The sequence below is a fragment of the Phalangium opilio genome, unplaced genomic scaffold (assembly GCF_054372755.1).
Source record: "Phalangium opilio isolate 3A_F unplaced genomic scaffold, DU_Popi_V2 ptg000043l_1, whole genome shotgun sequence".
Lineage (NCBI taxonomy): Eukaryota > Metazoa > Arthropoda > Arachnida > Opiliones > Phalangiidae > Phalangium > Phalangium opilio.
The window spans coordinates 762074-833302 of NW_028324167.1; the positions used below are offsets into that span (position 1 = coordinate 762074).

General features: G+C 38.0%; 5 protein-coding genes, 1 long non-coding RNA gene, 3 other non-coding genes and 1 pseudogene across 10 annotated transcripts; 3 read left to right on the plus strand and 7 right to left on the minus strand.

Moving 5' to 3' along the window:
• Window positions 1–12597: 12597 nt before the first annotated feature.
• On the minus strand, window positions 12598–13983 carry LOC149677267 (uncharacterized). Its single transcript, XM_089837260.1, has 3 exons — window positions 13844–13983; window positions 12994–13628; window positions 12598–12737 (listed from the first exon to the last, which is right to left on the minus strand). The coding sequence occupies exons 1-3, from the start codon at window positions 13981–13983 to the stop codon at window positions 12598–12600; spliced, it is 915 nt and encodes a 304-aa protein (XP_089693386.1).
• Window positions 13984–28712: 14729 nt separating this feature from the next.
• On the minus strand, window positions 28713–32586 carry LOC149677268 (uncharacterized). Its single transcript, XM_089837261.1, has 6 exons — window positions 32572–32586; window positions 30984–31074; window positions 29963–30885; window positions 29572–29731; window positions 29348–29490; window positions 28713–29147 (listed from the first exon to the last, which is right to left on the minus strand). The coding sequence occupies exons 1-6, from the start codon at window positions 32584–32586 to the stop codon at window positions 28713–28715; spliced, it is 1767 nt and encodes a 588-aa protein (XP_089693387.1).
• A 159-nt stretch (window positions 32587–32745) lies between these two features.
• LOC149677269 (uncharacterized) lies at window positions 32746–33826 on the plus strand (annotated as a pseudogene).
• An 840-nt stretch (window positions 33827–34666) lies between these two features.
• LOC149677270 (uncharacterized) lies at window positions 34667–35432 on the minus strand. The gene is made up of 2 exons (XM_089837435.1): window positions 35158–35432; window positions 34667–35104 (listed from the first exon to the last, which is right to left on the minus strand). The coding sequence occupies exons 1-2, from the start codon at window positions 35377–35379 to the stop codon at window positions 34688–34690; spliced, it is 639 nt and encodes a 212-aa protein (XP_089693561.1). The 5' UTR covers window positions 35380–35432; the 3' UTR covers window positions 34667–34687.
• Window positions 35433–35585: 153 nt separating this feature from the next.
• Window positions 35586–45325, plus strand: LOC149677271 (uncharacterized). Of its 2 annotated transcripts, XR_016366358.1 has the most exons (4): window positions 35586–35668; window positions 41896–42159; window positions 43827–44051; window positions 45221–45325. It is a non-coding gene; the product is annotated as an uncharacterized LOC149677271 (long non-coding RNA). The 2 variants fall into 2 exon arrangements; XR_016366357.1 differs by lacking the exon at window positions 35586–35668 and having other exon boundaries at window positions 40781–42159.
• Window positions 45326–45335: 10 nt separating this feature from the next.
• Window positions 45336–48453, plus strand: LOC149677272 (uncharacterized). The gene is made up of 9 exons (XM_089837279.1): window positions 45336–45407; window positions 45473–45534; window positions 45594–45874; window positions 46075–46311; window positions 46456–46549; window positions 46800–46973; window positions 47099–47307; window positions 47765–47945; window positions 48031–48453. The coding sequence occupies exons 2-7, from the start codon at window positions 45532–45534 to the stop codon at window positions 47195–47197; spliced, it is 888 nt and encodes a 295-aa protein (XP_089693405.1). The 5' UTR covers window positions 45336–45407; window positions 45473–45531; the 3' UTR covers window positions 47198–47307; window positions 47765–47945; window positions 48031–48453.
• A 2962-nt stretch (window positions 48454–51415) lies between these two features.
• TRNAV-UAC (transfer RNA valine (anticodon UAC)) lies at window positions 51416–51488 on the minus strand. Its single transcript has one exon. It is a non-coding gene; the product is annotated as a tRNA-Val (tRNA).
• Window positions 51489–52370: 882 nt separating this feature from the next.
• TRNAV-CAC (transfer RNA valine (anticodon CAC)) lies at window positions 52371–52443 on the minus strand. Its single transcript has one exon. It is a non-coding gene; the product is annotated as a tRNA-Val (tRNA).
• A 2086-nt stretch (window positions 52444–54529) lies between these two features.
• TRNAV-UAC (transfer RNA valine (anticodon UAC)) lies at window positions 54530–54602 on the minus strand. The gene has a single exon. It is a non-coding gene; the product is annotated as a tRNA-Val (tRNA).
• An 11243-nt stretch (window positions 54603–65845) lies between these two features.
• On the minus strand, window positions 65846–66339 carry LOC149677276 (uncharacterized). The gene is made up of 2 exons (XM_089837262.1): window positions 65980–66339; window positions 65846–65929 (listed from the first exon to the last, which is right to left on the minus strand). The coding sequence occupies exons 1-2, from the start codon at window positions 66337–66339 to the stop codon at window positions 65846–65848; spliced, it is 444 nt and encodes a 147-aa protein (XP_089693388.1).
• Between the last annotated feature and the right edge of the window lie 4890 nt (window positions 66340–71229).

Genomic DNA, 71229 nt, shown 5'->3' on the forward strand with positions numbered 1-71229 from the left:
ACCGACGAATCTACCTCGAACCAACTCAAACGCGGAAGAAGCTTCATTATAACTAAATCTGAAGTCTTTAGTACGATCGGTAGGTAGTCGGATATGCAGACCTCTTGTCCCTTGTTGTTATTTTTATAAAAACCCATGTTAGTTGGTAAGGAGTTGAGCAGCCGACCTAATCCTTTCTTACACCAACCGACATAAAATGTAACTATCAGCCAACTCATTTTGTTTGTTCTCACGGCCGACTTCAAAGCGGAGCTAGTATCTGAAGTTGGATAAGAGTCGGACTTTAGTTGTAAGTGCCGACTAGACCATAAACCGACGAATCTACCTCGAACCGACTCAAACGCGGAAGAAGCTTCATTATAACTAAATCTGAAATCTTTAGTATGATCGGTAGGAAGTCGGATATGCCGACCTCTTGTCCCTTAATTGTTGTTATTTTGATAAAAACCCATGTTAGTTGGTAAGGAGTTGAGCAGCCGACCTAGTCCTTTCTTACTCCAACCGACATAAAATGTAACTATCAGCCAACTCTTTTTGTTTGTTCTCACGGCCGACTTTAAAGCGGAGCTGGTATCTGAAGTTGGATAAGAGGTGGACTTTAGTCCTAAGTGTTGACTAGGCCACAAAGCGAAGAATGCACCTCGAACCGACTCAATCGCGGAAGAAGCTTCATTACAACAAAATCAGAAATGTTCAGTGTGATCGGTAGGCCGTCGGATATGTCGACCTCTAGACCCTTGTTGTTATCCTTTATTTGATAGAAACGCATGTTAGTTAGTAAGGAGTCGAGCAGCCGACCTAATCCTTCATTACATTAACCGACTTAAAGACAACTATCAGCCAACTCTATTTTATTGTTCTCACGGCCGACTGCAAAGCGGAGTTGGCAACTGAAGTTGGATAAGAGTCGGATTTTAGTCGTAACTACCGACTGGACCATTAACCGACGAATCTACCTCGAACCGACTCGAACGCGGAACACCCGTGCTACTGGGGTACTAATACTATAACAGAACTGCGAAACGAATACGCGACTTTAACATACAAACGTATAAATGAAAGTACCAAACTTTAACCACATTCATTCATCGCGGGTTTTTCTTAATATTTAAAAATATTTCAAAAGAATGACAAATTTTCTAAGCTAAAAAATGCAAAGAAACGTTCTAACTATTAGATTTTTAGTGTTAAAGTATTCTTATAGATCGAAAATATTTCGGAAATATTTATGCGGTTCAATTTTTAATCTTATAAGGTGAAATTTTATTTTTAGTTGATTACGAATTTTGATAGAGAACTCATGAAAGATAAAAGATATTCAAGTCAATTTAAAATATTATCTAGTTTTGACACGTTTCTAATAAATTGTCTGAATTCTAAAATTTTATTTTTAGTTGATTATCAATTTTGACAGAGATCTCATGATTCAATGTAAATTTCAAAAATTGCACCCCAAAGTTTAGAGAAATCATTTCGATAAAATCGTGTCAAAATGGGCTCAAGCTTTAACCGAGACAGACAGAGGTTGAAAGCTAAAAAAAGTGTAAATAAAATATATTCAAGTCAATTTAAAATATTATCTAGTTTTGGCACGTTTCTAATAAATTGTCTGAATTCTAAAATTTTATTTTTAGTTGATTATCAATTTTGACAGAGATCTCATGATTCAATGTAAATTTCAAAACTTGCACCCCAAAGTTTAGAGAAATCATTTCGATAAAATCGTGTCAAAATGGGCTCAAGCTTTAACCGAGACAGACAGAGGTTGAAAGCTAAAAAAAGTGTAAATAAAATATATTCAAGTCAATTTAAAATATTATCTAGTTTTGGCACGTTACCAATAAATTGTCCGTACATGTTTTAGTCTAAAAATGATACTTTTCAAGATTATGGAAATATCCTCACTAATACAGCCTGTCTCATTCGTGTCCTCACTAATACAGCCTGTCTCATACGTGTCCTCACTAATACAGCCTGTCTCATACGTGTCCTCACTAATACAGCCTATCTCATACGTGTCCTCACTAATACAGCCTATCTCATAAATTTATTACATATTGTTACACATCTCCCCTTTCAGTTGAAAGACATGTCCTCATGTCTCAATTAAAAAAAATTATTTTGAAGTATATACGGCCTAAAATAATCATATCCAGATTTAGTAATCATTAAGATGACGAGGTAATTGTCGTTGCTCAGATAATCGTTTGAAAAAGTTTCTAGCGTAATGGCAGTTCCTTTCGCAATAGTAGCAAGTTTCATGAGCAGGGGTAGCTTGCTGATAGTAACCGCGGTAATCATTATTAATACCTTCTTTCGGGCGTTTTAAGTTTTGAGACTGTAAATCATTCCTTGGTGGGTTTCTAGAGTACATGTCCAGTATAATTTGACTTATCTCGTTAGTCAATTGAGAAACCAAATCTTTAAGCTTGCTGATTTCATTATTTCCAGCCCCAGATATACAATGCGGTTGGCTTTCAATCTTATCATACGCGTATATTGGTGCAAGCTTCTTTAAGGCCTGAAATGCTTGTAATCGTTCCGTGGTCGATAGAGCTTCCTCCATCGTACGTGGATTGGCTTGAAAAACTGCATCCTTCAGGCTTGGGTGTGAACCAAACAGGTATTGCTCTAAGATGAGGGCTTCGTAGGCTTCTTCGTGAATTCCAGGAATAGCAAGCACCACCAATCTTCTTAAATCTAGTGCAAAATCGTCTAGATGTTCATTAGGCGCCTGCATACGCCCGCGGAATCCGGCCATAAAAACCCGTTGTTGTTCTGGTTGAACAAATGCTTCCTTCAAAGAAGTTTTCAGATGGTCATACGAGCCCAGGACTTTTACGCTTTGACCTAGAACATTTGAACATAAAGATGAAAATTGGTACATGTGTTATTTTTGACCCCACAAAAATATACTAAAAGTCCCCTGCTGTAGAGCGCGAGCTTTCGCCGCCATCTTGGAAAATGGCCGCCGGGAAAGACAGCATCAATGTATTCCACATTCTTCTTCAAAAATTATGAAAATTGGTACACATTATAATTGGAACCACATGAACATCATTGCAAAATTTTACAGCTCTGTGTTCAATAGTTTGGTCGCCATATTGGAAAATGGCCGCCGTGAATGCTTGGTACAGTATATTTCACCATGTTGTTGGAAAATTATGAAAATTGATAGGTATTATAATCAGAGCTGTGTGAATCTCATAGTAAAATATTGTAGCCATTCATGAGGTAGTGTGGCCGCCATGTTGGAAAATGGCCGCCGGGGATGTCATTTAGATACAGTATACTTTTCAAAAATTATGAAAATTGGGAAATTTATTGTTGAAGACCGTGTAAACATCATACTCTAATATTGAAGACGTGCTGCTTATAGTTTGGGCGCCATCTTGGAAAATGACTGCGTGAAATGCCAAATATATTACCGATATATAAATTTTTTCGATATTTCATTACTGAGTACGTGATTTTCATGAACGTATTAAACACCATAAAAATAACTATTTCCAAGTCTAAGTTATCGAACCTATGTTTAAAAATGGTCACAGAAAGATTACTATCCTAAAATCTGACACAAATAAAAGCAAAGCTATACGTCGTTTACCAGGCAAATTCAAGGGGGGCTGCCATTGCGTCTTAGTAGTTTTTGAAACCGCCATCTAGCGTCGAAGTAAAGCGTAAAATTCGGTATTTTTGTCTCTTTAAACGTCGGTGTTTAAAGCCATCTAGCGTTCAAAAGCAGGAAGTTCAAAACCATCGTCTGAAATCCTTTGGCTCGGTGAATCCGATGAGTTGAACATATTTTTTAATTCTCATTGGTAATTAGTAAGTTTTGAAAAATAAAAATGGCAAGCTGGGGTAGAACATGTTCCGTTCTTGGCTGAAAAAGTAGTGATAGGGATTTAAGGGAGTGGAGATCGCGGGTTTGCAAACTTCATTCGGAACCTGACAAAGGGTTAACTCTGTGTCATAAAGATTGTTGTTGTCCGCGGCCATTTTTAAAATACGGAATAAAATCAAAGTACAGAATTCGCTCACTAGATGGCGATTACCAAAAACTACTCACATTTTAAAAATGGGAGGTAACCTCGTACATCGCGTATATCTGACGCAAGAATCAGAGTGGTGTGAATGGGTCTTCGACTTTAGCGAGAACTAACCCATCCCCACTGTTCGGGATTAAATCGTTTCCTAGATCTTGTAGATTATTGACATTAAAATCTCTCAACGTATTTGTAAGATGTGGACTATCTGTCATTACTTTAAACCCCGCCTTATCTTAACCACATCCAGTTACAGCATGTAAATGAAAGAAGTGTTCTCGGAACATTTTTTTCTCAAATGCCTCCATTTGAGATTCTCTTCTTGGTGTCGTTTTGGTTTCAGATTTAAGAATAAAGACGTTCCAATTCGGGTCTGATAGTCTAGCAGAGAACCAAGCTATTCCGCTTCTACAATAGCTAGGAAACCATTTAAACTGCGAAGAGTGGGAATGGATTCGCGATCCCGAATCCTAAGTCCCATTCAGGCCACTCAAGAACAACGTTTAATACTCATTATCTGTAACTGCGGAACCACTTGTGTAAAGAACTGTGGATGTAGATGATCCGAATTAGGTGTTGCCTTAATTGGCTCACACCGCAATTGGCAACCCTCTGAGGGTCGCGGATACATTGTTTCGGTCGTGTGGCACTGATGTGCTTGGAGGGAAATCCTCCGTCCCCTCGAGCCTCCTGCTGCCTGTCACCGACCACCTTCTGGCTGGGCTCGCCGCTGACGGTGTCCAGCTTCTGTCCCCTGCTCAAGGGGCGTTTGTCGGGGCCGCTGGCCGATCCCGTGTGCCTTGACGGCGTTTCTGCAGGTTCAATTTGGAATATGATGAGCCCCCAGCTAGGTGCTGCGTCTAATCTAGGCCTCTGACATGCAATTATTGTGAAAAAAATTCAGACTGACGAGATGAATATGAACGAACAGTTAGAGATTTGTCTTAAATCTAATCTTTAACAACACGAGAATGTATAAACCCCCATATTAAATTTTATACCCTAAACAACATGTTGAGAATTACAGATTTGAATAACTTTTTTTTCTCTCAGAATTTAGGGTAATAAATTTCGAGTGGCCCTTTTTAAAGATGGCGTCGATAAATATCGACTTGGAGATGGCAACTTTTTGGTGTTTATTACGTTAATGAAAATCATCTACTCAATCAAGGAATTTCGAAAAGGTTTATATGTTTGAAATATATTTAGTATTTCTAGCAGTCATTTTCCAACATGGCGGCCAAACTATCTGATGAATGGCTTCAATATTCTACTCTGAGGTTTACACAGCTGAGATTATAATATCAATAAATTTTCATAATTTTCCAACAATATGGTGAAATAACTGTACCTAGCATTCACGGCGGCCATTTTCCAATATGGCGACCAAACTATCAAACACAGAGCTGTAAAATTTTTCTATGATGCTCATGTGGTCTCAGTCATAATGTGTACCAATTTTCATAATTTTTGAAGAAGAATGTGGAACACATTGTAGCTGGCATTCCCGGCGGCCATTTTCCAAGATGGCGGCGAAACCTCGCGCTCTACAGCATGGGACTTTTAGTATATTTTTAGTTGGGTCGAAAATAACACATGTACCAGTTTTTATCTTTATGTTCAAATGTTCTAGGTCAAACCGTAAAAGTCCTGGGGTAAAGGTTTCGTTAAGGTTGGTAAATATCGTTAATGTGGAAAAAATTCGGCATGAAGCACTGCCGCTTGTCGAATGTTTACGCGACATTCACCCAAAATTAACATGCCCAATTTTTCCTGGCTTGAGTAGGCTGGCTTTTTTCTAAGACTAACTACTTTAATTTGATCTTAACTGCTACGTAACGACGAACACGTCGGATTTAACAACAGGGTTATTTAAGTCGGGTATGGAATCGTAAATAGTTATTCGAATTGTTTCTAGATCTTTTTGTGGCAGAAGTTTGACTGTGAATATGAACAAATGGTTGTTAAGAACCATGCTAATGTAGGTTATTTTTGATTCATGAATTTTTTGGTATGCCTTCTGCAACCATTTAGAAGTGGCTTTCTGTTCTAAACACTTCAGAACGTTAGTGTAGATATGGGTTTCTTGAAAAGAAATCACAGGGCAATGGTTTTCCAACATTTTAAAATAACCTCTAAGCATGTTGTCGTGGAACCACTTTTTACTTTTGAGAATATTGATTTCCTGTAAACCAATCTTAAATTCATCTGAATTTTTCGGAAAAGCTTCCTCGTTTGATGATAAATTTATTAGAGGTAAACAATCTTCGCTCTTTGGGGAAAAAGGCTCGGGTTGAATTAATTTTCCGTTACCTACATATGTAGCTATGCTTGGACATTTCAATGACTTTATATTTTCATAATTTTTTCACAAAATCTAACTTCCTTCTCTTCGGTCTATCCAAAATGTCTGGTTCCTAAAACCTTTTTATTGATGGTGTTTGATCACCTTCGCACACTGTTGTGTTCTTGCTTGAGGTCTGGTAATTTTTTCTTTTCTGTGTTTATTTTCGTACCTTCTGATTAATGATGTACGCGGACGTTGTTGGTATACACCTCTAGATCTTCCGGAAGCATCTTTCTTCTCCCTTGTTCTTGTTTTCTTAAAAGTTTCAGTAATTTCCTTGATTTCTCTATATGTTTTACGCCTATTTTAATTGGGAAGACTTATGTGAGAACTAATAGCTGCGCGCTTGAATTGTTGTTTGTGGTAAGTTTCTAATTTTAACACAGCAAGGTCAACACGGAGTAGATGGTTCCTAGGAAGGCATTGTTCTTTCAAAACTTTATGGGATCCTTATTCGTGACCTTAAGTATAAATCGGATTATCAATGTAATTAATCAGATAAGAGAATCTGACAAGCTTTTAAAATACTTGTTCCCAGATAGTAAATCTTCTTCGTTTTTAGGCAGTTGAGGGCTGTAGCGTTCTCCTAATTCATAGTTTTCAGTTCTTTTGTGGTGTGATTCTTATTCTTGTTATTATCATCACAGTTTTTCTCCAAGAATTCAGCATAGTTGAACATATTTCTTAAAAATTTAACAAGAAAACATTTCAGTACCTCGACAGAATAATAACTGCAGCGCAAGAAATTCGATCTTTTATGACGATTAATAACAGGCTGTTTATGATGACGCTTAACATGAACAGGCCAAATTTAAGTTCAGAACTGTAACATTTTCTCAAAAGTCTGCTATCATCATTCTTCATATGACACAGACCACACTGGATAAATGTTATACTTCAATCTTTTCCATCAGCTTTTCCCTACAAAATCTTCCTACAAGAATCCAGATATTCCGGTAATTCCATGCAGTTGAATTCTTTTAGAGCAGATCAAATTAAAAGTAAGCTTCTGTCGCTTGAAATAACTGCGGGCTTAATAATGTCTTAGTGACAAGTCTACTTTTGTGAGCATTGAGGAATTAGGAATTGATTTAGCGCGGCTTCAAAAGTCTCATAATTTTGACAATCAGCAGGAAACTCAAGCATAGGCAAAGGAACTTCACTATCAACTCCTTTTCTTGAAACCTTAGCATTTTTAATTACCATAACATAATTCATAAACTTCTGACTTCTTACTTTTTTGGCTACTGACCAATAGCGTCCCAGGAGAAATCACTGTTTGCATTGCTGTGTAGAATCCCTTTCTTGTACTCGATGGTATATCGATAAGCTGACAAGATCAAAGCCCATCTTTGTAATTGTAGTCTTGCTGCGGCCATTTGTGGGACTCGTTTTTTCTCTGATAATAGGTATATTAACGGTTGATCGTCCCTTACCAGCGTAAATTTTGGACCAAGGAGGTAATCTCTAAACTTCGTTACTCCAAAAATCAGTGATAGGGCTTCTCGATCTAACCGCGAATAGTTTTTCTCTGCTGTTGCCAATGTTCTGGATGCAAAGACAATTTGAACTTCTGCTCCATCTTTGACATGAGAAATGACTTCTCCAATTCATTTTGGTGATGCATCACATGCAAGTCTGATGTCGTTCTTCGGATTAAAGTGAGTCAGAAATCTTGATTTGCAAACAACTTCTTCGCTTCGGCATAGGCTCGTGCATGCTCTAGAGTTCATGTCCATTGCGAAGATTACTTAATTAGGTCATACAGTGGAGATAATGCTGCCGCTTGGTTAGTTATAAATTTCCAGTAGTAGTTCAGAAGTCCGATGAATGATCGCAGTTCATCCCAATTTCACAGCTCGGGTGCTTCCACGATGGCCTTTAGTTTTGAACGTAGAGGTTGTAGACCTTCTTTGTCCAAGTGATATCCCAGAAAGTCCAGACTGTATTCCACGAATTTGCATTTGTCTCTTTGAGTCCAGATTCTTGTAGTGTGGTCAACAGTTTCTCCAACTTATCCAGGTGATCTTGATCGTCAGCGCCTCTCAGAAGTATATCATCTTGGTATGGGGACACCGTTTTTGACTGGCAAGTAAAATCTCCATATGTGTTTAAAAATTGCAGAGACGGACGAGATACCAATTGGCAATCTGTTGCATTCATATAGACCCTTGGATGGTTTAATGACCGTGGGCTTTCTTAATTCCTTATCGAGTTGTAGTTGGCTATACACGTCCTTCATATCAATCCACGAGAAGACAGTGCATCCGGCCATTTTTGCGAATATGTCTTCTGCTTTTGGCAAAGGGTATTTATCGGCATCGATGACATTGTTAGTGTTACACTAAAATCTCCGCAGATCCGGACCTTGCCATTTGACTTCATTGCAGGGACTATTGGTGTTGCAAACTTCGCGAGTGGAATCTGGGTGATCCTCCAGTCTTTGCAATTCGTCTTAAACTTTCTCCTTGAGTGCACAGGGACTGATCGTGTTTGTGGAAACTGGGTAGGACATTGGTCTTCTGCTGAAGGTGAACTTCTATTTCCTTTAGACATCCAGTTGATCATCGAATAACTCTGTATTCGTCTAAAACAACATCTAACGGCGTCTTCTTGAAGGCTTGAAGAACTGATGATACTTGTGGTGCGACTCTTTTTTGAAGTATAGGTAGTCTCGAAGAAGTCCAAGTCCGGCAGCATAATGTCGGACCTTGATCACAATAAATTACAAGAGGCAATCTGACTTGTTCTTCCTTTTAGGATACGATCAGATATATGACTCCCGCCACGTCTTCTTCGTGTTCAGAGAATGTTGTTAGCTTGGTGTTAAACGGTTCTTAGTTGTGCGTTTTCAATAGATCACAGACAGTGTTGCTTTCTTCTGAAGCGCATCGTCTCGACAGCCGCATACCAATCTGTCTCTCAGCATGTCTTCAAGAACTTGTCCATAGTTACAGTATTTACTCATGGTGCGTAACTCTGCAATGTAAGTGGCAATTGACTCGTTTGGGCCTCTCTCTCTGATGATGAACCTTGTATCTCTGAATAACTTCGGATGGAACACGGTTGAAATGCTTAGTGAGTGCATCAAATAGCGCTTGGAAGGTCAAGTCTTTGGGCGAGACTGGTGATACAATACTCCGTAAGATTGCGTATGTCTCGGGTCCAATGAAGGTTTGTAGTTGAGCGCGTTTCATGGCGTCGTCTGAGATCTTGGTAACAATGAATAATTGCTCCAGAATTTCAGTGTATAAGAGCCAGGGTTCTGTTCTACTGTTGAAGGATCCAAATTGACTGATTGTTTCCATGATGATGTCGCAACGTATTAAGATTTTAAATAGCGTTCGTACTTTCCCCGGAAGGTGCCTCCGTCGCCAATTTGTTGTGTATTCCCGGAATAACAACAAAATAAACTCGTAAGTTTAAAAAGTAATTTTAATCCGATAAGTTAAGTGTTACATCGTTAGTGAGAGCGCGAGAGTGAGTGCCTTGATACAGCCATAGCTTTATCTTGTATACAGTACTGAGTTGTTTTTTACGGTTTTTGTTTAGATAAGAGTTTCTATTTTATTTATATCCAACAGTCTGCAACACCATCCAGCCGCCGTATTCTGCAGGCTTAGCCTTCCGCGTCCACTTGGATTATCGTCGCTCATTGGTCCGTAGAGAACTGCATTCTGGCTTGTTATTGGCCGCTTATGTTTCGAGGTGAATTGGATTCTAGGCTGACATTGGTAGTTCATGCAAGCAAAGAAAGAGAGTGGTTCAGTTCAGTAAGCTTTTCAATTGACACTGAACGTTGGGTGTAACGTTAGAAAACTGTGTACAGTCGTGTCCAAAAAAAACTTTCTCTCGCGCGACGGCTTGTTTAACAATTAGCTACACCAAAATTCGTTCTCACTGAGTACCCATTAAAAATGAATACGTATTAGGTTTAATAAAAAACATAAGTCGTGAAAATAACAGAATTAATCTACTAAACGTAGGGTTATTCATACTGGAGGGGATTTGAACACCGCATAAAGGGTTAGTGTCACTAAGAATGTTTAATATCAAATAAGACGTTAATGCCATGGAATCTCTAAACCGCTGTCACTGTATTACTTTGAAGATTTATCGAACGTTTTCACCGGAGGTGCCAGACAATTTTACCCTTTGGTGGCTCCAAAAAGCCAATCTATTTATGGCATCAAGACCAAAGTCACATTGAAGGTTACAGAATGAAAGCTCACTCAACCACGTTTATTTTGTCATTATGGGCCCCATGACAGGCTTCAATTGTTTACTATTCAGGCAACTATACTTCAACGCGAACCTTGTAGGGTATCAGGCCATAGAATGGGGGAACCATGGAATTTGTGGTTGATTTCATGGCACCTTCTTCCCCGAAATGCTCTTCTGTTTCGTTCGTGCATTGTGGCACTTAATGGGAGGGTGAAGAGGAAAAACCAAGTCATTCGTTTCATCCATTCTTTTACTAATTATAAGACCTATAAGCATAGTTAATCATTCAGGAAATATCTCCGAGCTATTATAAAGATCAAAATAGTTTCACATTTCACTGTTAAACGCAGCGCCTCCAACCAAGCGAACAAAATACTCCTAGCATACTCTTTGTCGCGCGTTACGTTTTTGACATCCCGCGCATTGTTTATCACTGCTCGCGTTATAATTGCTCTCGAAAATAGCGCGTGCCACATGTGTTTGGTTCGCAGTAAGGCAGGGCGTGACAAGATATTATTGATGCGCAGCTATTTAACCATGAAATCTGAATCTACAACTTAGAATTTTGTAATAAGTCGGAGATATTTTCTGAACGGTTGACTATTTAGATTGGTCTTATAATTAATGGAAGATTCGATAAAAATGAACTTGATCTTCCTCTTTACCCTCCTGTTAACACCCTTGATCTGAAAGTTGGTACGCTGGAAAGTTCAGAAGTATAACGAATTTGATTAGAATTTATGTCTTCACGATGACTAAGAAATTGGTGGCTCTATAATAATAGAGAGAGAGCACACCATATCTTGCAACGTCACGGGTCTCTATCTCTTACGTCGGTGTCATCCCCTCTACCGAGGTAGCACAGTACTCGCTCACGAAAACGCTCCACCAGTAGAGGGGTTGCACGACGGCGCTTGTTCTTTCCCTCCCTGGCCATTGCTGTCTATCTATATGTCGTGTTAACAATACATTCTAGGTGTTCAGTTATGGCCTATAATTCAATCGCCTAAGAGATTTGTAACGGATTAGTTACCCTTCTTCAGTAATTCATATTATTGTCACGCATACCAGTTTATTTTATGTTTTTGCATATCAATTCAATTTAATTGAAAACCTTTTTTGTTTACCCCTTTAAAATATCATTTGAAATCTTGTTTACATCCATGGCTGGATTACCCCAAAAGAGCTGGTTACCCTTTGCGCAAGCCGGAACGAATGCTCTGTGTCAACCAGAACGATCCGCCACTCTTTTAACGGCAAATTAAACCAGAACCTCCTGCGACCCCTGTAAACCGAATCGAATCACGAGCTCTCTGAGTGCCAGGTGAATACGAGCTCAGACGAATACTAAGAACAACATCACCTGACCCGGCTCAAACGATGAGAGGTTTTAAGAGGAAGAAAGGTTACCAGATAGGAGATTCTAGTATTTTTACCCTCTGAGGGACCAGGCTGGTCAACGACGGATGCGCGCCTAAGACTTCGTGCCCGCTAGATCTATCTATGATAGACGTTGAACAAACTTAAGTGCCGAGAAATCTAACTCCACCACCCGAAGACCGTGCCCAGGACATTACCGTCTCATATAAACTATACAGATTACACATGCAAGTTCCCTAAGAGATGTTACACTGGTGTTACAGCTATTGTGTTCAACAATCCTCAAGTCACGAGTTGAAGTTTCCACACCTTTGACTGTTTTCTTCCAAACCGTTTTAATGGGTCACATATCTGGATAACGTTCAGAAACATTGTGAAACGTAAATCCGGAGAATAGTTGTCAATGATATGTGTAAATTATCGTAGTCAATGATGTTCTACGTATATATTTGTCCGATTTAAAACGCTATTAATGCAATGCCAACTATACCTCTACCTCTACGGAAGTATTACGTATCCTCGAATTACGTCGTTTTTGAGAATAAACGTCTTGTGGTTAACACCTGCAGCATCTCTACCTCGAAAACCTTACATTAGTGATTAGGAATTGAGGAGCAAGTATAGATTCGCCACGTATGACGACTTGACTCCATTTATTCCACCAGTGGAATATCCGGCAAAATGACGACGTTTCTGCTCTTGTTGAAGCTTGAGGAAAGTGTTGGTTTCGGTTCCATGTCCTTGATAATAAATTACTCTTAACACGTATACACGTATTTGAGAAAGTTAAATTTAAAGGCGGATTTACGGCGAAAAGGGTTCTAGTCACACTGAAAACCGAGTATCGAACTAACAATGGGCGACCGTGCTGCAAAATCTTGCTGGAACGTAAAGAGGCCATCCGGAAAATAATGGTCTAGGACATGAGGGAAAAACTATGCTCTATGATATCTAAATATTTTGCAGAGTTCAGATGTCCATCAATGCGAGTCAAACTCCCAAGTCCTTCGGAAGTTATGTATCCCCAAACGGGAACCGAAAAGCGGCCACTCATTTTCTGCGAATTAACGTTTTGCGGTTCATATCTGCAACCTCTTTCCCTCCAAACCCGACACTGATGATCAAGACTCGAGCAAAAGGTAGACTCATCACTTATGACTACTTGATTCCATTCATTACCCCAATGTTGATACGTTTGCGCAAAATGAAGACGTTGACGCTCATGTTCAGGCTTAAGGAAAGGTTTGTTGGCAGCAATACGACTTCGTAGACCGGACATACGAATTCTTCTTCTTATGGTTTGTTCTGATGCTTCCAAGTCCAGGAGAACCTTAATAGGACGATTCGTGACTTGAGGATTGTTGAACACAATAGCTGAAATGATTTCATCCTCTTGCTGGGTAGTCACTCTTGGCGCCCCTTCTCGTGGTTTATCAGTTAAACGTCCATCTTCAGCATGAGCGGCTATCCAATATCGAACAGTTGGTTGAGAACAATTAAGTAGATCAGCTATTTGTGGGACACTTCGACCGGTTTCATGCAGCGCGATCAACCTCGCTCGATCTTGGCTACTTAGACATGGCATTATGAATGTTATATCACTTTCATCAGCTGTAGCTTTTATAGTAAGCCTGGCAATAGTAAAAACAACCGCTGTTTAATAACCTTTGGAGTTGCATCATTTGCACCTTAAACCTTTTTTATTTATATATTCTAGTGGGAATAGTTATAAGAAAACGATAGTAAAGCGTGCAGCGCCCTAGATGTTCCGTAGTTTAAATTCGTTAAAGGCCGAGTTAGGCCGAAAAGGGTTCTAATCACACTGAAAACCGAGCATCGAACTAACAATGGGTGACCGTGCTGCAAAATTTGAGGGGTATTAGTCATTCTGAAGAAAAACAATAGAGCGTAACTTGGTCCCGTCCCGAATTTTCGCTCAGTCTCGATGAAAAACGATAGTTCAGTTTGACTAGAACCGCTTTGCATGCTTTTCAGTTTGCCTAGAACCCCTCAAATTTTGCAGCACGGTCGCCCATTGTTAGTTTGATGCTCGGTTTTCAGTGTGACTAGAACCCTTTTCGCCGTAAATCCGCCTTTAAATTTAACTTTCTCAAATACGTGTATACGTGTTAAGAGTAATTTATTATCAAGGACATGGAACCGAAACCAACACTTTCCTCAAGCTTCAACAAGAGCAGAAACGTCGTCATTTTGCCGGATATTCCACTGGTGGAATAAATGGAGTCAAGTCGTCATACGTGGCGAATCTATACTTGCTCCTCAATTCCTAATCACTAATGTAAGGTTTTCGAGGTAGAGATGCTGCAGGTGTTAACCACAAGACGTTTATTCTCAAAAACGACGTAATTCGAGGATACGTAATACTTCCGTAGAGGTAGAGGTATAGTTGGCATTGCATTAATAGCGTTTTAAATCGGACAAATATATACGTAGAACATCATTGACTACGATAATTTACACATATCATTGACAACTATTCTCCGGATTTACGTTTCACAATGTTTCTGAACGTTATCCAGATATGTGACCCATTAAAACGGTTTGGAAGAAAACAGTCAAAGGTGTGGAAACTTCAACTCGTGACTTGAGGATTGTTGAACACAATAGCTGTAACACCAGTGTAACATCTCTTAGGGAACTTGCATGTGTAATCTGTATAGTTTATATGAGACGGTAATGTCCTGGGCACGGTCTTCGGGTGGTGGAGTTAGATTTCTCGGCACTTAAGTTTGTTCAACGTCTATCATAGATAGATCTAGCGGGCACGAAGTCTTAGGCGCGCATCCGTCGTTGACCAGCCTGGTCCCTCAGAGGGTAAAAATACTAGAATCTCCTATCTGGTAACCTTTCTTCCTCTTAAAACCTCTCATCGTTTGAGCCGGGTCAGGTGATGTTGTTCTTAGTATTCGTCTGAGCTCGTATTCACCTGGCACTCAGAGAGCTCGTGATTCGATTCGGTTTACAGGGGTCGCAGGAGGTTCTGGTTTAATTTGCCGTTAAAAGAGTGGCGGGTCGTTCTGGTTGACACAGGGCATTCGTTCCGGCTCGCGCAAAGGGTAACCAGCTCTTTTGGGGTAATCCAGCCATGGATATAAACAAGATTTCAAATGATATTTTAAAGGGGTAAACAAAAAAGGTTTTCAATTAAATTGAATTGATATGCAAAAACATAAAATAAACTGGTATGCGTGACAATAATATGAATTACTGAAGAAGGGTAACTAATCCGTTACAAATCTCTTAGGCGATTGAATTATAGGCCATAACTGAACACCTAGAATGTATTGTTAACACGACATATAGATAGACAGCAATGGCCAGGGAGGGAAAGAACAAGCGCCGTCGTGCAACCCCTCTACTGGTGGAGCGTTTTCATGAGCGAGTACTGTGCTCCCTCGGTAGAGGGGATGACACCGACGTAAGAGATAGAGACCCGTGACGTTGCAAGATATGGTGTGCTCTCTCTCTATTATTATAGAGCCACCAATTTCATCGTGAAGACATAAATTCTAATCAAATTCAATATACTTCTGAACTTTCCAGCGCACCAACTTTCAGATCAAGGGTGTTAACAGGAGGGTAAAGAGGAAGATCAAGTGCATTTTTATCGAATCTTCCATTAATTATAAGACCAATCTAAATAGTCAACCGTTCAGAAAATATCTCCGACTTATTACAAAATTCTAAGTTGTAGATTCAGATTTCATGGTTAAATAGCTGCGCATCAATAATATCTTGTCACGCCCTGCCTTACTGCGAACCAAACACATGTGGCACGCGCTATTTTCGAGAGCAATTATAACGCGAGAAGTGATAAACAATGCGCGGGATGTCAAAAACGTAACGCGCGACAAAGAGTATGCTAGGAGTATTTTGTTCGCTTGGTTGAAGGCGCTGCGTTTAACAGTGAAATGTGAAACTATTTTGATCTTTATAATAGCTCGGAGATATTTCCTGAATGATTAACTATGCATATAGGTCTTATAATTAGTAAAAGAATGGATGAAACGAATGACTTGGTTTTTCCTCTTCACCCTCCCATTAAGTGCCACAATGCACGAACGAAACAGAAGAGCATTTCGGGGAAGAAGGTGCCATGAAATCAACCACAAATTCCATGGTTCCCCCATTCTATGGCCTGATACCCTACAAGGTTCGCGTTGAAGTATAGTTGCCTGAATAGTAAACAATTGAAGCCTGTCATGGGGCCCATAATGACAAAATAAACGTGGTTGAGTGAGCTTTCATTCTGTAACCTTCAATGTGACTTTGGTCTTGATGCCATAAATAGATTGGCTTTTTGGAGCCACCAAAGGGTAAAATTGTCTGGCACCTCCGGTGAAAACGTCCGATAAATCTTCAAAGTAATACAGTGACAGCGGTTTAGAGATTCCATGGCATTAACGTCTTATTTGATATTAAACATTCTTAGTGACACTAACCCTTTATGCGGTGTTCAAATCCCCTCCAGTATGAATAACCCTACGTTTAGTAGATTAATTCTGTTATTTTCACGACCTATGTTTTTTATTAAACCTAATACGTATTCATTTTTAATGGGTACTCAGTGAGAACGAATTTTGGTGTAGCTAATTGTTAAACAAGCCGTCGCGCGAGAGAAAGTTTTTTTTGGACACGACTGTACCTTGCTACATATACACTTTCGCAAGACCATTGGGAGCTATTTTTTGCCCATACGTGGGAAAAGTGGATGGAAAAAAACCAACTGTTCAACACTTCAAAGCAGCGCATAAGAACACTTTTATGTCAAAACTAGAAGCACCAGAATCTGCTAACGTATAAACTCTCGATGATACGGTAGTTCCTCACGTTTGTGAAATGTCAAACAATTTCTTAGGCATAAGTAGTCAGGGGAGCCTAGAAACAGCTATAGGCGAATCATTTGACAAGAATGAGCTGGATTATAATTTTGATGGATCTAACTTTTGCGGGATAACATCGTCCTCTACGTTGGAGGCTTTGTTGTTAGAAAACAACGCAGATTCTTGAAGTGTGAACAATGCAAGGCTGCACTTAAAGAGACTCCCGATGAGAGGAACCCTATTTTACATGACTATAGCTTGAATTCAAAGGGCTTGATTGTTCTTCACGACAGTGGAGGTTTAATTTTTCTGTCCAAAAGCGTAGTGAAAATCTTGGAAACCATAGAAAATGCATCAGAAGCGAGAGCTTTGAGAAACAAGGCAGTTCATCGAGAAGAATTACATGGAAAATTGAAAGTTTTATTCGAAGGTGTCTCACAGAAACACAGTTATTTAAAACCCTGACTGAGAATTTTTTCGATCAGGAGTTTGGATAGAACCACCATCTAAATTTCCTCGGCTATTTAAAATCTGCATATATATAAGAATGAAGAAAATCACCAAAATTATGAATGAATAAATGAAAAGGGAAGCAATAAGAAGGAAACTTACAAAATTGATATTTTTCCAACGCCAATAATGGGCCAATGTCACCCTTACTTGCATACTTGCAATCAGAAACATCGTTATGATTTTTATTTCATCTATTTATTAGGACTAGAGTTTTTATTATGTAACTTGAGTATTATTTAAGTTGAGTAGTTTCCATGCATGCAATCCCGGTTTACCTCCGTGCTTAGCTCACGATTTATTTGAGGGAATAGTAGCGTATGATCGTCCATTTTTCTAAATTTTTGGGTTAAAAAAAAGAAATGATTTACATTGCCCCACTTTAATTGGCTTCTTAACAATTTCCATTTTTTTTGGAACTGACGAAACTATGTCCTCAAAAACCAACGAGCTTGAAACTGACTGGAAATGCTTCTCAAAATTGGTGCAAGCTTAGGACACTATCAATGATTTTGAGAGATAATGTGCAAGATTTTTCAGACCCAGTGTGGTGTCTTTATTTGCAATTAAAGTTTATAGTTGAATATACCTGCGCACCGAAAATATCCAAAGAAAATGTAGCCGTACAAATTGAGCTTCTTTACCAGTACACAGTACAATAATTTAAAGTTAAGTTCAGCTAGCTAGCTAATTGGACCAAGTCATCTTGCGACTTATTGCCACTTATCTAACGCCTTTACAATGCATAGAGGGGTGGTGGCTAGCCCCTATGCCACAGCTAACCGACAGCGCCCTATACTAATTATTACCGTTAATTCAATGCTTCCCAATCTATAAACTCAAACAGAACATCATTATGTATTTTCCCATTATACTGAAGTTCTGAAGTCATTTTAGAATTTGGACCTTTAATAAGGGTGCTTACACTAAGGTTTGAAAGTAATAATGTTTATTTCAAACAGTGCGCCAGGCAAATTAAAATTTTCAAAACCCGACGAAATCACTATCGGATAGCATATTTAGCTAGTGGCTCTTATTTTGGTCCAAAACTGGATTTAAATTCCCGTTGGTCCACGCCTTTTTGTCCAAAATATTTCTCTGATAAGGGTATACACGAAGTAGCTAAAAAGTTTGATCTTAGTGATACCAACAGTCAATGTACTGATAAGCTTTCTTACTTGGGGACTACCTACTCATTTGGGCAGTTTATCGTCCTTCAGAGCTCTAAAGATAAAATACATTTTGGAAAAATTTCGCTTTTGTTTATTCAATGGATAGAATCAATGTTTTCCGACTAGTACAAGATGAGAGCAGTTTTAGGTAAAAACAAATTGCCTAAAATTATGTGTGCCAAAAATATCGAATTAAAACGTTTAAAATTAAGAAAATTACGATAGATATTTTGAAATACAAACCAGCTCAAAATACCGCGTAGTGACGTTGCTAATGGGACGTTGATTCATTGGTTGTTTGGAAATAGGAGAATGTAGGGAGCTCTAGATCACTGTATAGTAGCTTTTCTCCCTCACTGGCCCACAGGGAAGCGGCGCATATTTGGGAAGACCTTTTTTAAACATAATTCTGCTTTTCCATATTTATTATCCATATTTGTTCTCTTAACTCTTGGTTACGTTGTAGAGTAAGGATGATGGCGATTTGCCAAATTTTCACAGGTATTGACCAAAACAACACATTTATACGCTATTTTGGCAAAGGCTTAGCTTCCATGTATAATAATGGTATGTCTTTATTTTAGACTAAAGGCCCTAATCTAAGCTTTAACATATTTTTATTTGAAATTAAACATAGTAAAACTATTACTTTGAACGCCAAAATTACAAGGAAACTATTTGCCTTCCTTTATAACTTTGAAAGCATCCGAAATGTAAAATATTAATTTGGCAAAAATGCAAAATAGTATAAAAACTACATTTAGGTGTAAACCTATTATACCTCCAAGTGAGAGGAGGGTAGCGGGGTAATGTAGGTGTTTCGCTCGTGTTTTTACCGAACGACTATAGAGGGGTCAGTGATCGGAGCGGCGCCGAAAACTAATACTTTTAAAAATTAATTAAAAATAGTTTAGTTAAAAAACTACATATATATATATATATTTGAAAACGTAAAAAGATTGATTCTATCCCTTTAAAATCCTTTCGAGGCACTTCGAAATTTCCCCGTTTAAAAACCCCGCGAGTTCCAAGCCTGATACTCACTTACAACCTAAAAAATAGTAAAAATAGTGACTAACCGTATTAAAAATAATTAACGGAAAAGTGACTAAATAGTGATTAAGAATTAACGCAAATGAACTTTTCAAAGTGAAAAAAGATTGATTTAATGCTGTTACAGCAATATTTCTTATTTATAACAATTAATAATCATATTTTATGACTTTTTTATGGCAATTGGTTATTATTTAAAATAATAATATAGGAACTGCAAATTTTATCACATTTTGTTCAAGAAATACGTAATGAGATTCGATTTTTCTTGTCTATTTCTTTTTGAATAGCGTCAGCGGATTTCTTTTCTCCATCTTCCCCCTCCTTAACCTTCATTACACCTGCAATCAGCTCGACTTCTTTAAAGCTTTAATCAGTTATTACTTTTCTTAGCCGTTTATTGGCTTCATTGAAAAGTTGATCGGCCAACTTCCTCTTTCGATCTTCTTCAATCCGTTTGTCTCGCAACTCTGTTTCTTCATTCTTTATTCCACAGCTTCTTTCTGAATTTTCTTTAATTTTTCTTCCACTTCTTCTTTTTTCTTTTCTGCTTCAAGCAATGCTTCTTTTTCTTTTGACAGTTTACGGTTTTGCTCATCTAAATAATTTTGGTAACTTTTTCGAGCTGTTCGTCCTAATGCAAAAGGTTCCTTGGTAACTGGCACACCTTCTGGTTTGTTGTTAAAAAGTTGCAAGGCATCTTTCATAGTTAATATGGCATTCAAAGTTCTTTCTTCTTGACAAGCTGAGATACATTGGGGTATTTTACATTGCCCATTTCGTTTTTAAGGGAGATAAAATGGCTCCAATAGACATCAATACGTTCGTCTTCTTGCTTTGAAGGTTTGGTCATTGGCATTTTGTCAAGTCTTAGTAACTTCCATTCGTTCACCAACTCATCAGTCTTGATGTCGAAAGTAATGGCTCTGGCAATAGAGACAACATAATGGCAGTTTTTTTCTGATTCAATTTTTGCCGGTTGGAGACAACGAAAGTACTAAAGGAAGTTATTGACCGATACTGGTGCTTTTTCAAGAATGTGTACGCATGCTTTGACATAATGCTCCCTGGCAAATTTGAAAAAACAAATTTGCTCCATTTGCTTAGCTTTCAATCGAAGTTGTTAAACAACATTTTCTCCACACACAATATCTTTCATTGGCAAGTAGTTCTCTTCCTTGAATTTTTCAGATGAAATGGCTTCAAATTGTTGAAAAGTTCCAGTTTTGCACACCCTATTTACTAGAACAGTAAGCAGCTTATTCAATTCGATGTGTAATATGTGAATTAAAGGCTCTTCTTTTTGAAAGGTTCCTGTAAATTTTGTGAAAATTTTCGCGCTGGAAATGACAAATAATACTTCGGCTTTCATTGTGGGCATCTTGAGATAATTCGCAATCTTCTTGTAACCATAAGATTCAGTTGTTTTAGATTCCTTTTTGGGAATGTTAATTAAGAAGTAGTTGATAACTGCCTCCCATTGTTCCAAGAGCCTTAGAGCTGAAATTTCTATTGTGAGCAATCGCGATGCAACATGCTTGATGAAATTATAGTTGGGGACATTCACTTGAAACTTCAAAATAATCGATTATTACAACGCAATTTTCCCGAATTTCTCGTGGAAACTCGTGGTCATGGTTGCCTGCAATTCGTCTCTTTTTGGACATTTTATAAATATTTTTAGACGACTGTATAAAGCATTTAAGCAATTGTAGAAAATTCTCCCAACGCTCCTTTCAGAAATGCAGAATTTGTAAGATAACTCTTTATTAGTAGTAGCGAGTCTCAGTTTCATTAGTGTTAAATAACTTGCTGAAAATGTCCCAGCTTAGAAATATTAAATAAATAGGGACCTAAGTGTTCCATAATATCTAATAATAGATCATGGCTTTCAAGTCCCGTAAGGAAAATAATTTTTTCCTTATCGTCCAAAAAATAAGAAGGCCAAAATGGTGCTTTACTATTTCTTCTCTAGGCGTTTGCAACTCGGTGTTCACTTTGGTTAATTTAGTTTGAAAATCTAAAATTTTACTTTTAGCCTCTCTTAATTTAGTTTCGAGGGTATTTATAACACCAAACGTTTCTTTATATTTTAATTCAGCACCTTCAAGTTCAAACATCGGGCAAACTCTAAGTAACGTTTGGCAGTATTTTTCTAAAGTTTCAAAGTGTGTTTGGGAGATGTTTTCAATTGTTCCGTAATTTCCTGTTTGGGAAGAATGTTCAACAACGTCTGTTTCAGTTTGAGTACACGCTATGGTTAATCTGCTACTGATAGTTTCAGTCGATGCATGACAACTTTTTGTTTGTTCAAATTGAGACGCAGCGTCAGAAAGTTTCGCCCTCTTTCAATTTCTTCACAATGAGTGACCAACAAGCATTGTTCCGTTACAATTCCACTGTGTGGCCTTTCGACTGCATTTCAATCTTCTAAATCCAGTATCATCGGGGAAAAGTTAAACGAATTACTTTCAGAATTGATACAAGAAATAGGAGTTGAGTGAGCTGTTGACCCGGTCCGTTTTCTCTGCCACCAGGTTAAACTATTACTGTTAATTCTTAGACTCCTATTTATCTTCCTTTGATATCGCATAAAGGTACTATTATTGGTTTTGGCACTGGTAGAGATAGTTTCCGAACCATGTAACAGCTTACTTGGGAGCAAATCTGGGTGTGTTTTGTAGTACAGGAAAAATAGGTTTTAACCCGCAACAAATTGAAACAAAGCTGAAAATTTCAGTTCTTATAGATTTTTGGGCGCTCTTTAACGTGGTGTGGTCTCCCACACTCTCCCATTGGAGGAATTTCCGCCATATTGGAAAATGGCTGACAAAATCGAGAAAACGTTTAATAACTCCGGTTCTACTTAACCGATTAACACGTAGTTAGGCTTAAATTGTCGATCACCGTCGAACACATAATTCATGTCTTATGATGTTTTACCCTACATCTAACCGGAAGTTCACAATCAGACCCTGAAGATTAGCCTCATATAAAAAAATGGGCATTTAAAGCATTTATGGTTTCTATTTTCAGAATGCGTTTCCAAAATTAAATATATAGTTCCTATTACTGATAAATTTTGTTTCTTTTCTGACAAGAGCTATAATGTATAGTACGAGAGAGGGTAAAACAGCCTTTGTACCATCATAAAACTTAATGTTTTAATATATACCATTGTTCGCCCACACTTGTAAATATGGCTAAAGTTGAGTTAAAGCGTGTGAAACAAAGTTAACATAACCAAGTGTATACTTTAAATGAAGATTATGGAATTGAGCTTTTGAATTAGCTTCTCTTCCACCAACAAGTGCGGCAGCAAAGCAGCATTCAAATAGAGTTTATCACCAAGTTCAAACGTGGCTTGGAAGCAGCCTAAATGCTAGAGAATGGGGTTGGAGACAGCTAGGATCTGAACTCAAACCAATCGTTACCACTCAACAACCTGCTCCAGCTGAGCTTCTGCAGATGATTCCTCGTAAATGCAAGGAAGTCTGTGACTTGAAATGTGAATGCGGTAAAACTGGTCCAATCTGTTCTTCAATTTGTAGACAATGCAAGGGAGTATCTTGTTCAAATAAACATAGAGATTTTGAGGCTCAACCTCAAGTAGAGGACTAAGATTAAACTTTAGCTTAACCAATATTGATAAATATACTAATATACAAGTTGGTAAACCAAAATAAAACCTCTCCGATACGAGACGCAATTAAGAGGTTATTCTTAAATAATTAAGAAAATATAATTGATATTAATTACTTTAGTCGTCAGTAGTTTAACGTAATTCTACTGAGGTCGTTTTAAGAAACTTAATTCCTAAAATAATTTTAAACATAGCTCTTGTTGACGTTTGAATTCTAGCGTATGCCTCTTTAACAATTTCTGGAAATTTAGGGTAACTATATAAGGCGATTGATTCACAATAAATGATAAGAAATCCGCAATTGTATGAACCTTTTCTAGCAATTGGGAGGCTAGAAGTTTCTCGTAACCCTAGCCGATCGCCACGCACTTCTTGATCCTAACGTTGGGAGTTATTATACTGCGAACACGTTTGCTCCGATTTGCCAACTGCGAACGCGGTGACCGACACACACAGACAGACACCCCCCCCCATTCACGTCCAGTATAATACCTCTCCGTGACGTCATCGTCACTTAAAGAGGTAAAAATATAATGGGAATAACATATTTTAGGTTTAAAACCCGCTTTGCATTTATTTCGCTTGAAACCGTTTCGAAATACTCAAAAATTTGATTTTCCTTACCTTCCGGGCTGGATTGTGAACTTCCGGTTAGTTGTAGGACAACATATCTTTTAGAATGAATTATGTGTTTGAAAGTAATCTACAATTGAAGCCTAATAACTTGTTAATAGGGTTAGTAGAACCAGAGTTATTAAACTTTTTCTCGATTTTGGAAATGTATTCTGAATATAGAAACCATAAAATGCTTTAAATTTCCATTTTTATATGAGGCTAATCTTCAGAGTCTGATTGTGAACTTCCGGTTAGTTGTAGGACAAAATATCTTAAGACATGAATTATGTGTTTGAAGGTGATCTATATTTAAAGCCTAATTACGTGTTGATCGGTGAAGTAGAACCGGAGTTATTAAACGTTTTCTCGATTTTGTCCGCCATTTTCCAATATGGCGGAAATTCCTCCAATGGGAGAGTGTGGGAGACCGCACCACGTTAAAGAGCGCCCAAAAATCTATAAGATCTGAAATTTTCAGCTTTGTTTCAATTTGTTGCGGGTTCCCTCTATTTTTGGGCAAAAATGACTGTACTATTGTCCTAAAGTTTAGCCAGTGTTCCTAAATTAAAACAAAAATTAAAACTAACTTACTAATTTGCATAACAAAGCGGAAAAAACTTAATTAAAAATGAAAAACCTGTGATAAAATGTCTTGAGCAAACTCGTTTATCGGAATTTCCAACATCTATACTGTTAAGCCTTAGCCTTCTTAGCCAAATATTATGTCTTTCCCGCGAAAGTTTAAATGTTTGTTCACCCTGGCTTTCAATAACTTTCGGTATTCTGAAAAAACTTACTTCTTGTTTATTGTTCCCTATTTTGCATTTTTTAACACAACGTCCATGTTTACGCGACATTATCAGGCTTAAACTCTCCCAAGATGGCTACCATAAACTTATGGACGTTTCTTCTGGCATAATAGATGACAGCACGCTGTTTCATTCCTCCTCACTTCTCGCTATGATGTTTCACCACACCTTAGCGCCACCGCTCTATAGAGATCAAGTTTTGACCTAAAACCGTTTTTACGAGATTGTGCTTATCAAATTGTGCGTAAACTGGTATCGGTTCAGAGCTTTCTTTGACATAGTCTTTTAGTAATTCAACTAGAATATCTTCGAAGTAAACTCTTCTCCTGAACGGTAAATGTTTCATTATTTGAGTCCACTTCTTAAACTCGGTTCTTGAGGTAAAAGTATCTTCCTCACTCCACGACTTTGCGAAATACATTAAGCAGTTGATTTGCGTTGTATACAACACGAAAGATAACATGTCAACAGGATAATTTTCCCAGATATTTTGGTGTATTATTAATGCATTTAAATATTTTGAGTTATTAGAGCTACCTAGAATAAAGTTCAATTTGTCTTTGGTCGTTTCTGAATATTTAAGTTTATCATATACAATTTTCAGAAATGATTCGTAAACCACTTCATTTTTAGAGTTGTTGAATGGGCTACAAGATTTGGGGGGAGAGCTTACAGTTTAGACTGACAAATATAACGCTACGTGGTTCGTAAAAAAAACTTAAATCTTTTTGTGCGAAATAAACTGACGGTTGATTGAAAACTCGAGGTATAATAGTAACTAATTTTATTCGGAGCAGGACAATTTGGTCTCGCCGAATTGGTCTCGCCATTTTGGTCTCGCCGATTTGGTCACAGGACTAATTGGTCTCACCGATTTGGTCTCGGTACTATTTGGTCTCGGGAATATTTGGTCTCTAGACTATTTGGTATCGTGATTATTTGGTCTCGGGACTATTTGGTATCGTGATTATTTGGTCTCGGGACTATTTGGTCTCGGGACTATTTGGTATCGTGATTATTTGGTCTCGGGACTATTTGGTATCGTGATTATTTGGTCTCGGGACGGTTTGGTCTCGTGATTATTTGGTTACCTTATTAGTTGCTTCCTTTCCCAAAGCAATGGTCCCAATAATTCGTCGCCACCTTTTCCAAAATATTCTCCTATTAATTAGTTGGCACCTTTTCCTAAATATTCTCCTATTAATTAGTTGCCTCCTTTCCCAAAGCAATGGTCCCAATAATTCGTCGCCACCTTTTCCAAAATATTCTCCTATTAATTAGTTGCCACCTTTTCCTAAATATTCTCCTATTAATTAGCTGCCACCTTTTCCAAAATATTCTCCTATTAATTAGTTGCCACCTTTTCCTAAATATTCTCCTATTAATTAGCTGCCACCTTTTCCAAAATATTCTGTTATTAATTATCTGCCACCTTTTCCAAAACATTCTCCTACTAATTAGCTACCACCTTTTCCAAAACATTCTCCTAATAGTTAGCTGCCACCTTTTCCAAAATATTCTCCAATTAATTAGCTGCCACCTTTTCCTAAATATTCTCCTATTAATTAGCTGCCACCTTTTCCAAAATATTCTGCTATTAATTAGCTGCCACCTTTTCCAAAACATTCTCCTACTAATTAGCTGCCACCTTTTCCAAAATATTCTCCTAATAGTTAGCTGCCACCTTTTCCAAAATATTATCCAATTAATTAGCTGCCACCTTTTCCAAAATATTCTCCAATTAATTAGCTGCCAGCTTTTCCTAAACATTCTCCTATTAATTAGCTGCCACCTTTTCCAAAATATTCTCCAATTAATTAGCTGCCATCTTTTCCAAAATATTCTCCTATTAATTATCTGACACATTTTCCAAAATATTTCTATTATTGCTAATAAATTGTTCGAGGTAAGAGGCGGGCTTTTAATTCTCATATAAATAATCTTCTTACCCCCAAACAATGTTGGGTTGGGTTAGGTCCCGAGACCCACTTGTCCCGAGACCCAATTGTCTCGAGACCCAATTGTCTCGAGACCCAATTGTCTCGAGACCCAATTGTCTCGAGACCCAATTGTCCCGAGACCCAATTGTCTCGAGACCCAATTGTCCCGAGACCCAATTGTCCCGAGACCCATATGTCCCGAGACCCATTTGTCCCGAGACCCAATTGTCCCGAGACCCATTTGTCCCGAGACCCATTTGTCACCGAGACCCATTTGTCCCGAGACCAAAACGGCGAGACCAAAACGGCGAGACCAAATCGGCGAGACCATAACGGCGAGACCAAAACGGCGAGACCAAATCGGCGAGACCATAACGGCGAGACCAAATTGTCGCGTACCGAATTTTATTTAATGTTAAAATGGTAAATTGACATCGCGCTGTATAGCGTACCGTTTAAAGAAAAGAAGGAGCTTTGTCTCTACGCGTCTACGAACTCAAAACTGCTGTCGTCTCGGAACGGGTTTTAGGTTCCGTGTTGACATTCTGGGCTTCCCTCAACTCCTCCCTCTACGCGACTACGAATTCAAAACTAATCACACATCTGCCCTTTCTGCCTTCTCTATTTAAACAATTTTGGGCATGAGAGAGAGGGCAAAGGTTCAATACATATGGTTGATTATCTTAGTTTTTTAAACAAGCTTTGAGATATACTTTTTTTACAGTTTAAAGGTTACAGTTCTATTATTCAGATTAAAAAATAGCATTGTTTAAGAATTAGTTTTAACACGCTCCCCCCTTGAGCCTCAGCAGGCTACAGTTATGGTTGGAACTCAAGCAGGTACAAAAGTTGTACAGGACGTTTGCAGATGGTTCCATTTGCAGTGCGGAGGAGGCAGGATCTGGTTACGCCATCTCGTCCACAAAAAGCTTCTGTTACCATGGCAGTCTTCCAACATTGGCGCGGGATTTTTTCATCCTTGATAAGGACAAGGTCGTTCGGTTTTAATCCCTTGGTTGGATTGCACCCTGTGCGATGATGAGCGGAGCGTAGCTCCAAAAGGTAGTCATCTTTCCATCTTGTCCAGAATCGGTCGTTCAGTGTTTGGCAGTATTTGTAACGTTTGACGAGTGCGTCTCTGGTCACAGGAGCGACTTCAGTTAGAGGGAACGATCGAGATGGCAAAGTGGTGATACGGCAACCCACCAGGAATTGAGCAGGCGTGAGAACTGTGTGTTTGCCAGGGTCTTAATACAGAAACGTCAGAGGTCTGGAGTTGATCGTGGCTTCCGCTTCGGTTATAATTGTTCGGAGTTCTTCCGCTGTTAGTTTGGCTTTCCCAATGGTTTTTTTCAGGGCGGTTTTACAACTGCGAACAAGGCGTTCGTGAAATCCGCCCCAACAGGCGGCGCGATCAGCAATGCACTTCTAGGTTATTCGGTGTCCTCCCAGGTAGCTGGTGACTTCTGAGCTTCTAAAGTTCTGAAAGATAACTTTTAAGTCCAAATCATGTGTTTGAACGTTTTTGCATTGTCAGAGAAAACGGTTTTGACAATGCGTCGTCTTGCCATAAACCGGCTGAATGCCATCAGAAACTTCTCCGTTGTGAGATCTGTCACACGCTCGAAATGTACCGCACGTGTAACGGCTCACGTAAAGAGAGCTATGTAAGGCTTGTCTCTTTTCTTCGTGTAGAGAGGTCCTGCGAAATCAAGCCCGGTGATTTCGAAAGCGGGAGCTGGAGTGTTTCGTAGTGGTGGTAGCGGAGCCATAGGTGCTGCAGACGGTCTGGCTCGATACTTGAAACATATGACACATTTGGATATTTGGTTCTTGATGAGTTGTCGTCCACGTACGATCCAAAATTTCTCACGGATTTCTACCAAAGTATCATTTACCCCAGCGTGCATAAGGCGATGGTGGTGAAATTTTATGAGTAGGCGTGATAGGGTATGATCGTACGGCATGATCGATGGGTGGCGCTCGCGAAAAGTGAGAGTTGTGCCAGTGAGCCTCCCTCCTACGCTGAGAATTCCGTCTGCGTCTAAGAAGGGATCCAGAGAAAGAATGGTCGACTTCCGGTCGATGGCTTGGCCGCTAGAGAGGCTTCGGACTTCGTCTGGATAGGATTATCTTTGCGTGATATTGACCCATTTTATTTCTGCGTTGTGCATTTCATCTGCCGATAAGGGACCGGAAAGGCTGTGGTTTGGCTTCCTTGAATTGTGTATGAAACGATTCATCCACGCGGTCAGTCGACAGATTCGAGACAGACAGCTGTAGTCTTTTAGCCGGAAAGGCTGCTCTGGATTGGCTACGGCTGCGGAAACACCTTGGAAGATGGTGGCTCGAAATTCTCGTTTGATCTCAGAGTTCAGGGCGTCATCTGTTTTTTGGTTGGAGATAGGGATCTCTCCTGGTTCGCTTAGCCAAATAGGGCCCCTCCACCACATGGCATTGGTGAGAAGGTTACTGGCCTTGAGACTTTGCGTAGGCAGATCGCAGGGTTGTCTTTTCCTTTGCAATGGCTCCAGATTTCGGGTGAAGTAAGAGTCTGTATTTCTCTAACCCTATTTGAGACAAATGGTATATAAGTTTCTGCTGCCCCTCGTATCCATTGTAGTGATATGGTAGAATCTGTCCACATCCGGAGTTTTGTTGGTTTAGAGGATAAGGCTTCCATAAGATGTTTATACAGTCGAGCTCCAAGGACTGCTCCCATGAGCTCCAGGCGGGGTAGAGTAAGCTTTTGTAGTGAAGCTACCCGTGTCTTGGAAGCTACCAAGGTTGTTCCAATTTTATGGTCTATGGTCTGGTAGCGAAGGTACGGCGTGGCAGCGTAGGCTTTCTGGCTTGCGTCGACGAATATGTGGAGCTCTGCAGAGGTAACCGGTGAATTCTCAATGCCTGAGAAATAGAATCTTGGGATGGTTAAGTTTCGAAGATCAGTGAGCTCGTTGCACTAATCGTCGTATAGGATAGAAATGCCATCTGGCAAGGGCTCGTCCCAGGATACTCCTCGTTCCAAGAGCAATTGACAAAGGAACTTGGCTCGAATCGTATAAGGAGCCAGAAACCCTAAAGGGTCGAATATTCTAGTGACGGTTTTCAAAACCCAGCGTTTAGTGTGGTCTCGTGATACTAGAAACTGCAAGAGTGAAGTTAGATCATAAATTATGCAGTCTTGTTTGTAGTTCCATATGAGTCCAAGAATTTTGGAGTTTGGGGTAGCCTGGTTTTGCTCGTCTTCGGTGGTAATTCCGGATTCAATCCATAATTTTTGTAGCTCGGCGGAGTTTGTTTTTCATTTCCTAAGATTCATCCAGGCTTGGCTGAGTATTTCCTTAGCATCGCATGAAAGCTGGAAAGCATCAAGTACTTCTTGTCCTTCTGATAGCAAGTCGTCAACGTATAGTTGCTGATTTATGGTGTGACAAGCTTTAGGGTGTGCTTCTTCGAATTTCCTTAGGTGGTGACGTACGGTGGCGGCCAGAAGAAATGGACTGCAGGTAACATCAAACGGGACGCGGGTGATACGATAGAGTTGAGATTTGGCAGGGTGGGGCTCGGTGTCGCCTTGAACCCACAGGAAACGGATAGCGTTACGATCATCTTCTTGAATGGAAATTTGCAAGAATGCTTTTTCGATGTCGCTGGTGAATACTATTCGATATTCACGAAACCAGATTAATACATCCAACAGCTCGGGGTTTAAGTTGGGCCCCGATTCGAGGCAGTTGTTCAGTGAAAGGTCTCCTCTTGCAAGCGAAGATGCGTCGTGAAAGACTCTGATACGAGTTGATTCATAGTCTTCTCGAATAATCTCCCCATGTGGCAGATAGTAAATGACGTCGCTTGGTTTATCTTGAGTCGGATCAACTGCTTCTACCACCTTGGCTTCAATTTGACTGAGGATTACATTGTGATATTCTTGGAATCTTATGGGATTGGATTTGAGACGGTTGATTAGATTTTCAGTTCTCTTCGAGGCTACTCCGAGATTGTCCTTCAGTTGTGGTTTGTTTTTATTCCATGGGAAAAAGACTTGGTATCTCCCTTCTTTGATTGCAATGGTTTTCTCGAAGTCTTTTAAGACTTGGTCGTCTTCCAAATTAGGTTTAGTTCCGTCTTCTCTGAAGGTTCCAAAAGGCTTGGATTTTCTCGGACAGTGCAAGGTCGGACAAAATCGTGCAGGCACTATAAGGTTAGAGTATAGAGCCTGTTTTCGGAAGGGAATTTCGCGGTGGCTGGTTGGGAGGGTAGAGAGCGCGCGCCGCCCTAAGATGACGTAGTAGTGTTCCACTAAAGAAGTTCCGCGCGAGAGCCGAGAGAGAATCACGACCGCCCTTTGGAAGCGCTTTTGACTCTAGTCTCGCGTTTCAGAGTTTTTTTGGACGGACGGTTGAGGCGCGTAGGAAGGTCTCCAGCCCCCGGGTCTCTACGCGCGGCGCTGGCCGAGTCGTCGTAACCCGTTGCATCGTCCTGGCAAGGCTTAGATTTTGTAAGTATGATAATAAATTTGATTTAAATAATTGGAATTATAATAACAAAATTTTAAAATTATAGGTATTTAAAATGCCGGGCTACAACTGTGCAGTAGTTGGTTGTGTGAACAACGTCATGAAAACCAAAAACACCGGCGTTTCATATCACAAGTTTCCTGTTGAAATGTGGGTTCGTAAGAGGTGGATAGAGAAGACTAAAACAGACAAAATTAATATAAAATACTCGAAAGTAAAGAATAATGCAGTTCCTTCCTTATTGCTCGACAATAAATGTAATTCCTTCTCCAAATAAAACTGTGATAAGAATTTATACATTTATGACAAATTTAATTTTAACACAAATCCAACTACTCAAAAGAAAAATTGTAACTTAAAAATTTGTAAACCAAAAACTTTTAAAAATTAAAATCTCAGATGTAGAAAATTAAACCCTATAAATTGTAAACCAAAAAGTTTTTTAAAATTAAAATTTACAGATCTCAAAATAAATTTTTTTCTATTTTCAGAAAAATAATAATTTATATTTAGAAAATAACGCATATTATACCTAATCATCATAGTATAATACCATCATTCCCTTCTGACAATATCTTGATTACTAATAGTACCTATACTGAAATATATTTCACTACAATTTTTAAAATTCAACTGAAATATGTTATTGTACTAAATTATATCTAGTTTAACCAAAGAATACAATTTAACCAAAATATATAATTTAACTAAAATATAAAATAATGCAAACAATAATTATAGTGAGCTATTTTACACTAAAATCTTAAAATATGTATTTATATATTAATATTTATGTTAATATTTTATTATTCCTGATAAAATATTTCCATATTTATATATAAATACATATATATATTAAGATTTAAGTTTAAAATAGTTCACTATAGTTATTGTTTGCATTATTTTTTATGTTAGTTAAATTATATATTTTGGTTAAATATATATATATATATTTAACCAAAATATATATATATATATATATATTAATATATATAGAAATTTTGTTTGAGAACAATATCAATTAATAAAAAAAACTAGAAGGACCAAACTTAAAAAGACAGACGAGTTTTAAAAATAGTATAAGTCTCCTCTCAGGTTCTTCTCCCCGAAATAGTGTGACACAGTATGACGTCACTAAAGCGAGAGAAACTTTCTACGGAAATTTTCTAGGGCAAACGTTCCGAATGCTCTCCCCTTGGGACCGTGTGCTTTATTCATTGGCATCCAGGGAAGAAGAGAACATGACATTGATGCGGACGGCGCTGGATTTTATCCTTGGTCTATCCAAAAATGGTCTCCATGGCCACAAGCGTATCAGAGAGACGGAAAATCTTCGTGGTGACAATTTCCCAGTAATAGTCAGATCGAGGGCGCGTTCAGTAACGCTCAACGGAGGCTGCGTTGAATGCGCATTCGCCACTGAACGATTTTCGGAGCTTCCGGTTTGACGTCACGATTGTAAGCGAACAGGCATCGAAGTCATCGGCTATAAAGGCCGATTACTTCGTTGAGCAACGCAATTAGTGACGTATCAGCGATGGCGGCAAGTTATCTCCCGGAGGGATTTCGTGTAGTTAACTTAACAGATAGCTTCGGAAATGTATATAAAATCGGTGTTGCAGAGAATGAATGTGAAAGAAAAATGTCTGGTAAGTATTTTATGAAATTTTTTCGATTATATCTATGGAGCTTAAAAGGTTATTGGGTTTTAAAGCTTAAGCCTTGGCTAAGTTACTGGTCAGTTTTGTATGTGCTATCCATTTTCAGACCCAACTTTTGCCATGTCCTGCTTAAATGAGGCTATTAAGCTTGGAATTATAGCTGAGAAAAATTTAAATGAGCAGTCAGAAAAGGAAATTGAAAAAGAACATAGTGAATTAGCTAAGGAAAGTTATGAGGCTAATATTAATCATCAAAAATGGCCAAAGAAGTGTGTGCTACTTCTTATTGAGCTTTTCGAAAACTACAAGGAAGAATTTGAAGCCAGTAGAAGAAAAAAAGACGTATGGGGTAAAATTAGTAACGAATTTGCCAAAAAGGGCTATACTATAAGTGCCGATGACTGTGATATTAAATGGCGGAATTTAAAGTCAAGGTAACGAACTTAGAATTATAAATAGCACATTATTCTCATTAAATATTGTTTGATTAGGTACAAGAAAATAAAGGATAAGAGTGGGAAAACAGGAAGGGGAAAATATCTTGGGAATTTTACAGCGAAATGGACGAGGTTTTATCATCAGATCCCTCTATCGAACCAGTTAAATTACTTCATTCGAGTAAATCCACTCCAAGTAATGGATTTCATTCTAATAATACGCTCATTTTATTCTAGTAATATACTTATGTCTCAATCTCTTATTTTCAGACATATCAACCCTGGATGAATCCGAAGAAATTTTTGGCCAATCTAGCGTCTCTTCGGCCACATCAAATTCCTCATTAAACGCAGCTCAAAGCTCATCAGCATGATCTTCAACTTCCAATTTGTTAGAAAGTGAAATAACTGAATGTGTTGTTGTACAGAAAAAGAAGAAAACGAAAACAAGAGATTCTGATGCTCCAAATTGGTTCATTAGTTGGACTGAACAAAATAGAGTATCAGAAGAAACTGCACAAAAACAAAATCAAAAGTACCAAGATGAAGTTTTAAAACGCCTTGATGCCAAAAATGCAATATTGGAAAAGATGGCAGATCCTTTTTTAAAAATGTAAATTTATTTGACAAACTGTAAATTTATTTGACAAAATGTAAATTTATTTGACAAATGTAAATTTATTTGACAAAATGTAAATTTATTTGACAAAATGTAAATTTATTTGACAAAATGTAAATTTATTTGACAAAATGTAAATTTATTTGACAAAATGTGAATTTATTTGACAAAATGTGAATTTATTTGACAAAATGTGAATTTATTTGACATAATAAAATTTATGCCCTTTACACATAAAACTAGTTTTAAAATTTTTTTAAGCCTGCATAAGTGTTATATACACTTACTGAGTATTTAATTATAATCTTCGAGCTATTTGGTCACGCTTGTTTTTAGCTACTGTTAGGACCTCTCTGGGACCAGGTTCTTGGAAAATTTCAGCAGTATTATTATTGAGTCCTTCAATAAATTCTTCAATATCAGCATCCCCATCGTGTATCAATAGAAAGTTCTTTAATACGCAACAGCACATAATAAATTCGGAAATTTTGGAAATTAAAGACATGTCCAAAGCTTTTAAACGTCGAAATCTCCCCTTAAGGTGACCAAAAGCTCTTTCAATTATTTGCCTGGCTGAGCTATGTTTTCGTTGTAATGAAGTTGTTGCGCAGTTAAATGTCCATTGTTTTTATAAGGAACCATTAGAAATAGATCAAGTGGGTATGCTGAATCCCGTAATAAGTGGCCTCCCATAGTGTTTTTCAATCCTCGCTTTAGCTCTTTGAAAATTGGACTGTTCTTCCATACCCGTGCGTCATGAACAGATCCAGGATATCCAATACACAAGTCAATGAAGTATAGTTCTTCATTGCAAATATGCCTGTTTAATAAAACCGATATATTAAATGGAAAGCTTAAAGGAACTTATTAATTAAAAAATATAAAGGAAAATGTTATACCTTGCAATAATATTGATGTTCGCTTCTTTCTATTGTAATACGAAGCTTTATCCAAAACTGGCTCCTTAATGTCAATATGGCAACCATCGACAGCACCAACTACACCTGGAAATCCGTGCTTAACCTCTGAATATTCAATGGTTTTTCTCATGCTTGCATTTGAAGGCCAGACGACATACGTGTTCCTTGCTTTGGATATCACTTGGATAAATTCAATGAACACAAAATGGGCGTTTCCTTTGGAAAGGTCAAAACGATCTCCCACACTTCGATAAGAGTCGGGAGTTGCCACCAGCCACAGGGATACCAAGACCCTTTTCTCGATAGAAATAACAATAAATGCTTTTAAAGTCGCCATAGCATTCCCAACTACCTTGATCAATTCCTGGAAATAATAACCTTTAGTTAATTAATCCAAATGGTGAAATAAAAATTTACCTCAACTGCGTGTCGGCTCATACGAAAATGGCTTTTAAAATCACAAAATGTATAGTTTGGAACAATAGTTTCAACGTAGCCCTCAATTCTTACTGTACCACATTTTTGCTTCTTAAATGGATGAAGGATCAAGAATGTCACCAAAACTTTCGGCGCAATGCATTTTAAATTTAATACTTTTGTTGGCAGGGTTTCCAATTCGTCATCACAAAGTTCATTCATTAGTATAAATTAGAGTTTTCTCTTATTTCGGTTGGAAGGCCCTCTCATATCCATTTCCATGATCAGACTGAACAGTAAGTACTAAGCAGACGACACAACGCAAACTTTGCAAAAAACCGTTCAGTAGCCTAATACGTCACATGACGTCACGTTGATCAACGGAGCTCAACGCGTTTAGTCTCCGTTGAGCGTTACTTAACGCGCCCTTTGTATCATCTCAACCAACTTGTGGCTTCTTTGGATCAACTACAAGAAAAATCGAAGTCATCTGTTCAACATTGTTAAACCTGTAAGTACTGTTTTAAGTACCCATCTCAAGTAACCATTTTGGAGAGGGAGGGCTTCATTTAAGGTCAACAGTAGGCTATTCGGATTCTATAAATGTGAAACGTACCCTTATGTGACCAGGATTGTAAAGTTTTTCTCGCGTTCCCGAGATCAACAATGAGAAAATTTTGCCATGTGAACAGTGCGTTTTCTAGAGGCTGGTGAAGTCAGCACAGTGAGAGTAGCTAGAAAAAGGGTGTCGTCTAAACAGGCCTTTTAATGTCAGGGAAATATATTATGGAGGAAAATTGAAAGTCTGGGTAACAGCATCAGGGTGACCAGAAAATGTGTCTAAGATTTGACTACAGCCTCAAATTTGTGGTGCTCGCTTCACTCGCTCTGGATATTTATAAGTAACTTAGATAAAATTATATTGAAACTAAATAGTTTGCTTATATTTATAACAATAAGAACTCCTGTAAAAGTGATTTGAGTGAACTTAGCCATAGGCATTTTATGAGGGAGCCTTTGACCTCAATTATCTTAAACCATAGATTGGTTTTCATTACAAGACACACTTTTATGTCTTTAATCACAAATGGAAATCGGAATTAGTGACACAAGCTGGCAGCTGCTCTTGAGTAGCTTGTGTCGTTGATCGCGTGATCGAGTAGGCTATGCCTAAAAATAGGCGCACTGTTAGCCACTCTGACCCTGAGCATAGCCCACTTGATCACAGAGTTTCAAAACTAACTTCAGCTTCACTGCTCACCCTTAAAGTGGGTTTCTGGGTTACTTGAGAAGACCATCTGTTGAAAGCTGTTTAGTTTGTATTTCCTCACGCAGTCTGCCTGGTGCGTCAAACTCTTGCATGCCTGTACATATACGTGCTAGGTTTCTCTACTTCAAAGAAGCGCTTGTACCCAGGGCCGGAAATAAGAAAAATTTCTTATAAGACAAGTGTCCAGTGAGTACCCCTTTGACTGGAAAATTTATAGGACATTGTCCACTGGACCGCGCAAAAATTGTGTCGCGTCTTCATAGTCAAACCATCAAAACTTCGGAAAAATTTACTGGTCAACCGTCCAGTGACCCCTTAGTTTTTAAAAAATTTATGGGACATTTTAAAATACAATGTCCAGTGTCCTATGCTTATTTCCTCTCATGCCTGTACCCCTTATAGGGCTGTGCGAATAGTACTTTTTAAGGTGTTCGTCGAATACCAAATAGCAGTGTTTTTGGGAGCCATCTCTCGGCTCGGAATAGGAAAATGACCAAATAATTTGACCAAATAGTGTGAAGTTCAAAAATTCGACCAAATTTAAATTTCTTTAAAGCTATTCTACCAAATTTCAAATTTATAAATAATTGGACACGGAAAGGTACATATGAACAGCTCAAAACTTATTTTTCAAGGAATCAAAGGTTTTATTTTAATCCAAATTAGGTTAGTTGTCAATATATTCCTACTCGTTTTGCAATGTAGGACCTCTTCCATGATACTGTATGTTTTAATAGGTATACTGTAGTGACATTTTATTAGGAAGTGGAATATAGTTAGCCTCGCTGTAGTGACATATTATTAGGAAGTGGAATATAGTTAGCCTCGCAGCGAGAAGTTGGTAATAACCATTACCCTTTAAAACCTTTAATGGTTTATCCTTGCCTATGAACGTCTAAAGACTGAGTGGCTGATTCCAGCTATAGCCTCCTAGATCACGCGACTCGGTGAACGCGGGTAATACTTAACAGTAGCTACGTCAGAATTTTAGGGCTGTGTCTGCCGAGTCGCGTCATCTATGAGGCCACGATCCAGCGGACACTATCACAGCGCCCATGGGGATAGGAGCATGACATTTATGTTCCTATCTCTATGACAGCGCCCTCAAATTCACAAAATCAACAGAAAAATTCAAAAACTGGTTGCGAATACCAAATAATTAGGTCAATAGACTGTTAAAAACATTCACTTTCAAATTGTTTTATCCGCTATAGAATAGTCGGTTTTTTGAAGCTCATTATTTGTTATTCTAGAATTTTGAAAACCATATTAGATTCGTCTGTGCGAATAGTAAACGTCAATTGTGACCAAATTTTTTGGTCCGAACAAATAGAAACAAATAGTCTGCACGGCCCTAACCCCTTAGAGCCTAGCGTGATCAAGTGGACTCTGGTTATATTCCAAATTGCAGTAGCAGACTACAAGTTTTTGTTTCAAAACTTTCAATACAGTGTCATAATTGTCATTCTCTTCCTCGATTAGTTTTTTAGTCAGGTTGGCAAGTTAGGAAAGGGCTAGTGCATTAAACTTAAATGCAAAAGTTTCAGGTGTCAGTTAACAGGTGTATGCAGTCACATTGTTGCGAAGGTAGGCCTTACCACAGTTTTTCAGTGGTCTTTTTAGTCTAAGGCTTATACATTTTCCGTACACAATAATTGTGAGTATGAATAGAATAGTCTCGTCGAATTTTTTTTAATAAGTGCGAATAAGTGTTGCATTTATGTGATAGAAACGAAGTGGTTAGGTGATGATTGGTTGAGCAATTATGCCTCGTTAATATAGGGTTCTATCTCCTCCCTGACTAAAGTTATTTGATGTTGAGGCTTTTATAGTTTCAAGGTTGAGAAGTGCCTTCCATCATTTAAGTTTTGAAAGGACAACTAGTTTTCAGTTGTGGAATGTCGCAGTTTTAGGTTATTGTGTAATACAGTGCTGTCACCTTAGAGTTACGAGTAAATGATAGTGAATTCTACTTCAAATTGAATTATAAGATTATATATATTAATAAATGTTACGCTTATTAATATAGCCACAAAACGCGATGCCTAGGGACTACACGTGTTCGGCCTGTTCCACTGAGCGAGCAACGTTCAAAAAATATTTGTCACATGTTAGAATTTTGCATAGTCAAGAGCCAAATTTTCGCGTTGTGTGTGTGTTTTGTCAGCAACCATTCAGATATTTTGCGACCTATAAAAGCCATCTGTATGTTCGTCATCGCCAATGCGTTGTAAAAAATGTGGACATACCCGAAGAAAATGAAAATGCGCAACGAGATATTGATGCATGCGATCTTAATGAAGATCCAATGGTTCTTGATAGTCACTCACAAAATTCAGCGAATGAAGATTCAAATGAAAATTTCAAAGAAGTTCAGCGCAATGCGGCATTGATGACCTTAAAATTGCGAGAAAAACATTTGCTTCCTCATTCTGTGACTGAAGAAATAGTAAAGGATGTTGGGTCCTTGATTCAGAATGTAATAGAGTTCTGTGAGACACAAAGAAAGCCAAACCATGATCAACAGCTAGATTCCATTTCCGAAGATGCTGCATCAATAACGAAAGTTGTAACAAGTGATTACGCCCTATATAAATATTGCGTTGAACAGCTGGACCTTATTGAGCCCATCGAATTTACTCTGGGTAGCGATCAAAGAAACGGAAAATTATATAAACAAAGTTATGAGTATATTCCTCTTAAACGACTGTTGAAAAAACTATGTGACATGCCTGATGTTGCCAACGATATCGCAAAATATAAAAATGAATGTTTTGAAAGATGTTTAAGGCATCCAAATATCTTGTACGATTACAACGATGGAGAGAACTTTAAGAAAAAATTCTGTGAGGCTGATGAAGACCTGAGACTGCACTTCTATTCAGACGAACTAGAAATAGTCAACCCTCTTGGTTCTAAAAGAGGAATACATAAAGTCACTGTGTTTTACTTTACAATAGGAAACATTTCTCCAAGACATCGCAGCAAGCTTTCCCAAATTCATTTAGTGTTGATATGTCGCGATCAAGTTTTAAAAAGCTATGGTTTTGGTAAGATTTTGGAGCCACTTCTGGATGATCTGAACAGTTTACAAACTGAAGGTATCATACTGAAAAATGGGAACATTGTAAAGGCGAGGCTAGCGACAATATCAGCTGACAATTTAGCAGCCCATGTGCTTGGAGGATTTAATCTAGGGATGTCGACTTCCCAGAAAAAAACCGGTTTTCGGTTAACCGGTATATTTAAATGGCCGGTTTCACCGATTCAAAAAACTGGCCAAAAAAACCGGTTTTTCAAAAAACCGGTTTTTAACCGGTCGTTTATGATAAATGTTGAAAAATGCGATACTCCAACGTAAACTCAAAGACCAAATATTAGTACCGAGTAGTTAGTACCAATAGGTGTTAACTAATGCCGTTTTCCATTGGCATTCTAGAATAGGCCAATGAAAAATTACTCGATAGATGGAGTCATTTTCTTGGAGTGAGAACGAAAGTTCCATTAAAATTGCATTATACTCATCTGTGTCTCCTTTGATATTTCTCCATGGTGGTAGATTGTTAGCATCCAACCGAAGCTAAGTAACATTAAGTGGCGAAAATGGAAAACTTTGAATTTTGAGAATTAAAAAAAAACCGATTCGGTTTTCGGTTTTTATTTTAAAAAACCGATTAAAACCGAAGAATTAAAAAACCGGAAAAAACCGGTGCTCCGGAATTGAAAAAACCGGTTTTCGGTTAAACCGAGCGGTTTTTGACATCCCTAGTTTAATCAATCTTTTGCGTCCGGAAGAATATGTCGCTTCTGCATGGCCACAAGGCAAGAAATATCTCAGAAGTTTCGCGAGGAATGCTTTTTGAAGAGATCTGTTGACGAGCATAATATTCACGTGGAGGCTGTTGCTGAAAATGCCCAAAATAGACCTATTTATGGTGTGGCAGGTGCTTCTCCATTTTCAGGCTTAAAAGGATTTAACTCTACTGAAATGTTTCCTGCTGATGTGATGCACGACTTGCGCGAAGGTGTTATACAGGAAGTGCTAAGACTAGTTTTAAAGGAGCTCATCAATAATGGTGTAATGAGTCTAAATTACATTAATACCCGGATTAAAACCTACAATTACGGATTTTTGGATTTAAAAAACAAACCTAGCCAACTGAAAATTGGGATGGTGACTGGAGATTCACATCTTATTGGCTCTGCCTCTCAAAAAGGCTGTTTGTTATATATGCTGCCTTTTCTTCTTGGATCAAAAGTGCCTGATGATTCACAGTCATGGGAGTTACTGTTGCTTTTGAGAGAGGTATCTGATATAGTGGAATCTCCAATAATTTATTGAATTAAATGAACTATTATTCCAATTTTCTCAATTATTCAAGAGCCTAGCTTCTCCAGAGTTCAAATTTACTCCTAAAATGCACTACCTTTTACACTATGCTTCTTTGATAAGAGAATATGGCCCTCTTCGAAGACTATGGTGTATGCGCTATGAAGGCAAACACCAAGTTCTCAAGCGTATTGCCACAGCGGGGCGAAATTATACAAACGTTGCTAAAACAATAGCAGAGCGCCACCAGTATAGGCAATGCTATAACCACAGCTCAAATCTTGGATTAGAAAATGATGATTATGCCAAGAGATGCAAGGAGATAATATTTTCAAGTTTGCCTGTTAGTCTACGTCAACATTTAACACAGAAATACGGTGGTCAAAAAACTCGTGTTCATAGTTTTTCCGTCATAAAACATGATAGCTGCGTTTTCAAACTAGGTGTTGTAATTCCAATTGATGTAATCCACACGGAGGAGATTCCAGTATTCGTAAAACTCGTTTTCATTTTAAAAACGGAAGAATTTGAATATTTGCTCTGTTGCCGAGTTTTAAACACAATTTCATACAATCATAAGTTTCACGCGTATGAAGTTCAACAAATGAGCGATTGGGTCTCTTTTATTCCTGGATCAGAGGAAATAGATCACACGTTTCTTCATATTTACAGTGCTGATGGACATGACTATGTTTCACCAAAGTATCGGCTTGTGAAATTGCAATAGGAATTTTATTGCAAATTTCAACGTTGGAGCACCGTATCTCCAGAATTTTCCGTGGAGAAGTCTGAATTTGATTCTTCTTTATAAAAGAAACTATTCTGAAAAGAACTTCTTTTTTATATGATAAAAATATTAATGGAAAATAATCGCGAAATTTAGGCGTAGAAGTACTATTAGCCCTTTCGATAATCTTTCTACCATTTTATTATTTTGATGCGATATTAATGTCACATAATGCGAAAGCAAACAATTTAAAACTCTAAAGAAAATTTGGCTCTAACATTTATGCAACTAACAATAACACTAAAGCATATACTTTACTAACGGACTAACAAACATGTAAGGTTTACATACACCAAAAGCCGACAAAATCGTTACCGTGAAATTTTTCAAAATGCATTCAATGAATTACAGATTTTGAAACTTATTTCTACTGAAAATGTCAAGTGACACATCGACTGATTGGTTGTCCAAGAACTGTCCAGTAGGTATAGTGTGCAAGTCCTAGGCTTGGTGTGAATATCTCTTCGTAAAAAGCATAGATTAATATTATTTAAAATTGATTGTCTAATGTTAATTGTTTAGAAAAAAACTCCGAAAAGAAGAAATCAAACTGACTTCAAAACTTTGACACACTTCTTGAAAAAGTATCCCATGTTCACAAAAACGAACTTGAAAGTAATTACTCGTGAAATTTAATAAACTTCCGGTGAATTAGATTACGAGTAACTGCAGGTATTTTAACAGAAATTTTATTGGGTGGAGCTTCAAGAATAGCTAAAAAAATGGTCTCTATAGTGTCATCGTATCAAATGCTACTTAGAGGTACCTTAGCTTGGTACAAGCTGGCAGTTCAAGTTATAATTGACTGTACGTTTAGATCTTTCCTCCCTATTATGATTTAATATTACATTCGAATTTGTGAGGTTATAATTTTAAATAATGTTACAACGCGATTATACCAACGCTTAAAGCCACCTATTTACTATATGTCACTTTCTCGATTTGCAAGTGCTGGATTAAGCCTCTTCGATGTAACTAAGAGGGAAAGACGTGGTGAAACTCTGCCTTCCATCTCCCTTTTTGGCGCTTCCGCTGTAGGCGTTTTGGGTCCGGAGAGTGCGCAGAGACAACTATGGATTAACCTCTTGTCAGTCTCGATACTGACGGTTGCCAAACCCCTTTTTACAACGAAGAGGTTTATCAGATTGCCTGGGCATTAGCATAATGCTTCGTGCTGCTAAACAATATTTTCGATACTGTCCCGTATTATCCTATAATTTCACGATAGGTCCTATAATATCCTATGTATTCGTTCTGGGTGAATTACGTCGTGTCCCGTAGGTGACAGTAATGCGCGGTCAATGGGGGAATTCCAATGAAATTTAATGTGGCAGTTATTTTGAAGTTTTTTTTTTGTTTTTTTTTTTCAATTTTTATTGAAGAATTTTTTTTAAATCCGAATTTTTTTAAATACATTTTTTATCGCAACTTCTTTAAAGCCAATTAATTTAAATCCGAACATAATTTTCAAAATCCCAATTATTTTTTACTTCCAATATTTTTCAAATAGAAATTGGAATTTAAATGGGAAACTCGAAAGTATTTTTAAGTTGGAATATAATTGTCTTATTTTTAAATTAGAGTCCTAGGCCTAGCTTAAAATACAATAATACAATGGAATAAATTTTCCAATGTTCCACACACACAGCAGGCAAATTTTAGAAAAAAAGTTCAGACTTTTGACCTCAACTTTTCTACATATACAATAGGGTCTTTGCGCGTGACGTCAGGTTACCTACCCCCTTTCCTCTCCCCTTGCCGGCTGCCCGCTCTGGCCACGTTAGGACGCCATGTTGACATGCCTTGAAAACCGGTTTTCGCCCCTATTTCTTCTCCCTTTTTACTCTCGCACAACAGTTTTAGTCCTATATTTACCTATTATGTATAAATCCTATAATTCCAGAAAAACAGTTTTAGTCCTATATTTACCTATTATGTATAAATCCTATAATTCCAGAAAAAATTCCTATTTTTCCTATGTGGAATTTTAAATTTTGGCTGGACTCCCTGTTTTTCAGTCACTGGGATTCAGAAAAAACATTTTTACTTTGGTAGATGGCGCTGAAGTTTAAAATGTTTTATATATATATATATATATCTCTGAAGAAATGTGATTTTAAGTGAATGATTTAAAAACGCAGATCTAGGTCTAGAACTATTTCTTAGTTAGGAAATAGGTCAAAATATTTGCAGAATACTCGTAATTTTCATTGAAGGGTCACTTCAGAAACCCTTCTTGTAAAATTTTAACAATATTGACATGATATTTTTCATTAAAGCAGAATTGAATGTAAAGATAGCAGATCTGAATACTGAATTGACCGAATTAAAGGAAGAAAATCAGTATCTTCGTATGAAACTAAAACGTCCAAAGACTGAAACTGTGACTACTCAAACTGATTTACAAACACGTTCAATTGAAACACAAGCTAACTTGTTTCAACTCTCAGATTGTGGAGATAGTGATTCAGATGCAACACTGAGCCCTGAGGAACAGGACACAAATTGTGAGTTAAAATAATATGAAATGGTTCAGTGTTTGGATGGAAAAAATACTTTATCACTTAATTTATATCATTCTAAAAAATTATATCGCTGTCTACCATAGTCTATACTATTCGCACTAGCCTTTAAATAAAAAATGGGGAGCTATTTCAGGGGTATTTAAATTTTGGTTTCAGTGCTCTTTAGCCTAGAAATAACCATGGAATCCATTTTCCTAAAGTTTTACTATAATTGCTTACAATTATAATATAATGGCGCTATCTGTTAGCTCTCTTATAAACTTCAAAATATGAAAAATTGGCCAAAAAACTTAGTTTTGTTATTTTAAATTGGAAGATAAATTCATGATGATAGTTTATCAGCGCCTAGAGTCTGCGAACTTTTTCTATGGGCGGTAGTTCCAAGTCCGACAACTAGGCGTGTATTGGCTTTAAAATCTATTAGCTTATTCCGTTTCAACTAAGACCATTAAACACAGATGGACTTGAACGGAGATACGTTGCGTGGTTCTTTAAGGGTCGCGATCAATGTTGAAACTTTTTCGACTCAAACCATATCTGTAACATGATCTAGGAGTCGAAAAGTTTTGGAACTCCAGCTAGGGGCGACGACAGGCGATGCCTTTAGAAGAATGAAGGTTTTAGCTTATCATTCAAGTCCATCTGTGTTTAATGGTTTTAGGCTTCAATGTTCTGAGACCACACGGTCTATTAAGTCACAAAATCCAATGGACACGGCCGGGAACATTCACAGATTAGCCTGGAAGTAAAATACGCGTCATTTCCACAGCTGCATTAATACAGATTTAGCAATCGATCCGTACTGATGTCTTTTTATACAGATCTCGGGTCGAACGTTCGGTAATATTAGAACGGAAATCCACACATGAGATGATTTAGAGTGGTTTAATATGCTTATGTTTAGATCTAAAAGTGGAACTCAAAATTTTTTTGAACTGAACCAAGAGTGCTTTATATTAGTAAATGAGTATGGTATATGGCGCTGCTGTGTGGTTTTGTTAGAACCCGCAGCCTTATAGTGTACCAATTACAGTCTCGAAATTTATCCAAATAATACAAATGCGAAAACCAGTTTTAATAGTTTTAGGTCAAAACACACGGATATTTTGTAAATTGTTTTTTTTTTATTTTTTTTGAACAATTTCTAATAGATCTCAGCCTTCATTTGTCCGAGCCAGTTGGTCTTTTGATCGAAGAGAAGTTTGAGCGGCTAGGAAAGTTCTCTCAGGATACTTGTTCTTTATCGTTTGATGATTGCTTCAGAGAATTATTAAAAGTTTTAAAGAAATAATGGACAATCCAAACCAGTTAATAATATATAATTGTGATACAGTGTGGGTACGTGTCTTTGAAAAGTTTAGTTATCGACCATTTTTAATCACTATTGGTTTTTTTTATCCCAGAATTGTTTGCGTGGCCAAATAGATTAAGATTTTACTTATGAAAGAAACACATTTCGTGAATGGTAACATTTCTAAAACTGGTATTCAATGAATATTATATTGGAATCAACTTTTTTTACAGAACATTGCCCCTAATTTATTATATTTGAAAATTGACCTCCAATACTTAGTTACGTTTAACAACAACACGAAAGTTATAAATGTTGCTCCAGATTGTACAGTTAACGATTTATACAATCACATAAAGGAAATATTTAAAAGGAATGTATCGAATGTACAATATTTCAATGAAGATTGGAACGAATGGATTGACATTGATGAATTACCTCCTACTAAAACTAAGCTTAAAGTGTTTGGAGAAGTTGAAGTTCTAGACGTTTTGTCATCAAACACTGAGCTAATGTAAGCTTTATCGTACTTTCTCACAAAATACCAATGCATTTGTGTTTTACAATGTTAATTTAGAACTATTATGTACATTTCTAATAGCTATCACGATGTTTAACTGGCTTCTGTTCGTTCAGAGTGCATTTGATAGCGCCTTCTTTTGATCTGAATTTGCCTAACATTTTCTCTAACATCGATTAAAATCTTAATTTTAGAGCAACAAATGCGTCCAACACGATAGAACCAAATGAAAACAATACTGATGTTGAAAATATCCCGTCTAGTTCAACTATTGGTAAAATTCCACTTAACTACAAATTTCCAAGAATCCCAAAAATAATTGATGATATGATCAAAGAAAAAAACCAAAATGTTTTTCTCCAAGCCAACAAATCTAAACTAATAAACGTTTTATATGAAGATATGACCAAATTTTATGATCTTCAAGACCTGTAAGTCATTGTTTTCTTTTATTCTTTAATTTGTTCTGAACTTAAAAATACGCACAAACTCACAATTAAAGATTATTTCGCGTAATAAATAAGCTGAGACGTAGCAGAACTTCTTAAATACAAATAAAATGTTCTAATCATTAGGTACCCTAGTCATGATGACTATGCCAGAGTTTCTGAGACACTAGTGGAAACTTACCCGTTTTTGTTAGACAAAGATAAAAATGGACCTGGCAATGTAAACGTTGAATTATTTTTCTTTGATTCTACCTTAAATGTATAGCAGGAAAGTCTGAGGTTTGGCATGCATTAACAAATAAACGAAATATAAGATTTGGTTATGTCAGCTGCAACGCATGCTCTTTAGACAATCTGCAGAGTTAATTAAACTATCTTGCGGACTTTTCATGCCTTTCATTTTAGGAGTAATCATTTTGCGTCGCTTAATCCTTACCTAACAAATTATTTATGTTCATTATACTATTAAGACCTCGTGGCTACAAGCCCTAAAATACAAGTTCAAGAGAGAAAGGAAGCCTTTAGTACAATACCCAAAAGTTTTTGAGAACAAAGTAAAATATGGACACAAAAATAATAAAAGGGTAGCTGTAACAGATGTCGGAAATAAAATGTCAACAAAAGTTCAAAGATTAACCAAAGAGGTACTAGCACATTTTCATATTCAAATAGCTGTGGTTGAGTTTAACGTCGAAAGCCGACACAGTTAATAGTTACAAGTCAACTTACCTTGAAAAAAAAACTTCATTTCTTACGTATAACATTTTAGGCCATCATTGAGGCAGAAACTGAAGATGAATTTAGCATAATGGCACATAAAAAGCATTTACAATTGGAATGGAAAAAACAAACAAAAACATGCAATTAATAGATGAAAAAATGACCAGAACTGTACGATATCGTCAAAATATGGCATTCAAAAGTCAAAATCTACAGTCTTTTCTGACAGAATTTCCACCCTTAGAAAATTATCTAGAGGTAATGTGTTACGTTTTATCCTTATGGATAAGTTAATTTATGCACAGTGTTGTCAGTAAGTGTTTAGCGAAGCTAAAATCTAAATAATCTCGAAAACCTGCAAATATTGTCAAATCGAATGATGTAACAGTCTCACAACACCGTGCACTCTGCGTTTTTGTAGCTTATAGCTGACTAGGCACACAGGCGCGAACCCACCGTATCTCTTAAATCCTCCACCAAGGGCTTCTGAAGCTACTCTTCAACACCACATTTACCTTATTCATTCTTGCATTTGGCCAAATAAAATTGGTTCCAGCCTTGGGTAAGGTAAACTGGTGTGTAAAAGATTAGGATCTGATGTGTTAGGATTCGCGTGTTGCTTAATACTGCCTAGGGCCAAATTGAAGGGAAACAAATTGTTCTCGAAAATCCTCATGTTCTATTGATACTTTGATAGCCTGTTTTTAAATTATAGGTAATTAAGGACTTTTCAAGAACTTCGAAATCCGCAGAGCTGCTGCATGTTAAAATTAAAGTTTACTTTCGCCCTATTTCCAAAAATATAATTGCAAAAGCATCGGCTAAAAAATCGTCAGAAAACGTTCTTCATGCCCTAAATGAAGCGAAGGAAGAAAAGTTAATGGAGAATTGTGATGGCAAGTATTTCCGCAATGTGTGGAAAGTCTTACAATATATAAATATATATGGATAAAATGCTAGTTCGTGTTTCCAACATTTTAGAATTGGACCTAAACGCTGCATTGCTTTTAATACCTCTAATTTTTAAAGAAGATCTGAACTTTTGGTACACTCAGAACGTATGGTTTTTTTTAACTTTTCTTCTTTCTATTATGAGGTACAGTTTAACATCTTTATTCCTTAGGAACCAAAGTTATCAACACCAACTATAAAGTTGCCTGAAAATGTTATAAGGTTAGCTGATCCTGTTAGCATTGCTGTTGATGGTGTAATGATTGAATGTCCAAACATTCTGAAGGGGGTAGCAACATTATTTTCGTCGTATTATGTATTTCAAATTGAATACCCCAAAGAAACTCGCAGAAGAGTTTATTCAAAAACTTGTGGCTGGGATTAACCCAAAAAATTTGAATACTTCAATCCGAGCCTCTCTTAATCAAATATTAATTTAAAAGAAAAGGATACTACAAGCTCGCGATCTGCGTATATATTTATGAAACTTGAACTGTTATCTTTGAAACTTGGTTCTAGAAAAAAATAGTTCCTATGCTCGCGATCTGCGTATATTTATGAAACTTACAAACTGTTATATACACATATATTAAGATTTCTGCTCTTATAGTAAGGTATTGTTATATCTTTCAAACTTAGTTCTTGAAAAAAAATGGTTCCTATGCTCGCGATCTGCGTATATTTATGAAACATACAAACTGATATATACATAAATATTAAGATTTCAGCTCCACTAATAAGACAGTCCTATAGTAAGGTATTGTTATATCTTTGAAACTTGGTTCTAGAAGAAAATGGTTCCTATACTCGCGATCTGCGAATGTTTATGAAACTTACAAACTGTTATATACATAAATATAGTAAGATATTGTTATTTCTTTGAAATTTGGTTTTTGAAAAAAATAGTTCCTATGCTCGCGATTAGCGTATATTTATGAAACTTAGGCTGATATATATAAATTAAGATTTATAAACAGCTAATAAGATAGTTCTATAGTAAGGTATTTTTATTTCTGCGTATATTAATGAAACTTAGACTGTTATATATAAATTAAGATTTATAAACCACTAATAAAACAATCATATAATTAGATATTGTTGGTTCTTGAAAAAATAGTTCCTTATTTTATTTTATTTATTCAATGTACTCCGACTAATTGCGGGTAGCTTTGAATCTATCTTGATAATTAAGATCTTTTGTTTTACACCCCCACCCCCTTGAGTATAAATTTAAAACGCTTGATAAATAATATATGATATTAAAACAATGATTTCTGAAAAAGTTTACTGGGGCGTTCTGTATTTTCTGTTACTACATTGGCAATTATATTACAAATCTACATTATTTAAAAAAAAATCTAAAAATATCATATTTGGTCCTCTTTAGTTTGGTGAAAACTCTACCAATTAATTTAAATTTTTTCGGAAGTTCAACACTATTTATACAAGATGGGTACAAAATTATATCATTAAAAAATCGTTCATCTCTGCTGAAAACGTAACATTATTTTTATATGGTGCGAAAACGCACCCCTAAATGAAGAAAAGGCTCTTTTTCGCACCCCTGAGTGAAATTTTTGAGGTTCGGGAAAATACCTTTAATGGTGCGAAAACGCACCCCTAAATGAAGAAAAGGCTCTTTTTCGCATCCCTGAGTGAATTTTTTGAGGTTCGGGAAAATACCTTTAATGGTGCGAAAACGCACCCCTAAATGAAGAAAAGGCTCTTTTTCGCACCCCTATTTCAAATTGTTGTTGCCCGGAAAAACACCTTTAATGGTTCGAAAACGTACCCCTAAATGAAGAAAAGGCTCTTTTTCGCACCCCTATTTCAAAAAGTTGTTGTCCGGAAAAGCACCATATAGGGATCTATTTATACCCCAATCACTCAAGAAGGGTACGTATTTATTCCCTTCTCTTGTTTCAAAGACAAATACTATGTTACTAATATGTACCTATTAAGGTGCAAAAATTACCCTATGGTATAAAAAAACGCCCCTTATCTAGTGGTGCACATTAATACCCTATATGAAGGGTTCGAATTTATACCTTATATGGTACGTCTGGGGTGGGGGTCGAAAATACCTTTAAAGGAGCGTTTCCGCCACATTTCTTTTTACAGTGCATAGATACGTAGTAATACTGAGTTTTCCAAAAGATCTAGCTTACTTTTATGCCCAATCACGATGGTCAAAACATATAAACCAGGGCTCGAACCTGGGAACTTCCGCGTATGAAGCGGACGTGACAACCACTTAACCATAGATACGCGATAACACCCAGTTTTCCAAAAGATGTAGCTTACTTTTATGCCCAATCACGATGGTCAAAACGTGTATCTACCACGGCTCGAACCTGGGACCTTCCGCGTGTAAAGCGGACGTGATAACCACTAAACCATAGATACGTGATAACACTGAGTTTTCCAAAAGATCTAGCTTATATTTATGCCCAATCACGATGGTGACAACATCTATCTACCGGGACTCGAACCTGGGGCGTGTGAAGTGGACGTGATAACTATTACACCATACTATACGAGATAACACTTAGTTTTCCAAAAGATCTAGCTTATTTTTATGCGCAATCACTATGGTGACAACATGTATAAACCGGGACTCGAAACTGGGGCGTATAAAGCGGACGTGATCACCACTAAACCATAGATATAAGATAACACTGAGTTTTCCAAAAGGTCTAGCTTGTTTTTATGCCCAATCACGATGCTCAAAACATGTTTCATCCAGTGCACGATCCTGGGACCTTCCGCGTGTGAAGCGGACGTCATAACCACTAAACCATAGATACGTGATAACACTTAGTTTTCGAAAAGATCTAGCTTATTTTTATGCCCAATTACGATGGTCACAACATGTATCTACCAGGGCTCGAACCTAGGACCTTCCGCGTGTAAAGCGGACGTGATCACCACTACACCATAGTTACGTAGTAATACTGACTTTTCCAAAAGATCTAGCTTACTTTTATGCCCAATCACGATGGTCAAAACATATAAACCAGGGCTCGAACCTGGGACCTTCAGCGTGTGAAGCGGACGTGATATCCACTACACCATAGATACGTCATAACACTTAGTTTTCGAAAAGATCCAGCTTATTTTTATGCCCAATTACGATGGTCAAAACATGTATCTACCAGGGCTCGAACCTAGGACCTTCCGCGTGTAAAGCGGACGTGATCACCACTACACCATAGATTCGTGGTAACACTGAGTTTTCCAAAAGATCTAGCTTATATTTATGCCCAATCACTATGGTGACAACATGTATCAACCGGGACTCGAACCTGGGGCGTATAAAGCGGACGTGATCACCACTAAACCATAGATATAAGATAACACTGAGTTTTCCAAAAGGTCTAGCTTGTTTTTATGCCCAATCACGATGCTCAAAACATGTATCTACCAGGGCTCGAACCTGGGACCTTCCGCGTGTAAAGCGGACGTGATAACCACTACACCATAGATACGTGATAACACTTAGTTTTCGAAAAGATCTAGCTTATTTTTATGCCAAATTACGATGGTCAAAACATATATCAACCAGGGCTCGAACCTAGGACCTTCCGCGTGTAAAGCGGACGTGATCACAACTACACCATAAATACGTAGTAATGCTGAATTTTCCAAAAGATGTAGCTTACTTTTATGCCCAATCACGATGGTCAAAACATATAAACCAGGGCTCGAACCTGGGACCTTCCGCGTATGAAGCGGACGTGATAACCACTTAACCATAGACACATGATAACACTTAGTTTTCAAAAAGATCTAGCTTATTTTTATGCCCAATCACTATGGTGACAACATGTATCAACCGGGACTCGAACCTGGGGCGTATAAAGCGGACGTGATCACCACCAAACCATAGATATAAGATAACACTGAGTTTTCCAAAAGATCTAGCCTATTTTTATGCCCAATCACGATGCTCAAAACATGTATCATCCAGTGCACGAACCTGGGACCTTCCGCGTGTGAAGTGGACGTGATAACCACTAAACCATAGATACGTGATAACACTTAGTTTTCGAAAGGATCTAGCTTATTTTTATGCCCAATTACGCGGGTCAAAACATGTATCTACCAGGGCTCGAACCTAGGACCTTCCGTGTGTAAAGCGCACGTGATCACCACTACACCATAGTTACGTAGTAATACTGACTTTTCCAAAAGATCTAGCCTATTTTTATGCCCAATTACGATGGTCAAAACATGTATCTACCAGGGCTCGAACCTAGGACCTTCCGTGTGTAAAGCGGACGTGATCACCACTACACCATAGTTACGTAGTAATACTGACTTTTCCAAAAGATCTAGCTTACTTTTATGCCCAATCACGATGGTCAAAACATATAAACCAGGGCTCGAACCTGGGACCTTCCGCGTGTGAAGCGAACGTGATAACCACTACACCATAGATACGTAGTAATACTGACTTTTCCAAAAGATCTAGCTTACTTTTATGCCCAATCACGAAGGTCAAAACATATAAACCAGGCTTCGAACCTGGGACGTGATAACCACTAAACCATAGATACGTGATAACACTTAGTTTTCGAAAGGATCTAGCTTTTTTTTATGCCCAATCACGATGGTAAAAACATGTATCTACCAGGTCTCGAACCTAGGACTTTCCGCGTGTAAAGCGGACATGTTCACCACTACATCATAGATACGTAGTAATACTGAGTTTTCCAAAAGATCTAGCTTACGTTAATGCCCAATCACGATGGTCACAACATATAAACCAGGGTTCGAACCTGGGACCTTCAGCGTATGAAGCGGACGTGATAACCACTTAACCATAGATACGTGATAACACTTAGTTTTCCAAAAAATCTAGCTTATTTTTATGCCCAATCACGATGGTCAAAACGTGTATCTACCAGGGCTCGAACCTACGACCTTCCGCGTGTAAAGCGGACGTGATCACCACTACACCATAGATACGTAGTAATACTGAGTTTTCCAAAAAATCTAGCTTACATTTATGCCCAATCACGATGGTCAAAACACATAAACCAGGGGCTCGAACCTGGGACCTTCCGCGTGTGAAGCGGACGTGATAACTACTACACCATAGATACGTGATAACACTTAGTTTTGGAAAAGATCTAGCTTATTTTTATGCCCAATCACGATGGTCGAAACGTGTATCAACCAGGGCTCCAACCTGGGACCTTCCGCGTGTAAAGCGGACGTGATAACCACTAAACCATAGATACGTGATAACACTGAGTTTTCCAAAAGATCTAGCTTATATTTATGCCCAATCACGATGGTGACAACATCTATCTACCGGGACTCGAACCTGTGGCGTGTGAAGTGGACGAGATAACTATTACACCATACTACACGAGATAACACTTAGTTTTCCAAAAGATCTAGCTTATTTTTATGCCCAATCACGATGGTAAAAACATGTATCATCCAGTGCACGCACCTGGGACCTTCCGCGTGTGAAGCGGACGTGATAACCACTTAACAATAGATACGTGATAACACTTAGTTTTCGAAAAGATCTAGCTTATTTTTATGCCCAATTACGATGGTAAAAACATGTATCTACCAGGGCTCGAACCTAGGACCTTCCGCGTGTAAAGCGGACGTGATCACCACTACACCATAGTTACGTAGTATTACTGACTTTTCCAAAAGATCTAGCTTACTTTTATGCCCAATCACGATGGTCACAACATATAAACCACGGCTCGAACCTGGGACCTTCCGCGTGTGAAGCGGACGTGATAACCACTACACCATAGATACGTGATAACACTTAGTTTTCGAAAAGATCTAGCTTACTTTTATGCCCAATCACGATGGTCAAAACATATAAACCAGGGCTCGAACCTGGGACCTTCCGCGTGTGAAGCGGACGTGATAACCACTAAACCATAGATACGTGATAACACTTAGTTTTCCAAAAGATGTAGCTTACTTTTATGCCCAATCACGATGGTCGAAACGTGTATCTACCAGGGCTCCAACCTGGGACCTTCCGAGTGTAAAGCGGACGTGATAACCACTAAACCATAGATACGTGATAACACTGAGTTTTCCAAAAGATCTAGCTTATATTTATGCCCAATCACGATGGTGACAACATCTATCTACCGGGACTCGAACCTGTGGCGTGTGAAGTGGACGAGATAACTATTACACCATACTATACGAGATAACACTTAGTTTTCCAAAAGATCTAGCTTATTTTTATGCCCAATCACTATGGTGACAACATGTATCAACCGGGACTCGAACCTGGGGCGTATAAAGCGGACGTGATCACCACTAAACCATAGATATAAGATAACACTGAGTTTTCCAAAAGGTCTAGCATGTTTTTTTGCCCAATTACGATGGTCAATACATGTATCTACCAGGTCTCGAACCTAGGACTTTCAGCGTGTAAAGCGGACATGTTCACCACTACACCATAGATACGTGATCACTCAGAGTTTTCCAAAAGATCTAGCTTTTTTTATGCCCAATCACGATGGTAAAAACATGTATCAACAAGGGCTCGAACCTAGGACCTTCCGCGTGTAAAGCGGACGTGATCACCACTACACCATAGATACGTAGTAATACTGACTTTCCAAAAGATCTAGCTTACTTTTATGCCCAATCACGATGGTGACCACATCTATCTACCGGAACTCGAACCTGGGGCGTGTGAAGTGGACGTGATAACTATTACACCATACTATACGAGATAACACTTAGTTTTCCAAAAGATCAGGCTTATTTTTATGCCCAATCACTATGGTGACAACATGTATCAACCGGGACTCGAACCTGGGGCGTATAAAGCGGACGTGATAACCACTACACCCTAGATACGTGATAACACTGAGTTTTCCAAAAGATCTAGCTTTTTTTATGCCCAATCACAATGGTAAAAACATGTATCAACCAGGGCTCGAACTTGGGGCCTTCCACTTGTAAAGCGGACGTTTTTATTTTTGTTAAAACAAAATTGATACAAACGTCAATGCTACTTTTTACAAATCAGGAATTATCGAACAATTATAACCAGTCTAAAAATTATTTTATATGCTTTAACAAATTGCCATCACGATTTAATAACAAAAACTTGGAGCTGTAGGTGAGACGTAGTTCGCGTTTTAAAATGGCGTAACAACGTTTTTCTAAAATTGCTAACGAGACCTTGGCAGTACTAATTAAAAAGGACCGTGCATTTAAAATCAGCCTTTTAAAGAGTAACGTTAAGAAATGTACGAATTTCAACCGGGATTTAGGGCGAATGCCAGCCGAACAATGTTGAAAGACGATAAAAGAGTCCCTACCGTTCGTACAACTGCCCAGAACACTGTCAAAGGCCAAGCCTAATTTAGTGACAAAGAGGGACTGCCAGAGCCGAATCGAAAAGGGGCAGCGCAAGAAAATATGCTCTAAAGTTTCGACAGCCTTTAAAAAAACACGCAAGTGGGGTTAGACGAAAGACCGATGGCGAAAAGACGCTCATACGTAAAGAGAGCCCCATGCACTACTTGAAGGTTGACGTCGCGATGAGAAGGACGAAGCAAAGACGAGTGTAACGTTGACCAGGCAGGGTGGGGCAGGGGACCCCAAAGAACTGGCGCCAGGCATGCTCACCTGGGGACTCAGCAACTGTGGAGAGCGCAAAACGACCGTAGATGACCTAAATAGTATTGTCCTGTACCAAGTTTGAATTTGAGAATTTAGAGTCCACGTCTTGTATAAAGTCAGTTACCGAATTATTCGGTGATCTATAACATCCTATAATTCGATAGATCATTCCATCATTTATCTTCACATCGACACATTTTGTAGATGCTCCAGTGAAACTGATATCCTTTTCCCAAAAAACTAAATCCTTCTTTATGTACATTATCAGTCCATCGTTCTTATTATGATAATTTTCAGTACAAGTGAGATTGTACCCATTATGGTAGGTTAGGTTTGGTTAAGTTAGGTTGGTAATATTTTATCAATCATTTAACAATGTTACGCCTTTTCCAAAATATTGATGTTTAGCTTCATTGACTTCTCCAATAATATGCCTTTTTCCAAAAAACTACTGTTATGTTAGGTTAGGTTTGGTTAAGTTAGGTTAGTAATATTTTATAAACCATTTAACAATGTTACACCTTTTCCAAAATATAGATGTTAAGCTTCATTGACTTCTCAAATAATATGCCTTTTCCAAAACATTACTGTTATGTTTGGTTTGGTTAAGTTAGGTTAGTAATATTTTATAAATCATTTAACAATGTAACGCCTTTTCCAAAATATTGATGTTTAGCTTCATTGACTTCTCAAATAATATGCCTTTTCCAAAACATTACTGTTAAGTTAGGTTAGGTTTGGTTAAGTTAGGTAAGTAATATTTTATAAATAATTTAACAATGTTAGGCCTTTTCCAAAATATTGTTTAGCTTCATTGACTTCTCAAATAATATACCTTTTCCAAATCATTACTGTTATGTTAGGTTAGTAATATTTTATAAATCATTTAACAATGTTACGCCTTTTCCAAAATATTGATGTTTAGCTTTATTGACTTCTCAAATAATATGCCTTTTCCAAAACATTACTGTTATGTTAGGTTTGATTTGGTTAGGAGGACATCTCTTCCTCTTTAGAGCGGTTATACACTTCAAGTAAGTGTATCCCTTATGGAATGAAAAAATTTATAAATAAAAACATCAAATTCTACTCTATTTGAGTGTTTCTGGGTATGCAATATTGGGTTAATTGGAATAGGAGAACTGGGAATTGGGTTGAATGAGGTTTGGGTGTTTTAAATTGGGTGAAATGGGGGTAACCTTAATTAGTACCCAAAAAGTTATAAGCGCAATATGACCTTTAATTCTTCATATATTTACGTACAAAATATAAAGACATAAATTGGCTAAAACATAACTATAGAGGCTTTTTAGACCAAATTACTGCAATAATTTACAGTCAAATTCGGCTACATTTCGGTCGAATGGGCCAGGAGCAAAATAATGGTTCTACTATCAAATATTAATCGTTTCAAAATTTCCACCTGATTCTGGTACTCGATATCTTGACGTTCAGGAGGTTTATCTTCAAATATCGTGCATTTCTTCGTAACACGAGCGATTTTCCCACTTTCAGATACTTGGTGTTCGAAACATATTGTATACATAGTGCATTGATCTAAAAGATACGCGACTATATATTGGAGATACGCGACTATATATTGGAAATCCTCGCGCCCTTTGAATCGTTGACACGTCACGATATAACGCATTCTGTATAAGAAGATCTCCCTCGGAAATCACTACTCTGTTCAAGGCGTTCGTCGAATAACCGAGATTACGAAAGAGCACACTCTTATTTAAGTCTGGCGATTACGTCACGACTAAAGACAAGTACAGACACGTCCTAAAAAACCAAAATCGTCTCGAGTGAAATTCGAGACGTAAACAGATCCTTAATCAGTTAACGTACATCGCATAAGCTAGCACTCTCTAATCTAAGTCTGGCGATTACGTCAGTAGGGTTCATAAGAGAGTCCCAGCCCAAGCACTGTGGAAGGCAGGGGCGGTGCAAGCGGTGCGTGGGGTGCGAGCGGTGCGAGGGGGGGGGAGTCGATGGCGCCAGTGTCGCTGGAACTTTCGAGAAGTTTAATTGTATCGCAAACACTAAGATAAGATAAGGGATAAAAATTATAGAAACTCGGAATTCAAATCAGTTCAATTCTAGTGCGGTGAAAGTTTTAAAATGAATTTATCATGTGGGGGTAAAACCCCGGAAAAGGGCGTCATGGAAAACCTGGGGAAAACCAACGCCATGGGAAAATATTCCACCCCCAAATGAAACCCGATTGCAACAGGTGGCGCCCCAGAAAACCCATTACTCACCCCCAAAAATGCACAGTTAAAGCTACAATGACGTAGAATATAATGGCACTATAAATAGCCAGACTAACCAAAGTAGAAAACCATTCCAACCTCAAAGTTCGAAGAAGGAGACCAACAAGTACCAGAAGAGAAACAAGTTCCAGGAGACCGACAAGTACAATGTAAGTAAAATATTTTAAAGACTGAGAGTAATTGTAAATTTAGTTGTAATTGTAAATTAACAATTTTGAATTGGACAGAATATCCGCCACAACGTTCTTCCCCATATCGTCGGAAAAAGGCATCGAGGTTACGCCGGATCTCGACGTACGACTGGGGTGTAGAGATAGTTCTACGGGGATCACCCTAGCGGAGCCGGACTTCCACGAACTCTACCAAAGAAAGGTCGAAATATTAGCGTTTTTCGATGCAAACGACGCACCGGGGACATCGTGGTTTTTCACCGGTTCCGAGACGAAGCGTGTAGAGTTGAGAACGTACCAGGGTCGCAAGATAATGGACATCAGGGTGATGTATCCCGGAACGGGTGTGATGTACAGCACGATGATACCAACCAAGAAGGGCTTCGCGGTTGGATACTTCGCCACCGAGACGTTGATGTCAACCTATAACGACGTGGTTACGCTCCTCAACGAGGGAAAACGCGTGCGCGAGTTAATTAAAAACTGCATTCTCGAACAATTGCGTATAAATATAAAAAATGTTGTTACGGGTGTGGTGTCGATCACCCATCCCAGACACAACACAATTGTGTAGATGGTTGGGAGATGCGCATGGCCATCAACTATGAGACTGCGGTGGATAACTTGGATTACGCTGAAATATATAAAGTATTTCAAAACAAAACCTTTTTGGAAGATGAATTTTGTAAACGTGTGATAACAAAAATTATTTTTAAGAGCAGAGAATATTTGTGAAAATGGTATATGAAAATGTGTGTCATTCGTTAAAATGGACTTCAGCCTAAAACACCCTTTTAACGGTCTTATCGCCGGGGCGACACAGTCGGGGAAATCATTCTTTGTAGCTAATCTCATTAAGCATAAAGATATATGTATTACCCCGCCGCCAGATAGAATAATATGGTGTTATACAGAATATCAACCGAAACTTTTTAATTCGGTATTGGATCACACCCCGTCAGTTGAATTTCACGAGGGTATATTAAACGTAAATCTATTAGACCCCAATGTCAAGAACTTTGTCATTCTCGATGACTTGCTCTGTGAAATTTCAAATAACAAGGATGTAACGAATTTGTTCATACGTGGATCTCATCATAAAAACACGTCGGTCTTCATTCTCATGCAAAACTTATATTATCCTGGGAAGGAAATAAGAACATTAAATTTAAACGCCCACTATCTGATAATATTCAAATCTCCGCGTGACAAATCGGCTATATTTCATTTGGCGAAACAGATATGCCCCACAAACAGTAAATACGTCATCGACGCATTCCATCAAGCCATATCTAGAGATTACGGGTATTTATGGGTTGATTTAAAACCAACCACGTCAGATGAACATCGGCTGCGAACGGGTGTTATACCGGGAGAAGAAGCTGCCGTCTTTGTACCAAAATGAAGAGAATACACACGCACCGAGATTTTTTAAAGTTTTTAACTACGTGCAATCCGAGTCAGAGAAAACATGCAATCAAACACGCCAGTAATGACTCCATCAAAGCCATCGCGGAGGGGTGTATAAATGTCCTACGTGGGAATGTGAAATTATCAGATGATCAGAAGAAGCGACTGAAGAAATACACGCGAAAGTTAAGTAAGCTGTCTCAACAGAAAACAGTAGCGAAGCGAAAGAAGATTCTCTCTCAAAAAGGAGGTTTTCTCCCACCTATCTTTCACGATTACCATAGAATAAGCCTATCATAAACCTATATTTCAAGATCTATAATTGCATAAACCACCCAGGATCTATCATAGAATAAGCCTAGCATAAGCCTATCTTTCAAGATATTCCATAGAATAAGCCTAGCATAAGCCTATCTTTCAAGATATTCCATAGAATAAGCCTAGCATAAGCCTATCTTTCAAGATATTCCATAGAATAAGCCTAGCATAAGCCTATCTTTCAAGATATTCCATAGAATAACCTAGCATAAGCCTACCTTTCAGAATCTACCATAGCATAAGCCTACCAGGATCTACCATAGCAAAAGCCTACAATAGCATAAGCCTATCCCTATAGGTACCAGCCACGTGACGTCATCAAAAATTAGCCGTGACGTCATCAAGGAAACCACCACGAGGTGGCTCAACAATTCAAATTTCCCGCCAGCACCATCACGTGACGTCATCAATTCCCCCCTCTCCTCCCCCCAACACCATCACGTGACGTCATCAATCACTCCCCCTCCCCACCCAAGGGATGGCTTTATAAACCCAAAACATTTTACCCCCCCCCTGAAAGGTGGGAAAGGAAGGGGGGTAAAATTTTTGGGTTTATAAGGCTATCCTTACTCTCTTGCGTTTTGTTGAACCTCCCAATTGTCCATGAACTCGTCCAGCCCAACATCATCTTGAGACGAGAGTTCATACTCCTTTTGTTCATCCTCCCATTTCTCCATAAAAGTGTTAAGTCCTTCGTCATCTTGTGAGAGTAGGTTATCCGGATCTAAACATACATTTAATGTAAATTTTTCAACTGGAGAGGGTAGGATTTCCGAATCAAGTCGTATTTTTCATTTAAATTAAATATAAACTTACCATTTTCCACTCGACGCTTTTTCGGTATTCCCACCAACGTGGGCGAAGCGGCCCTCTTTACGGGAGAATTTGGCGGGGTAATACGGTGCGACGGTCCGGGTTGTGGTGACGCTCCTCGCGTGGGGTTTAAGTTTACCCCGGGCTCGTCGTGGTTAAATTTCCGTTGGTGGCGAATCAAAATATCCCGACGCGTAAATACTTTACCGCAGAAGTTACAATTAAATTTCACATTACCGTGTACACTGCGCGTGTGTCGATCTAGGCTCCGTTTACAGCTGAAGGTAGCTGTACATTTCTCGCAGAGGAACATCTTGAAGAGTGATCTATTCACTCATGTAACCCCGTTTTATACTATTTGGCTTATCTTTGTATGATTTCCCCGGGTTTCGTTGACTTGGCACCGAGTCTGTGGTATTTTCCACCAATTCCCTGCGTAGATTGTATTTCCCACTACACGTCAAACCCCACGTGACTTTTTAAACTTTATAAGTATGTGTACGCTCCAACCCCGAATGTGTCTACTCGAAATACCAATATTATATCAAATCTTAGAATTATTTTTATTTCAAACAACAATAAGTGAATTTTTATTTATTTTCAATCTATTTGTGAAAATACATCATCTTGGTGTTTAACACCCATTCAGAGTAAAGTATACATTTAGATAGGGCACATACATATTTCCCATTTTTAAATATTGTCTTATGACCCACCAAACACGTGATCATGGGTCCATCCTCGTCGATATCAGATGCTTTGGGACACCCCACACCATTTAAGTCAATAACTTCTCGGTGAATTATATTTAAGAGAAAAAAACACTTTTCTTCGCCTTTACAAAACACCCGTTCGTATCCTTGGACGGCTTGAGATAAACATGCCTCCAGTTTGTTGTATGACGTAACTCCATGACTCCAGGGGAGACCGTGTAAATTGCGACAAATCCACCGGTTTTGTTGTTTGGCCTCCTGCGAGAGTTCCTGCTCTGAGTACGGTGGTTCGAAGGACCATGATGCTACCCTCGGTGTTATTTCAACCGTTGTTGCAGCCGCTTCCTTTACAATTTTTTCCCGTCCACCCACCGTTGATCGACCTTCCAAGAATTCAAAGTCAACGACAATTGAGTTTTTAAACCTAGGATGAGCATATGGGTTATTACTATTCCGGGGTGATGAAATGTAATTGTGTTGTTAAGTACTTAAATGGTACTTGTTGGTCTTCTTCTACGTCCTTTCTACGAACTTTGAGGCTGGAATGATTTTCTACTTTGCCTGGTCTGGTTATTTATACAGTCATTGCATTCTACGTCATTATAGCTTTAACTTGGGGGTGAGTAATGGGTTTTCCGGGCCGCCACATGTTGCAATCTGGGTAGAGAATATTTTCCCCGTGGCACCCTTTCCGGGGTTTTACGCCCCACAATAGGTTTTACACATTTGGATTTCTCTCACTCGGGGGCTGTTTCATCCGCCATTTTATTAATACGTAGGAAATTAATGGCTCGAATTTTAATCTAATTAACATATTGAAGTGTTGTTTATTTCTTGCATCATAATTGACCCTATCTTCATATGGTATTATATGCACTATGCACCCTGAGAAGCGAACACATTTCATTTCAAATAGAGTGTTATCAACCTTTGTCTATATTGAATTTTATGGTATAAAACATACCACTACTGTATTGATTTAATTTTCTCCGAGATATCTTATCGGCATTAAGTAATTCAATTTTAAACTACACTAGAATTGAACTGATTTGAATTCCGAGTTTTTATTTTTCTTATCCCTTAAAATATCTTAGTGTTTGCGATAAAATTAAACTTCTCGAAAGTTCCAGCGTCACTGGCGCCATCGACTCCCCCCTCGCACCGCTTGCACCGCACGCGGTGCGTGCACCGCCCCTGCCTTCCACAGTGCTTGGGCTGGGACTCTCTTATGAACCCTACTAACGTCACGACTAAAGAGAGACAAGTTCACGCCCTTAATCCTTTGTTAACCAATTAACAAAGGCCTGATCAATTGGCGACCCCCACTACGACCAATAAACGAAGTCAGAGAAACCCACCCGGATAAAAAAATGACTTTTCCCCCAAGCGCTAGAAGGATTGCGGCACATTTAAATGACCTAATTAACACTCCATAATTCGGGTGGTTGACTACTCGAGTGATACCATGAAACTTCTAACGCTAGACCCAGACGTTTATCTTTGTACCATAGTGGCCATCGTCTTGTTATTCGTCACGTATATTTTTATTGCTCGAAGTTCCGGGTTTGAAAACCACAAAATCAACCTTACAAACTCATTTCGGACGGTTTGGATGATCTTGGTTCATCTAGTTTTAAATTGTTAAGTACTATTGATGTTTTACAAAGAATTGACTTAACATAGACCAAGGCCGTTAAAACAAAAGGTATGAGTGAGGTTTATCAATTGACTTAAAGGGAATGCAAATTTACAATTTCATATCATATTTTACCACGAAAGTGGTATTATGTTACACTTTCAATACTCTACTTTCAAAATAGAAAGTTTTCAATATAATTGAACCAAATTTTCTATTCTTAAAATGCATTGAAATATCACGAAAATTCAGTTTCGATATATCAATAATTTTGTCTTGTGGAGCTTGTTTGCCCGTTTGGTGACATCACTATGACGTCAGGAAAAATAAACTGCAGGAATCCTATAGGCATCTCGAGCTTCACGCCAGTCTAAACTCTGGGTCTGATAGCGGAGAGAGTGGTACCATCTCACTTGAAAAATATATCTGTGACGTCAGCCCACGGGAAACGTTTTAGCCTTTCATAAAAAGTGGATTTCAAATAATTTCAAATGTACCATTTTAAAATACATATTGCGGCCCAATAACCAGAAATCGGCGAATTTAAAGCTTGATATTTTTGAATTCACAGAAATTAATTACATATTTTGCTATATAAATCAGGGGTTTTTCAAACGAAGCTTCTCATTCCCTTTAAGTAGACGACATTATTTTATTAATATTTTCTTAAAAGGCAGTCTTCTCAGCAACATATAACCGATGGAAACTTCTTGTGGTGCAAACTTGATTATTTGTCAAGCCAGAAACAATTAAAACTATGTCCGTCAAGGTGCTTACAAGTTAGTGAACATCGACACGAAATCCCTTCAAAACAATAAATTTCGTGATAAAAGGTTTTCTGATAATGGAAATGTTCTTTAAAAATTGTAGATAAGTTATTTTTTTCAATTAATGTAGAGGGAATAGATCGACTAACAGTAAAATCAGTTGATTGAATTAAATAGTGATTAAGGATTAAATTAATAAAAATATTTGAAGACAATTTGCAATATCATTTGATAAACCTCACTCATATCGTTGGTTTTTTCGGCCTTGGTGCAAACAAAGATGTTTTTTAATTAATATCTGTCACATTAGTCTTAATTTTAATTGTGTTGAGAAAGTGATGTCTGTTATAAACCTCACCAAAAAAGGAATGTAATATAATCTATTTAAAAACTGTCTGCCTAATGTTAAAGACCCATAGAGTAGTAACTTGAGGCGAGATAATGCAAATTTTCCCACCCTATATTTCATGTAAAAATACAACGGAACGATATTGGTGGAGAGAAAGAGGACTAAAATGAAAGCACTATTTCCGTGACTAAGCTCGCGAGCCGGCTCGCAAGTCTTAGTGGCTGGTGGATCGATGCCTATTGGCTCGGCTCGGTTCGACCTTAAATAAGTTCGCTCGTTAATTAATCGAGCCGCCAATATGTCGGCTCGGCTCGTCTCAAATTCGACCGTTCATCACGAGCCCGAGCTGCCTCAAGCTCGTGAACAGTTCTACCTTAAGTCCCGCTGCCAACGTGGTTGGCACGCCCCTCATTCCTCCAAACCGGATCCGGCGTTCATTGGTAAAGTTTTCAGCAGTCAGCCACGTGAGAGTTTTGGGAAGGGTATAAAACGTTAATTTGTTTTTACGTTTTAATTTCCTTGAATCACTTTCAAAATTGCCAAACGTGCAAATCTTTATTGTTCCTATTTTTAATTATTTTATTAAACTTTACCTTTAAATAGATGCAAAAAATTAACATTAGTCCCAAGGCTTAGCGAATTGAGACCTTAAGCAGCCATTTTACTTGTTTACATTGTATCGTCTTTCTTCAAGACCTTGTCGTCTGCTAGCTTTTTTATTTTTTTTTTATTATTTGGGGACACTTTAGCAAGAAAACGTTAACATCCGCCATTAAGATTCTGGTCCATTATATAGAAGGTTAATGCATAAATGAAATGGCATTTAGAAAGGCACTTTGATTTTAGTTTGACATGGTAACTTGTCTATCGATGTAACTTTGTTTTAATTGATTGGCTTTATTCTAATTATTTAGCGGACTTATCGCTTCTGGGACGGAGATTTTCAACGCGGATTTTGCTTGGATCGTGGACTTTGGCGTCTTTCATTATAATTTCGTACTTTTATAATTCCGTGAAGTTAGAACTGGTCATTTCTAATTCGGATTATGTTAAAAGCATTGAAGATTTGTTGAAAAAACCCGATGTTGTGCCTTATATCTATAACGGACCGTTTAAGAATACGGTGAAGGTATGGTCATTAAGAGTAACAATACAAAAGTACGACAACTTTCTTTTGCAAATTTCCAAAATTCTTTATTGAAAGGGTATGCGAATTTACAATTTCATACCATATTTTACCACGAAAGTGGGATTATGTTACACTTCCGATTCTCTTCTTTCAAAATATCAAGTTTTTAATATAATTGAACCAAAGTTTCTATTTTTATAATCCATTGAAAAATCACGAAAACTCAGTTTCGATAGCAACAATTAGGTCTTGTCGAGCTTGTTCGCCCGTTTGATGACATCACTATGACGTCAGGAAAAATAGCGCGGGAATCTTATGAGCGAGAGGTATACGTGTCTCGAGTTTCTCGCCAATCTAAACTCTGGGTCTGGCACCATCTCACGTGAAAAAACATATCTGCGACTTCGGACTACAGGAAACGTTTTAGCCTTTCTTAAAAAGAGGATTTCAAATAATTTCATATGAAGCATTTTTGTTGTAACGGCTCATGGAGAGAGAACGCAAGAGATAAACAATAAAACAACTTTATTATTATTAGACCACCAGACGGAATGCTCTTTTACATTGTTAAGATTTGGTATATATAGATAACTTAAAAAACATGTGATAAGGTAAAAAACGATAACATATTAGTAGATGATATTTTTTTCCATTTTTGGAGGAGTTCCAACACCTCCCCTTTTAAGTAAAATTGTAGGACTTCTGGCGGGGATCTATGATGATTCGCTCGGGTATTCTTCTTTACTCTTCCTGACCGCCGTACTTCCTCGGGGTCTGCGTCTGGTATGTTGAACCGTACATGGCGTTCGGGAGCGGGCACTGTGGTCCCAGCAGGAACTCGGTCGGGATTCACTCTTCGGTCTGGGATGGGTAGATCGAATGTGTCCATGAATACAGAGTAGGGATTGCCCTTTGGATCGTTGTTCAGACGGTGGTAAAGTTGATTGGCATGGAACTTCTTATTGGTGGCATCATCCATAAGAACATCGTACACCACGCCTCGGACCGTTTGAATTCTCCCTGGATACCACGTCTTTGACTGGTGTTGCCGAGCATAGACAAGGTTTCCGACTTTGAAGGTGCGTCGTTGAGCTCCATGATGACGGTTGAATTGTCGTTCCATGGTTGGATTGCGTTCGGATGACGGAGAGACCGGCGGATGTAGGAGGTCTAGCTCTGTACGGAGTGTTCGGCCCAAGAAGAGTTCTGCAGGGCTTTTCTGGTCTATACTGTATTTATAGTGGGGTTTGAACCCACGCCCTCATAGAGGCCACCAGTATCTTATAGTCGTCGATGCCTATAGCAAGTATCCCGAGATTTTCGACATGAAAACCACCACTTCATCCGCCACCATATCTGTCCTGAATACCCTTTTCGCACGCTATGGTTATCCGGAAGTACAGGTGAGCGATAATGGAACCCAGTTTACTTCACACGGCTTCGCCTCGTTCTGTTCCAGCAAAGGTATTCAGCATATCTTCTCCCCGCCCTACCATCCACAATCCAATGGGCAGGCGGAACGTTTCGTGGACACCTTCAAGAGGGCGCTAGAGAAACTCAAGGGCGAAGGAGATGTCCCGTATATGCTAGACGTCTTCCTGCTGTCCTATCGCTCAACCCCTAACTACAGTATAGACCAGAAAAGCCCTGCAGAACTGTTCTTGGGCCAAACACCCCGTACAGAGCTAGACCTACATCCTCCGGTCTCTCCGTCATCAGAACGCAATCCAACCATGGAACGGCAATTCAACCGTCATCATGGAGCTCAACGACGCACCTTCAAAGTCGGAGACCTAGTCTATGCTCGGCAACACCAGTCAAAGACGTGGTATCCAGGGAGAATTCAAACGGTCCGAGGCGTGGTGTACGATGTTCTTATGGATGATGCCACCATTAAGAAGTTCCATGCCAATCAACTGTACCACCGTCTGAACAACGATCCAAAGGGCAATCCCTAGTCTGTATTCATGGACACATTCGATCTACCCATCCCAGACCGAAGAGTAGATCCCGACCGAGTTCCTGCTGGGACCACAGTGTCCGCTCCCGAACGCCATGTACGGTTCAACATACCAGACGCAGACTCCGAGGATGAGGAAGTACGGCGGTCAGGAAGAGTAAAGAAGATACCCGAGCGAATCATTATGGATCCCCGCCAGAAGTCCTACGATTTTACTTAAAAGGGGAGGTGTTGGAACTCCTCCAATAATGGAAAAAAATATAATCTACTAATATGTTATCGTTTTTTACCTTATCACATGTTTTTTTAAGTTATATATATATATATACCAAATCTTAACAATGTAAAAGGGCATTCGGTCTGACGGCGGTCTAATAATAATAAAGTTGTTTTATTGTTATCTTGTGCGGTCTCTCTCCATGAGCCGTTACAACACTTTCAATTAGCTTTTGATTAGCTATTCGCTACATCATAGCGACAGGAAATTAACTTTAGGTAGTAGTTCGCGTAATGTTACTTTCTCATAACACGAAATATTGAAATCTACTTTGGTCAGCTATTGGAAACAAACATTCACAGCCCTTACTTTTCAATTAGCTTTTCGTTAGACATGGGCTAGCTCATATCGACATAAACTAGTTTGGAATGTATTTTGGATAACTATTGCAAAATAGCAGTAACAAGGATTATGAAATTAAATTGTGTTTGATTATGGGCAAATTGAAATAAACTAGGTGCAAAATTGTCGTACTAACAAATGGAAGCCTTTCGTTTTCACGTAACTTTTCATTAGCCATGAGCTAGGCCATAAGGACATAGAAAATGATCTCTTGGAATTTAGTTTGGTTTGCTATTGTAAAATATCACTAATATGTGAAATTAATTCAAATCGCGTTTGATAATGTATAGGCTAAATTACAAGAAACCCAAAATGCAATATTTCCATCCCTAAATTGAAGGCATGTAAATTTAAATTACCTTTTGGAATGACATATGTTATTTCCTAGAGACAAATTTCATTAAGGCAAATTTTGCAAATAGCATGTGAAAATTTTTCTTGTTTTTCATGAATTAATTTACGTATGATTTACATTGCTGTTCTCTATACCTCCATTTTCCTTGATTATTTGACCTTAATAGTGATTTAAAAAACTTATACGTATATTTATTACTTTTTATTGTTCAAAGTAGAGATACAACAAAGTTTTAGTTAGAAAAAAATGTTTTCATTACTGAATTTATTTACGTTTTTTTAAAAGGTCCTTTGGTTCATGGTAATAGTCCCGCCAAATTTTTCTATAAGATCTCTCATTTTAAGTCTTTCGGTAGTTGGATTCACTTCAGCTATGTAAAATTGCATTGACTTTCCGTTCGAAACAAACAATTTCTCCGCAAGAAGATTAGATGCCATCTGAAATAAAAAAGCTTCAGAAAAAAATAAACTCTTCAGCGTCCGTGAGCGATTGGAATGTTAAATATTTGAAATTTCGAATAAATAATGAAATAAAGTAATGGTTTATTTGCCACTGCATTTACTAGTAAATATAAAAATCATTTGACTCACATGCTTCGACATATTTAATTAAAGAGCACACGCAAAAATCAACCTTGAATAAAACAAGTTTCAAAACGCCAAGAGTTTGCCGTAGCCAAGGGCAAATTTGAAATTCGACGTGAGCCTACATTTAGAAGTAAAACGTAACTCACAATTAATTTATCGCTTTAACTTCTCCAACGGCGAAATGAAAAGCAAAGGGAGCTTAAGAATTTAAGAAGGAACAAAGCATGAACAGCTCTTCTCACCAACGTATTTGGAAGTAAATGAAATTTAAAGGACAAATCCGGTATTTATAAGCAAATTTTACTACAAATAGCATAACATGACGTCGGATACATCAATGTCACTTCCCCCTTTCATTTTTCCACACGCCATCTATGGCCAAATCTAAAAACTTCGCAATTACACAACAAACTATTCCACTTCAAAATATTTTTTGAGCGAGCACCCTTCGCAGGTTAGGGCAAGAAATCTTCAGTACGGTTATTTGCTATGATCTGTTTAACAAACGCAGTACTTCATTACTTCGTTCAAAACAACTTCAATGAATTAATTAAATTAACTAGATTAGAAGAAACAATTGGTTGAATAAATTTGTAATATTTAATAATTCAAACCTTCTCCTAGTGGTTAAAATATTTTTCATTATTTTAAACTCGGTATTTAAATCAGAATTTTTTTTCTTGCGGATGAAGTTTTGGATGTAGTTATTCGAGTCCTGCTCTTACATTTAAATTCCTAACTTTTTACCCAATATGTCACTCGAAAGATAATTTTGAGCTCTGTCGATTAATATAAGTTTCAATTAAATCCGTCCACTAATGAAAATGCTGCACTAGAAAAACTTAAAAATTAGGAAGCTTCCATATTAAATCTTAGAGGGCGCCATGTCTGGGTATAGGTTAAAATCTAAACTTCTCATAACACGCAGTATTTTTCCTCCTATGCTGGCATGAAAATAATGCTAAAACTTGCGGAACGAAGGGCAAAAAGAAACTGGTCGGTTGGCTCCCGCAGCGAGATTTGGAGTTCTTTTGTTGTTCAGAAATACAGGGGGAATGGGTACGTGAGACTAGAATGAGATTTAGGAAGGCCTCGTACTCCACTAAAAAGGATGCTTGTGTCGTGCAATGACCATCCCCCACCACAGTAAAACCTTAGGTAAAACTGTAAATTCTTGGGATTTTGGGGCTAGGTGTATTATCGCATTCAAAATTCCAGTTTATACCTTTTGAAACCTGGGTGTTTAATTAGTAGCATTATATAAAATTAACGTTATAAAATAACTTTTAATAATTACAGGGAGTCTGAAATGGTCATACAACCAGTTTTAATCAATTTAGATACATTTATAATAATTTTGAAGTTATATGGAGTTGGCACTCCATGCCAAAATCCTATACAGATTAATGCAGCCAAAGGCAGGAAGACCCGTTTCCCTATATAGTAGTGGCGGTAGAGATAGTTGTTTCTACTAATAAATTTCCTCCCCCTATCAGCAGTACAGTGTTGTCAGGCCCTCTGTAAATAGCCTCTGTTGCCATATCCATTTTTGAAGTTAGCGATATTCTAGGAGAGCGGTAGCTCTCTTAGATAAGACTTCATACTGCCTCTAATGTATAAGGAAGGTTATTTGATTGGCTCTAACTTTTTTTGTGTTCTGTTAACTGTTTTGAAAACATTCCACAGAACTACAATCCGGGTCCTGAATATGTGGTTAAAATTTCAAAGAGATTCATCTAATAGTTTATTTTATAAAAAATAAAGTTGCTAATTGTGGTTTTCATTTACATAAAATTAATCAGCCTTTTTGGCAAAAAACTGGAAAATTCCCATAGAAATAACATGGGATTTTTTTAAAAAAAGGCCAAATTGTGGAACGTATACTACAAAAACTATACATTTCAAACGCTTTTAAATGAACGTATGATCTTTATATTAGGTCCTTTTCTACTTTTCATTCAAAAAAATTAAGCTTAAGTTTGTTTTGTTTAAATTTTTCAAAAATACCTCGATTTGCGTTTTTTTCAATGATACGCTGTTTTATTAGAAATTGCCAACACATTCGAAACTCGCCTTTGTTAGCGTTTAGTGGTTGAATATAACATTTGGTGTGATTCTATTTCAAGTTTAATGGATGAAATGCTCTATTGAAGTTAAAATATCTTGAATAGTTAGCGAGTCCATGAGCTCGTTCCAAATCTAATTTATTTAAGAAAAAGCTTTGCCCAAGTCTATGACATCTCTGAATTCTGTTAGTGCAAAAGTCTACGACTAATTAAGCTAGATTAGCGATAACAGGTAATTAAGCTAGATTAGCGATTACAGCTAATTAAGCTAGTTTAGCGATTACAGCTAATTAAGCTAGTTTAGCGATTACAGCTAATTAAGCTAGTTTAGCGATTACAGCTAATTAAGCTAGTTTAGCGCTTGTAGCAAATTAAGCCAGATTAGCGATTACAGCTAATTAAGCTAGATTAGCGCTTGCAGCAAAT

Bases quoted from the DNA above. Each gene is read 5' to 3' on its own strand.
- LOC149677267 (XM_089837260.1), bottom strand. From the start codon at position 13,983: ATGCAAAGCGGTTCTAGTCAAACTGAACTATCGTTTTTCATCGAGACT. The intron at 13,629-13,843 runs GTTAGTTCGATG...TACTATTGCCAG, and splicing joins TTGCAGCACGGTCACCCATT to GCTTACTATAAAAGCTACAG. The intron at 12,738-12,993 runs GTTTGACTCGCA...TTTATTATCAAG, and splicing joins AACTTCCGAAGGACTTGGGA to GACATGGAACCGAAACCAAC.
- LOC149677268 (XM_089837261.1), bottom strand. The intron at 30,886-30,983 runs GTCCGTCCAAAA...GAACTTCTTTAG, and splicing joins CCTTCCTACGCGCCTCAACC to TGGAACACTACTACGTCATC. The intron at 29,732-29,962 runs GTACTTGATGCT...TCACTCTTGCAG, and splicing joins TGCTATCAGAAGGACAAGAA to TTTCTAGTATCACGAGACCA.
- LOC149677270 (XM_089837435.1), bottom strand. From the start codon at position 35,379: ATGAATGAACTTTGTGATGACGAATTGGAAACCCTGCCAACAAAAGTA. The intron at 35,105-35,157 runs GTAAATTTTTAT...TATTATTTCCAG, and splicing joins TGAGCCGACACGCAGTTGAG to GAATTGATCAAGGTAGTTGG.
- LOC149677272 (XM_089837279.1), top strand. The intron at 45,875-46,074 runs GTAAGCTTTATC...TCTTAATTTTAG, and splicing joins TCATCAAACACTGAGCTAAT to AGCAACAAATGCGTCCAACA. The intron at 46,550-46,799 runs GTAAACGTTGAA...TATACTATTAAG, and splicing joins ATAAAAATGGACCTGGCAAT to ACCTCGTGGCTACAAGCCCT.
- LOC149677276 (XM_089837262.1), bottom strand. From the start codon at position 66,339: ATGGAACGACAATTCAACCGTCATCATGGAGCTCAACGACGCACCTTC. The intron at 65,930-65,979 runs GTACGGCGGTCA...GAATCATCATAG, and splicing joins CAGACGCAGACCCCGAGGAA to ATCCCCGCCAGAAGTCCTAC.